The sequence below is a fragment of the Carcharhinus amblyrhynchos genome, unplaced genomic scaffold, assembly GCF_965287045.1.
Source record: "Carcharhinus amblyrhynchos unplaced genomic scaffold, sCarAmb.v2.hapA scaffold_748, whole genome shotgun sequence".
NCBI classification, from domain to species: domain Eukaryota; kingdom Metazoa; phylum Chordata; class Chondrichthyes; order Carcharhiniformes; family Carcharhinidae; genus Carcharhinus; species Carcharhinus amblyrhynchos.
Window position 1 is genome coordinate 5001 of NW_027650488.1, and position 67500 is coordinate 72500.

General features: G+C 52.2%; 1 protein-coding gene across 1 annotated transcript; it reads left to right on the forward strand.

The window, feature by feature from the left end:
- Positions 1 to 10071: 10071 nt before the first annotated feature.
- On the forward strand, positions 10072 to 43217 carry LOC145340052 (guanine nucleotide-binding protein G(I)/G(S)/G(T) subunit beta-3-like; the record flags this gene model as incomplete). The annotated part of the gene is made up of 7 exons (XM_080184470.1): positions 10072 to 10191; positions 11507 to 11545; positions 12744 to 12850; positions 19898 to 19961; positions 35048 to 35210; positions 35496 to 35562; positions 43016 to 43217. Coding segments are annotated over exons 1-7 (699 nt in total), but the record flags the coding sequence as incomplete, so codon positions are not given.
- Positions 43218 to 67500: the final 24283 nt, after the last annotated feature.

Genomic DNA, 67500 nt, shown 5'->3' on the forward strand with positions numbered 1-67500 from the left:
AGGGAGCTTTACTCTGTATCTAACCCCGTGCTGTCCCTGTCCTGGGAGTGTTTGATGGGGGGGGTCAGTGCAGAGGGAGCTTTACTCTGTATCTAACCCCGTGCTGTCCCTGTCCTGGGAGTGTTTGATGGGGGGACAGTGTAGAGGGAGCTTTACTCTGTATCTAACCACGTGCTGTCCCTGTCCTGGGAGTGTTTGATGGGGGGGGTCAGTGCAGAGGGAGCTTTACTCTGTATCTAACCCCGTGCTGTCCCTGTCCTGGGAGTGTTTGATGGCGGGACAGTGTAGAGGGAGCTTTAGTCTGTATCTAACCCCGTGCTGTACCTGTCCTGGGAGTGTTTGATGGGGGGACAGTGTAGAGGGAGCTTTACTCTGTATCTAACCCCGTGCTGTACCTGTCCTGGGAGTGTTTGATGGGGACAGTGTAGAGGGAGCTTTACTCTGTATCTAACCCTGTGCTGTACCTGTCCTGGGAGTGTTTGATGGGGGGACAGTGTAGAGGGAGCTTTACTCTGTATCTAACCCCGTGCTGTACCTGTCCCGGGAGTGTTTGATGGGGGACTGCGTAGAGGGAGCTTTACTCTGTATCTAACCCCGTGCTGTGCCTGTCCTGGGAGTGTTTGATGGGGAGACAGTGTAGAGGGAGCTTTACTCTGTATCTAACCCCGTGCTGTCCCTGTCCTGGGAGTGTTTGATGGGAGGGACAGTGTAGAGGGAGCTTTACTCTGTATCTAACCCTGTGCTGTACCTGTCCTGGGAGTGTTTGATGGGGGGACAGTGCAGAGGGAGCTTTACTCTGTATCTAACCCCGTGCTGTGCCTGTCCTGGGAGTGTTTGATGGGGAGACAGTGTAGAGGAGCTTTACTCTGTTTCTAACACCGTGCTAGACCTGTCCTGGGAGTGTTTGATGGGGGGACAGTGTAGAGGGAGCTTTACTCTGTATCTAACCCTGTGCTGTACCTGTCCTGGAGTGTTTGATGGGGGGACAGTGTAGAGGGAGCTTTACTCTGTATCTAACCCCGTGCTGTACCTGTCCTGGGAGTGTTTGATGGGGGGACAGTGTAGAGGGAGCTTTACTCTGTATCTAACCCCGTGCTGTACCTGTCCTGGGAGTGTTTGATGGGGGGACAGTGTAGAGGGATCTTTACTCTGTATCTAACCCGTGCTGTACCTGTCCTGGGAGTGTTTGATGGGGGGACAGTGCAGAGGGAGGTTTACTCTGTATCTAACCCCGTGCTGTCCCTGTCCTGGGAGTGTTTGATGGGGGGACAGTGTAGAGGGAGATTTACTCTGTATCTAACCCGTGCTGTCCCTGTCCTGGGAGTGTTTGATGGGGGGACAGTGTAGAGGAGCTTTACTCTGTATCTAACCCCGTGCTGTATCTGTCCTGGGAGTGTTTGATGCGGGGACAGTGTAGAGGGAGCTTTACTCTGTATCTAACCCCGTGCTGTACCTGTCCTGGGAGTGTTTGATGCGGGGACAGTGTAGAGGGAGCTTTACTCTGTATCTAACCCCGTGCTGTACCTGTCCTGGGAGTGTTGATGGGGGGAGAGTGTAGAGGGAGCTTTACTCTGTATCTAACCCCGTGCTGTACCTGTTCTGGCAGTGTTTGATGGGGGGACAGTGTAGAGGGAGCCCTTTGAGAAGGTGATGGGTGAGCTGCCTTCTCGAACCCGCTGGTAGGTACACCCATGGCGCTGTTAGGGAGGGAGTTCCAGGATTTTGACTCCTGAAGGAATGGCTGATACGATTCCAAGTTGGGATGATGTGAGGGGCTCGGAGGTGTTCCCCGTGTGTCTGCTGGCCCCCCCTTTGTCCTTCTAGAGGTGGTGGGTTTTGGAAGGAGCTGTAGAAGGAGCCTTGGCGAGTCGCTGCGGGGCATCTTGTAGATGGTACACACAGTACTGTGCTGTTGTGCATCGGTGGTGGAGGGAGTGAATGTTTGTGGGTTAGCGTGTCGATCGAGCTGGGGGGGGGGCTGCTTTGTCCTGGATGGTGTCAAGCTTTTTCGAGTGTTGTCGGGAGTCGCACCCATCCAGGCAAGTGGAGAGTCTCCCATCCTGACTTGTGTCCTTGTAGATGGTGGGACAGGGCTTTGGGGGAGGTGGGAGTCAGGAGGTGAGTTACTCTCTGCAGGATTCCCAGCCTCTGTCCTGCTCTGGAAGCCACAGTATTTATATGGCTGGGTCCAGTTCAGTTTCTGGTCAATTGGAACCCCAAGGATGTTGATAGTGGGGGAGGAGGATACAGCGATGGTAACGCCATTGACTATCAAGGGGGGGGAGAAGGTTAGATTCTCTCTAACTGGTTGGGACCCAGTTCCTGGTCAATGGTAACCCCACCAGGGGGCTGATAGAGGGGGAGGGGGATAGAGCAATGGTAACGCCATTGAGTGTCAAAGGGGGAGATGGTTAGATCCTCTCTAACTGGTTGGGACCCAGTTCCTGGTCAATGGTAACCCCCAGGATGTTGATAGTAGGGGAGGGAATAGAGCGATGGTAACGCCATTGAGTGTCAAAGGGGGAGATGGTTAGATCCTCTCTCGTTGGAGATGTTTATTGTGTGGGGTGAACTCACCAGCTGTCGACAGTGGACAATGTCCAGTTCTTTGTGCATTTGGACATGGTTTGCGATGAGGAGTGGCTCTGAACATTCTGGAATCATCGGTGAACATCTGACCTTTCGATGGAGGGAAGGTTATAGTTGAAGGAGTTGATGATGGGCTGGGAGATGAACCCTGTGGGATTCCTGCAGTGCTGGATATTTGTATCAGCAATTAGCCATTCGACTGAGTAATTTGCCATTCAAATCAGCTTGGAGCTCAATTTCCATCTCTGAACTACCCACAGAGGTTTGGGAGAATTGGCGGAACGGGTTCAGGCAGAGAGTTAAACTCGTTCATTCTTCATCAGAGATGCACTCATCTGCAAAGATTAGAGGACAGCAGGCTGAGGGAGCGCCGCACTGTCAGAGGGTCAGTGCTGAGGGAGCGCCGCACTGTCAGAGGGTCAGTGCTGAGGGAGCGCCGCACTGTCAGAGGGTCAGTGCTGAGGGAGCGCCGCACTGTCAGAGGGTCAGTGCTGAGGGAGCGCCGCACTGTGGGAGGGTCAGTGCTGAGGGATCACCGCACTGTGGGAGGGTCAGTGCTGAGGGAGCACCGCACTGTGGGAGGGTCAGTGCTGAGGGAGCGCCGCACTGTGGGAGGGTCAGTGCTGAGGGAGTGCCGCACTGTGGGAGGGTCAGTGCTGAGGGAGCACCGCACTGTGGGAGGGTCAGTGCTGAGGGAGCGCCGCACTGTGGGAGGGTCAGTGCTGAGGGAGCACCGCACTGTGGGAGGGCAGTGCAGAGGGAGCGCCGCACTGTGGGAGGGTCAGTGCTGAGGGAGTGCCGCACTGTGGGAGGGTCAGTGCTGAGGGAGCAGCGCACTGTGGGAGGGTCAGTGCCGAGGGAGCGCCGCACTGTCAGAGGGTCAGTGCTGAGGGAGCGCCGCACTGTGGGAGGGTCAGTGCTGAGGGAGCGCCGCACTGTGGGAGGGTCAGTGCTGAGGGAGTGCCGCACTGTGGGAGGGTCAGTGCTGAGGGAGCACCGCACTGTGGGAGGGTCAGTGCTGAGTGAGCGCCGCACTGTGGGAGGGCAGTGCAGAGGGAGCGCCGCACTGTGGGAGGGTCAGTGCTGAGGGAGTGCCGCACTGTGGGAGGGTCAGTGCTGAGGGAGCCACCGCACTGTGGGAGGGTCAGTGCTGAGGGAGCGCCGCACTGTGGGAGGGTCAGTGCTGAGGGAGCACCGCACTGTGGGAGGGTCAGTGCTGAGGGAGCACCGCACTGTGGGAGGGCAGTGCAGAGGGAGCGCCCGCACTGTGGGAGGGGCAGTGCTGAGGGAGTGCCGCACTGTGGGAGGTCAGTGCTGCTGAGGGAGCGCCGCACTGTGGGAGGGTCAGTGCTGAGGGAGCGCCGCACTGTGGGAGGGTCAGTGCTGAGGGAGCGCCGCACTGTGGGAGGGTCAGTGCTGAGGGAGTGCCGCACTGTGGGAGGGTCAGTGCTGAGGGAGCAGCGCACTGTGGGAGGGTCAGTGCCGAGGGAGCGCCGCACTGTCAGAGGGTCAGTGCTGAGGGAGCGCCGCACTGTGGGAGGGTCAGTGCTGAGGGAGCGCCGCACTGTGGGAGGGTCAGTGCTGAGGGAGCGCCGCACTGTGGGAGGGTCAGTGCTGAGGGAGCACCGCACTGTGGGAGGGTCAGTGCAGAGGGAGCGCCGCACTGTGGGAGGGCAGTGCAGAGGGAGCGCCGCACTGTGGGAGGGTCAGTGCTGAGGGAGTGCCGCACTGTGGGAGGGTCAGTGCTGAGGGAGCACCGCACTGTGGGAGGGTCAGTGCTGAGGGAGCGCCGCACTGTGGGAGGGTCAGTGCTGAGGGAGCACCGCACTGTGGGAGGGTCAGTGCTGAGGGAGTGCCGCACTGTGGGAGGGTCAGTGCTGAGGGAGCTCCGCACTGTGGAAGGGTCAGTGCTGAGGGAGCGCCGCACTGTGGGAGGGTCAGTGCTGAGGGAGCGCCGCACTGTGGGAGGGTCAGTGCTGAGGGAGCGCCGCACTGTGGGAGGGTCGGTGCTGAGGGAGCGCCGCACTGTGGGAGGGTCGGTGCTGAGGGAGCGCCGCACTGTGGGAGGGTCGGTGCTGAGGGAGCGCCGCACTGTGGGAGGGTCAGTGCTGAGGGAGCGCCGCACTGTGGGAGCGTCAGTGCTGAGGGAGCGCCGCACTGTCAGAGGGTCAGTGCTGAGGGAGCGCCGCACTGTGGGAGGGTCAGTGCTGAGGGAGCGCCGCACTGTGGGAGGGTCAGTGCCGAGGGAGCGCCGCACTGTCAGAGGGTCAGTGCTGAGGGAGCGCCGCACTGTCAGAGGGTCAGTGCTGAGGGAGCGCCGCACTGTCAGAGGGTCAGTGCTGAGGGAGTGCCGCACTGTCAGAGGGTCAGTGCTGAGGGAGCGCCGCACTGTCAGAGGGTCAGTGCTGAGGGAGCGCCGCACTGTGGGAGGGTCAGTGCTGAGGGAGTGCCGCACTGTGGGAGGGTCAGTGCTGAGGGAGCTCCGCACTGTGGGAGGGTCAGTGCTGAGGGAGCGCCGCACTGTGGGAGGGTCAGTGCTGAGGGAGCGCCGCACTGTGGGAGGGTCAGTGCTGAGGGAGCGCCGCACTGTGGGAGGGTCAGTGCTGAGGGAGCGCCGCACTGTCAGAGGGTCAGTGCTGAGGGAGCGCCGCACTGTGGGAGGGTCAGTGCTGAGGGAGCGCCGCACTGTGGGAGGGTCGGTGCTGAGGGAGCGCCGCACTGTGGGAGGGTCGGTGCTGAGGGAGCGCCGCACTGTGGGAGGGTCGGTGCTGAGGGAGCGCCGCACTGTGGGAGGGTCAGTGCTGAGGGAGCGCCGCACTGTGGGAGCGTCAGTGCTGAGGGAGCGCCGCACTGTCAGAGGGTCAGTGCTGAGGGAGCGCCGCACTGTCAGAGGGTCAGTGCTGAGGGAGCGCCGCACTGTCAGAGGGTCAGTGCTGAGGGAGCGCCGCACTGTCAGAGGGTCAGTGCTGAGGGAGCACCGCACTGTCAGAGGGTCAGTGCTGAGGGAGTGCCGCACTGTGGGAGGGTCAGTGCCGAGGGAGCGCCGCACTGTCAGAGGGTCAGTGCTGAGGGAGCACCGCACTGTCAGAGGGTCAGTGCTGAGGGAGCGCCGCACTGTCAGAGGGTCAGTGCTGAGGGAGCGCCGCACTGTCAGAGGGTCAGTGCTGAGGGAGTGCCGCACTGTCAGAGGGTCAGTGCTGAGGGAGCGCCGCACTGTGGGAGGGTCAGTGCTGAGGGAGCGCCGCACTGTCAGAGGGTCAGTGCTGAGGGAGTGCCGCACTGTCAGAGGGTCAGTGCTGAGGGAGCGCCGCACTGTCAGAGGGTCAGTGCTGAGGGAGCGCCGCACTGTGGGAGGGTCAGTGCTGAGGGAGCACCGCACTGTCAGAGGGTCAGTGCTGAGGGAGCGCCGCACTGTCAGAGGGTCAGTGCTGAGGGAGTGCCGCACTGTCAGAGGGTCAGTGCTGAGGGAGTGCCGCACTGTCAGAGGGTCAGTGCTGAGGGAGCGCCGCACTGTCAGAGGGTCAGTGCTGAGGGAGTGCCGCACTGTGGGAGGGTCAGTGCTGAGGGAGCGCCGCATTGTGGGAGGGTCAGTGCTGAGGGAGTGCCGCACTGTGGGAGGGTCAGTGCTGAGGGAGCGCCGCACTGTGGGAGGGTCAGTGCTGAGGGAGCGCCGCACTGTGGGAGGGTCAGTGCTGAGGGAGCGCCGCACTGTGGGAGGGTCAGTGCTGAGTGAGCGCCGCACTGTGGGAGGGTCAGTGCTGAGTGAGCGCCGCACTGTGGGAGGGTCAGTGCTGAGGGAGCGCCGCACTGTGGGAGGGTCAGTGCTGAGGGAGCGCCGCACTGTGGGAGGGTCAGTGCTGAGGGAGCACCGCACTGTGGGAGGGTCAGTGCTGAGGGAGCGCCGCACTGTGGGAGGGTCAGTGCTGAGGGAACGCCGCACTGTGGGAGCATCGGTGCTGAGGGAGCGCCGCACTGTGGGAGGGTCGGTGCTGAGGGAGCGTCGCACTGTGGGAGGGTCAGTGCTGAGGGAGCGCCGCACTGTGGGAGGGTCAGTGCTGAGGGAGCGCCGCACTGTGGGAGGGTCAGTGCTGAGGGAGCGTCGCACTGTGGGAGGGTCAGTGCTGAGGGAGCGTCGCACTGTGGGAGGGTCAGTGCTGAGGGAGCGCCGCACTGTGGGAGGGTCAGTGTTGAGGGAGCGCCGCACTGTGGGAGCATCGGTGCTGAGGGAGCGCCGCACTGTGGGAGGGTCAGTGCTGAGGGAGCGCCGCACTGTGGGAGGGTCAGTGCTGAGGGAGCGCCGCACTGTGGGAGGGTCAGTGCTGAGGGAGCACCGCACTGTGGGAGGGTCAGTGCTGAGGGAGCGCCGCACTGTGGGAGGGTCAGTGCTGAGGGAGCGCCGCACTGTGGGAGGGTCAGTGCTGAGGGAGCGCCGCACTGTGGGAGGGTCAGTGCTGAGGGAGCGCCGCACTGTGGGAGGGTCAGTGCTGAGGGAGCGCCGCACTGTGGGAGGGTCAGTGCTGAGGGAGCGCCGCACTGTGGGAGGGTCAGTGCTGAGGGAGCGCCGCACTGTGGGAGGGTCAGTGCTGAGGGAGCGCCACACTGTGGGAGGGTCAGTGCTGAGGGAGCGCCGCACTGTGGGAGGGTCAGTGCTGAGGGTGCGCCGCACTGTGGGAGGGTCGGTGCTGAGGGAGCGTCGCACTGTGGAGGGTCAGTGCTGAGGGAGCGCCGCACTGTGGGAGGGTCAGTGCTGAGGGAGCGCCGCACTGTGGGAGGGTCAGTGCTGAGGGAGCGCCGCACTGTGGGAGGGTCAGTGCTGAGGGAGCGCCGCACTGTGGGAGGGTCGGTGCTGAGGGAGCGTCGCACTGTGGGAGGGTCGGTGCTGAGGGAGCGCCGCACTGTGGGAGGGTCGGTGCTGAGGGAGCGCCGCACTGTGGGAGGGTCAGTGCTGAGGGAGCGCCGCACTGTGGGAGGGTCAGTGCTGAGGGAGTGCCGCACTGTGGGAGGGTCAGTGCTGAGGGAGCGCCGCACTGTGGGAGGGTCAGTGCTGAGCGAGTGCCGCACTGTGGGAGGGTCAGTGCTGAGGGAGCGCCGCACTGTAGGTGGTCAGTGCTGAGGGAGCGCCGCACTGTGGGAGGGTCGGTGCTGAGGGAGCGTCGCACTGTGGGAGGGTCAGTGCTGAGGGAGCGCCACACTGTAGGTGGGTCAGTGCTGAGGGAGCGCCGCACTGTGGGAGGGTCAGTGCTGAGCGAGTGCCGCACTGTGGGAGGGTCAGTGCTGAGGGAGTGCCGCACTGTGGGAGGGTCAGTGCTGAGGGAGTGCCGCACTGTGGGAGGGTCAGTGCTGAGGGAGCACCGCACTGTGGGAGGGTCAGTGCTGAGGGAGCACTGCAGTAATTCTGTGGCAGTTTGCTCTGTGTACTGTTTCTGCCCTACACTGTGTGTCATTCCCAGTTTACTGACTGGTTGCTGCAGTGTGATCTCAGGATGTGTGTTTCTATCTGTTTTGCCTCTGATTGATTTGACTATGAAGTTATTTGCCTGTGTCCGCTTCCTATCTGTAAACACAGAGGAGTTTAACCTTCACCACTCCCTCACTCTCTCCCTCACAATAACAGCCAGATTTATTCTCAACCCCTGTCTCTGCTCTATAAATCTGTCTTCTTCTCTCTCTCTCTTTGTGTCTCTATTTTCTGTTTGTCTCCCTCTTTCTGCCTGTCTCTCTGTCTCCTCTCTCTCTGTCTCTGTCTCTCTCTCTCCCTCTCTCTGTCCCAGTCTGTCTCTCTCTCTCTCTGTCTCTCTCTCTCTCACTCTCTCTCTCTGAGTCTCTGAGCCTGACTCTCTCTGGCTCTCCTTCTGTCTCTCTGTCTCTGTCTCTCTCTCTCTCTCTGTCTGTCTCTGTCTCTCTCTCTGCCTCTCTCTCTCTCTCCTTCTGCCTGTCTGTGTGTTTCTTCTGTTTCTCTCTTCTCTCTGTCTCTCTCTGTCTCTCTCTCTCCCTCCCTCTATGTATACCTTTCTCTCTGTCTCTCTCTCTCCCTCTGTCTCCTTCTGTCTCTTTCCCTCTCTCTGTCTCTGCCTGTCTGTCTCCTTCTGTCTGTCTCTGTCTCTCTCTCTCTCTCTCTGCCTCTCCGTCTCTGTCCCTTTCTCTCTCTCTCTCCCCCTTTCTCTTTCATTCTGCAGCTCCCTCGCTCTCTCTTTCTCCCTCTATCTACTCCAAAGCCGGGCTGTGAGCTCTCTGTGGGAGAGGGTGGCTGCTCCCCTCCCTGATCCCCTGCCCTCCCCCCTTTCCTCCCTCCCCCTACCACCCCTCAGCCCTTGATCTCTCCTTAACCAGCGCTCAGGTCCATCTCTGCCCACCAGTCCTATTATATTTAATTTGATTTATTATTGTCACATGTATTGGGATACAGTGAAAAGTATTGTTTCTTTTGCGCTATACAGACAAAGCATACTGTTCATAGAGAAGGAAAGGAGAGGGTGCAGAATGTAGTGTTACAGTCACAGCTAGGGTGTAGAGAAAGATCAACTTAATATTTGATTCATTATTGTCACGTGTATTGGGATACAGTGAAAAGTATTGTTTCTTGCGCGCTATACAAAGCATACTGTTCATAGAGAAGGAAAGGAGAGGGTGCAGAGTGTAGTGTTACAGTCACAGCGAGGATGGAGAGAAAGATCAGCTTAATATTTGATTAGATTTATTCTTATCACCTGTATTGGGGTACAGTGAAAAGTATTGTTTCTAGCGCACTATACAGACAAAGCATACTGTTCATAGAGAAGGAAAGGAGAGGGTGCAGAATGCAGTGTTACAGTCACAGCGAGGGTGTAGAGAAAGATCAGCTTAGTGCGAGGTAGGTCCATTCAAAAGTCTGACAGCAGCAGGGAAGAAGCTGTTCTTGAGTCGGTCGGTACGGGACCTCAGACTTTTGTATCTTTTTACCGATGGAAGAAGGTGGAAGAGAGAATGTCCGGGGTGACGGGGGGGATCCTTGATTATCCCGGCTGCTTTTCCCCGAGGCAGCGGGAAGTGTAGACGGAGTCAGTGGATGGGAGGCTGGTTTGCGTGATGGGATTGGGGCTACATTCACCACCCTTTTGTAGTTCCTTGCGGTCTTGGGCAGAGCAGGAGCCCAGACCGAGCTGTGATACAACCAGAAAGGATGCTTTCTGTGGGGCATCTGTAAAAGGTTGGTGAGAGTCGTAGCGGACATGCCAAATTTCCTTAGTCTTCCTAGAGGAGTTGGTGGGGCTTTCTTAACTATAGTGTCAGCGTCGGTGGGGGGACCAGGATGGGTGATCTGGACACCTAAAAACCTGAAGCTCTCCACCAGAAGGGAACCCGAGGGGGAGATCGGAGGGGTTCCGGGGGTGGAGGGGGTGGTGGTGACAGCACCTGTAGAGACCAGATCCACCCCCCCCACCATGTGCCTCCGTGTCTCGTGTCCGGCCTGTTGCTTCCTCTTTAACCATCTCGCTGAATTTCCAGATCCCGCACTCGCTTGCTTGAGGCACCCCCTTCTCCCAGGAGCATCGAGGGATCGGCACCATGGGGGAGCTGGAGGAACTGAAACAGGAGATGGAGTCACTGAAGAAACAGATTGCGGTGGGTGACGCCCTCCCTCCCTGCCCGCCCAACACCCCTCTCGCCCTCTCTGGACAGGGAAAGCTCAAAGTCTCCAAAAGGGACCTAGCATGAAGTGAATCTGATCTCCGGGAAGGGGCGGGTGCAGGTTACCTGTGGGCTGGGTGGGGTGGGGTGGGGATGGGGGTTGTTATAAAGATCTGGAGTTCCTGCATCACAGGCAACAAGGACTCAGAGACAAGAGGCACCCTCTTTGTGAGTTCAGCACCTCCCTCTACACTGGTGCTCTGACAGCGATAACTATCGAGTCCCAATAAGGGTTACCCTCCCTCCCAGCGATAACTATCGAGTCCCAATAAGGGTTACCCTCCCTCCCAGCGATAACTATCGAGTCCCAATAAGGGTTACCCTCCCTCCCAGCGATAACTATCGAGTCCCAATAAGGGTTACCCTCCCTCCCAGCGATAACTATCGAGTCCCAATAAGGGTTACCCTCCCTCCCAGCGATAACTATCGAGTCCCAATAAGGGTTACCCTTCCTTCCAGCAATAACTATCGAGTCCCAATAAGGGTTCCCTCCCTCCCAGCAATAACTGTAAAGCATCAGAAAGGGCCCCATCCCTCCCAGGGATAATTATTGACTCCCAGTAAGAATTTACTCCCTCTCAGGGATAACATATGATCCTGGGAATGTCCTCCTCCCTCCCAGGGATAACCACTGAATCCTGATAAGGCCCCTCTCTCTCAGCGATAACTATTGAGCCCCAATAAGGGTCCCCTCCTTCCCAGGGATAACTATTCAGCCCAAAAATGAGTTCCCCTCACTTTCAACGATAACTATTGTTTCTCAAGAAAGGTTCCCTCTTTCCTAGTGATAACTATCGAGTCCCAATAAGGGTTACCCTCAATCCTAGCGATAACTATCGAGTCCCAATAAGGGTTACCCTCAATCCTAGCGATAACTATCGAGTCCCAATAAGGGTTACCCTCAATCCTAGCGATAACTATCGAGTCCCAATAAGGGTTACCCTCAATCCTAGCGATAACTATCGAGTCCCAATAAGGGTTACCCTCAATCCTAGTGATAACTATCAAGTCCCAATAAGGGTTACTCCCCCCCCCCGCCCCCGCACCAGTGCTAACTATCGAATCCCAGGAAGGGTCCCCTCCCTCACAGAGGTAACTATCGAGTCTTGGGAAGGGTCAACTCCCCCCCAGGGATAACTCTGAGTTCTGGGAATGGGAGAGAGGAGTCCAAGGCATCTCTTTGAGACCCCGATGTTCACTCATTTGTTCACTCACTCACTCACTCCATCTCTCTCTGGTTTAATTGCAGGAGGCGAGGAAAGCAGCTTGTGACAGCAGCCTGGCTGAGGTAATGTGGGTGGCAGCAAGGGCCATTGGAGTGAGGGGACAAGGGTGTGAGGGACCGAGGGAGGAAGTGGCCCAGAGCAAAGAGAGGGGCCAATGGAAAGAAAGTGTCAGGGCCGAGGGAGTGAGAGGCTGAGGGAGCGAGGATCAAGGGAGAGAGGCATTGAGGGAAAAAAGATTCGAGGGGTTGAGGGAGTGAGTGCCGATCAGAGCGAGGGGCTGAGGGTGTGAGAGCCTGAAGGAGTGAGAAGCTGGTGCGGTGAGGGTCTGACGCAGTGAGGGGCTGAGGGAGTGAGGGAAGCAAGGGAGTGATTGAGGGAGAACTGGGGAGTGAGGGGAGAGAATGGGAGGCGGGGGAAGAATGAGGGGATGGGGAGAGTGAGGGGAGAGTGAGGGGAGAGCGAGGGGGTGGGGGAAGAGCGAGGGGGAGGGTGAGGGGGCGGGGGGAGGAAGGGTGAGGGGGAGGATGAGGGGTTCAAGAGCAATAGGGATGGGAGTGAGAGGGCAAAGTGGGCGAGGTGGGGAACTGGGGGTATAGGTGGATTAATAGTTGTGACGCTGGAATTTTGGGTTGGGAACATTAGGCTCAGGGATATTTGGTATATTGGATATTTGGGATTGCGAGACTCTGGGATATCTGGGATGTTGAAATTTTGGGATTCGGGGGATTTGACTGTGGAATACTTGAGATGTTGGAATTTCAGGATTGGGGGATCTGATACTTGGGATATTTGGGATTTGGGAGAATTGGCTCTGGGATATTTGGAATGTTGGAATTTTGGGATTCAGGCCCCTTAGCTCTGGGTTATTTGGGATGTTGGAATTTTGGGATTCGGGCCCCTTGACTCTGGGATATTTGGGATGTTGGAAGTTTGGGATTCAGGGCACTTGACTCTGGGATATCTGGAATGTTGGAATTTTGGGATTTGGGGCACTTGACTCTGGGATATTTGGGATGTTGGAAGTTTGGGATTCAGGGCACTTAACTCTGGGATATTTGGGATGTTGGAATTTGGGGATTGGAGGATTTGACTCTGGGATATTTGGGATGTTGGAATTTCGGGATTGGGAGACATTCGGGATATTTGGGATGTTGGAATTTCAGGATTCAGAGGGATTTGAGGTCAATGTTTTTGGAGCTTCCTGTTTTCCGGACTGGGATGTGGGATCCTGATCCTGCTGTCTCACCCTCTCCTCTACAGTTGACCGCCAGTCTGGAACCGGTGACCCGGATTCAGATGAGGACCCGGCGCACTCTGAGGGGCCATTTGGCCAAGATCTACGCCATGCATTGGGGAACGGACTCCAGGTACAGAACTTTCTGGAAAGATACACCGCATTCCTTGCCTGTGGGGTGAATGGTGACAAGCGGATGATTGGACAATGCATCAGGTGCTCTATGGACATGTGTTAGATGTTCAGAGTACTGGGAAAGAGTCCATTCTGCCTGTCCCATCAATACTAGCCCACTGGAAGAGCAACTTTGTCAATGGGGGGGGGTTACCATTGACCAAAAACTGAACTGGGATCCAGCCAGGTAGAGAGAATCTAACCTTCTCCCCCACCTTGATAGTCAATGGCGTTACCATCGCTGTATCCTCCTCCCCCACTATCAACATCCTTGGGGTTACCATTGACCAGAAACTGAATTGGACCCAGCCATATAAATACTGTGGCTTCCAGAGCAGGACAGAGGCTGGGAATCCTGCAGAGAGTAACTCACCTCCTGACTCCCACCTCCCCCAAAGCCTGTCCCACCTTTTACAAGGGACACACGTCAGGATGGGAGACTCTCCACTTGCCTGGATGGGTGCGACTCCCGACAACACTCGAGAAAGCCTGACAAAGGACAAAGCAGCCTCCCCCCAACTTGATCAACATAGAACATAGAACATAGAACATTACAGCGCGGAACAGGCCCTTCGGCCCACAATGTTGCGCCGACCAGTCTTATTTTTAAAAAAACATTGACCCACTAATCTAAACCAATCCCTTTTCGTCCATAAACCTATCCACGGATCTCTTAAACGCCCCCAAACTAGGCGCATTTACAACTGCAGCAGGCAGGGCATTCCAATCCCTCACCACCCTCTGGGTAAAGAACCTACCCCTGACATCCGTCCTATAACTACCACCCCTTAATTTAAAGCCATGCCCCCTCGTGCTAGCTTTCTCCATCCGAGGAAAAAGGCTATCACTGTCCACCCTATCTAAACCTCTAATCATCTTATATGTTTCAATAAGATCCCCTCTTAGCCGCCTTCTTTCCAGTGAAAACAACCCCAAATCCCTCAGTCTCTCCTCATAGGATCTCCCCTGCATACCAGGCAACATCCTGGTAAACCTCCTCTGCACCCTCTCCAAAGCCTCCACATCCTTCCTGTAATGTGGGGACCAGAACTGCACACAGTACTCCAAGTGCGGCCACACCAGAGTAGTGTACAGTTGCAACATGACGCTGCGACTCCTAAATTCAATCCCCCTACCAATAAACGCCAAGACACCGTACGCCTTCTTAACAACCTTATCTACTTGATTCCCAACTTTCAGGGATCTATGTACACACACACCTAGATCCCTCTGCTCCTCCACACTATTCAGAGTCCTCCCGTTAGCCCTATACTCAACACATCTGTTATTCCTACAAACATGCTAACCACAAACACTCACTCCCTCCACCCCCCGACGCAGCCGTGTGTACCGTCTACAAGAAGAACAGCAGCGAATCGCCAAGGCTCCTTCCACAGCTCCTTCCAAACCCGCCACCTCCAGAAGGGCAAGGGCAGCGGACACCTGGTAGCAGCACTGTGGAGTTGTACGATCGGAGTAGTGGCATGATGGGAAAATTGGTCAACTTTTGGTACAAAGTAAGATAAGCTGACCAAGCTATTCCCAGAATGCCCCCGACCTCTGTAAGACCTGATAAGGCTGACTCCACGTGACCTAGGGCTGTATGAGTGAGACAAGATCAGGTCAGGGATGAAGGAGTCACCGACCTTCCTCTGTCCCATCAAAGGTCAAGATAAAGGTACGAATGATGAGACAAAGAGTTCTCGGAGGCTGTACCATGATTTATGACATTGCTTATGGCGCTACTGCTGATCAAATTCCTGGATAAGCTCTGGTCACACAAACTGATAATGATTCTGTATAAATACTGGACTGATTCTTTGTGCAAGGGTGGGCTTGAGAAGGAATTAGCAAGTCGTAACGACGGCTCTCCAAACTCAAGTTTTTGCCAATATTCAATGCAGTCTTTCGGAAATAAAGACAAGTTATTTTGTCGGAACGGACTTTGTGGAGTCTTTCTACCACGGCCAAGCAAATTTCCACTTCAACAGCACCACCTGGAGTTCCCCCCACCATCCTGGCTTGGGAATATATCAGCTCTTCCTTCACTGTCGCTGGGGACAAAATCCCGGAACTCCCTCCCTATCGGTGCCGTGGGTGCACCTACACCAACGCAGGGACCGCAGCGGGTTCCAGGTGGCGACTCACCCTTCTCAGGAGTTCCCCGTCGGGTGCCTTGATTGAATTTGCCTCCGCCACACTCTTAGGCAACGCATTCCAAGGTCCTTAACCGCTCGCCGCGCAAGAACCTTTCTCCACGATCTCCTCCAATCTCTTCCAGGTTCCTCACCCCCGGAAGTATTCACGTGAGTCTTTCCCGCGCTCCCTCCCTCTCTCCAGTGCCTACACCTTCCATACAAAATCATCATCTTGCCCTTGTAGACCGTGTCCCTCGCAGTAAAGCCCAGGATGTGATCTCGCGAGAAAGAGAGCTTCACCAGATTTTGCCTCAACTTTTTCTATCATTCATTGGACGCAGGGCGTCGCTGGCTGGCTCGTCATTTATTGCCCATCCCTAGTTGCCCCTTGAGAAGGTGGTGGTGAGCTGCCTCCTGGGATCACTGCGGTGCCCCCTGCTGGGGGTTTGCCCCCACAAGGGAAGGAATTCCTGGATTTTGACCCCAGCGACCGCAGAAGGAACGGCCGATATATTTCCCAGTCAGGATGGCGAGTGGCTCGGAGGGGGATCTTGCAGGCGGTGGCGTTCCCCATGTGTCTGCTGCCCTTGTCCTTCGTGGGTTTGGAAGGTGCTGCCTAAGGATCTTTGGTTGCAGTGTATCTTGTAGATGGTACACACTGCTGCTACTGAGTGGTGGAGGGAGGGAATGTCTGTAGATGTGGTGACAATCGAGTGAGGCTGCTTTGTCCTGGATGGTGTCGAGCTTCTTGGCTGCTGTTGGGAGCCGCACCCACCCATGCAAGTGGGGAGTATTCCATCATATTCCTTTGATATTTCCTTTAATCGAGGGATTGAGTTTAGGAGTCGGGAGGTAATGCTGCAACTTTATAAGACCCTTGTCAGACCCCGCTTGGAGTACTGTGCGCAGTTCTGGTCGCCTCACTACAGGAAGGATGTGGAAGCTATTGAGAGGGTGCAGAGGAGATTTACAAGGATGTTGCCTGGATTGGGAGGCATGCCTTATGAGGATAGGTTGAGGGAGCTGGGTCTCTTTTCCCTGGAGAGACGAAGGTTGAGAGGCGACCTGATAGAGGTTTATAAGATGTTGAGAGGAACAGATAGGGTGGATTCTCGGAGGCTATTTCCCAGGGCTGAAATGGTCGCTACGAGAGGACACGGGTTTAAGGTGCTGGGGAGGGAAGTACAGAAGTGATGTTAGGGGTAAGTTTTTCACTCAGAGGGTGGTGAGTGAATGGAATCGGCTGCCGTCAGTGGTGGTGGAGGCGAACTCACTGGGATCTTTTAAAAGACTTCTGGATGAGTATATGGGATTGGGGGTTATAGATAGGTCTATATAAGGTGTTGATGTGATCGGCGCAACTCTTGGGCCGAAGGGCCTGTTTGTGCTGTAGTGTTCTATGTTCTATGATATGATTTATTATTGTCACGTGTATCAACATACAATGAAAAGAATTGTTTCTTGCACTCTACACAAAGCATACCGTTCACGGAGAAGGAAAGGAGAGGGTGCGGAATGTAGTGTTACAGTCACAGCTAGGGTGTAGAGAAAGATCAACTTAATGCAAAGTATGTTGGGAGAGTTACAGAAGAAAGAGATCTCGGGGTACAGGTTCATAGCTCCTTGAAAGTGGAGTCACAGGTGGACAGAGTGGTGAAGAAGGCATTCGGCAAGCTTGGTTTCATCGGTCAGAACATTGAATACAGGAGTTGGGACGTCTTGTTGAAGTTGTACAAGACATTGGTAAGGCCACACTTGGAATACTGTGTACAGTTCTGGTCACCCTATTATAGAAAGGATATTATTAAACTAGAAAGAGTGCAGAAAAGATTTACTAGGATGCTACTGGGACTTGATGGATTGAGTTATAAGGAGAGGCTGGATAGGGTGGGACTTTTTTCTCTGGAGCGTGAGGGGTGATCTTATAGAGGTCTATAAAATAATGAGGGGAACAGATCAGCGAGATAGTCAATATCTTTTCCCCAAAGGTAGGGGAGTCTAAAACTAGAGGGCAGAGGTTTAAGGTGAGAGATACAGAAGGGTCCAGAGGGGCAATTTTTTCACCCAGAGGGTGGTGAGTGTCTGGAATGAGCTGTCAGAGGCAGTAGTAGAGGCAGGGACAATTTTGTCCTTTAAAAAACATTTTGAGAGTTACATGGGTGCGATGGGTATAGAGGGATATGGGCCAAACGTGGGCAATTGGGATTAGTTTAGGGGTTTTAAAAAAAGGGCAACGTGGACAAGTTGGGCTGAAGGGTCTGTTTCCCTGCTGTAAACCTCGATGAGTCTATCTCCATTCAAAAGTCTGACAGCAGCAGGGAAGAAGCTGTTCTTGAGTCGGTCGGTACGGGACCTCAGACTTTTGTATCTCTTTTCCCGATGGAAGAAGGTGGAAGAGGGAATGTCCGGGGTGTGTGTGGGGGGATCCTCGATTATGCCGGCTGCTTTTCCCTGAGGCAGCGGGAAGTGTAAACGGAGTCAGTGGATGGGAGGGGCTGGTTTGCGTGATGGGTTGAGTCCTGACTTGTGTCCTTGCTGGACAGGCTTCGGGGTGGGAGGGGGGAGGAGTCAGGAGGTGAATTATCCACCACAGAATCCCCAGCCTCTGACCCGCTCTGTGTAGCACTGTGCTTGTGGTGTGGTGAGTCCAGTTGAGTTTGTTGGTCAATGGTAACCCCAAGAATGTTGACAGTGGGGGATTCAGTGATGGTTCCACCATTTAATGATCAAGGGGAGGTGGTTAGGGAGTCCCTTATTGGTGATTAGAAGATACAGGAGCAGAATGAGGCCACTCAGCCCCTCCACTCTGCCCCCCCCATTCTATCACAGCTGACATTTTTCTCCTCCCCGTTCTCCTGCCCTTTTCCCCCCTGATCTCCTTATTAATCAGGAACCGATCTATCTCTGTCTTAAAGACACTCAGTGACCTGCCCTCCTCTGCGGCAAAGAGTCCCACAGATTCCCCACTCTCCGGCTGAAGAAATCCCTCCCCATCTCTTGTTTTAAAGGATCGTCCCTTCAGCCTGAGGTTGTGCCTCTCTGGGTCTAGTTTTTCCCTCCTGGTGGAAACATCCTCTCCACGTCCACTCTATCCAGGGCCTCGCAGTATCCTGTAAGTTTCAATAAGATCCCCTCTCCCCCTCTTCCTTCTAAACTCCCAGTGAGTACACACCCAGAGTCCCCCAACCTGTTCCTCACACACGGACAAGCTCTTCATTCCAGGGAATCATTCCGGTGAACCTCCTCTGGACCCTTTCCAAGGCCCCGCACACCCTTCCTTAGATACGGGGCCCAGAACTGCTCACAATACTCCAAATGGGAGCCTGACCTGAGCCTTATCCAGCCTCAGAATGGCATTTGCCTGGCGTTTGTGTTTGTGAATGTTAGTTGACATTTGTCAGCCCAAGGGTGTTTCAGCGATAAAGGGAGGATGGTGAGGAACTTTTGGGGTGGAACTTGTTCGAGGTGTACAAAATGGTGAGGGACATAAATTTTGCCCCTTAGTTGAGACGTCAATAACTGGCAGGGGGGGGCAGTGATTTAAGATCAGGAGGAGATTTAGAGGGGATTTGATGAGAAACTTATTCACCCAGAACTCTGGAACTCACTGCCTGAAAGGATGGTAGAGGTGGCAACTCAAACAACAATTCACACTCGATTGGATGAGCACTTGGAACGCCTTAGCAAACAAGGCTACGGAACAAGTGCTGGAAAATGGGATTGGGATAGTACATGATGGCTGGTGCAGACATGATGGGCCAAAGGGCCTATTTCTCTGTTGTATCTCTCTGTGACCATGGTAGTTTCTGCGCTATTAATTGCTCTCTCAACCTCTCCTGCCGATGACTTACGCACACATACGCCCGGGTCCCTCTGCTCCTGCACCCTCTTCAGAAATGGACCCAATATTCCACGCAATCTTTCCATGAATTCCCCATCAAAGTGAATCACTTCATATTCTTCTGCCAGGTATCCAGCAATTCCGCCACTTTCTGGACTTGCTCAACTTCTGTCCTCCGAGGAACTCGAGAAATTGGCACAGTGGTTGGCTCTGCGGCCTCACTGCACCAGGGACACGGGTTCGATTCTGGCCTTGGGTCACTGTCTGTGTGGAGTCTGCGTGTTCTCCCCATGTCCATGTGTGTTTTCTGGGTGCTCCAGATTCCTCCCACAGAGGTGCAGGTTAGGTGGATTGGCCATGCTAAATTGCCCCTTAGTGTCCAAAGATGTGCAGGTTAGGTGGATTGGCCATGCTAAATTGCCCCTTAGTGTCCAAAGATATACAGGTTGGGTGGATTGGCCATGATAAATTGCCCCTTAGTGTCCAAAGATGTGCAGGTTGGGTGGATTGGCCATGCTAAATTGTCCCTTGGTGTCCAAAGATGTGCAGGTTAGGTGGATTGGCCATGCTAAATTGTCCCTTAGTGTCCAAAGATGTGCAGGTTGGCCATGGGTTTATGGAGATGAGAGAGAGTTGGCGCTGACTCATTGGGCCGAATGGCCTCATTCTGCCCTCTAGGGTATTCAGTCTTTCTGCGCTGAAGTCTTGGCCATTGATTATGGTACAACATGAACTCCGCAAAACTACTGTCCCCAGTAATGTTCCCCATCACTCCATCAACTCGAGTGTTGGAGGGGAAGGTGAAGGAGAGTTCCCCAGCGGGATGGGGTGGGGGACGGTGAGGGACGGGGAGACTCACTGCAAGGGGAAATTGGGATTGGAGAGAGAGGATGGTTCCATCAGAGGGACAGTCACACTCTGGTGCTCCCCCTGCGACCACCCCCCCTGTTTCAGAACCCCCGCTCACCCCTCTTGTCCTCCCTATCTCCATCGCCCACTGTGACACTCTACCTCTCCCTCGCTGCAGATTACTGGTCAGTGCATCTCAGGACGGGAAGCTGATTGTCTGGGATAGCTACTCAACAAATAAGGTAAGATATCAAAGTGTGGGACCCGTACCCCAGTGAGAGTCAGTGTGTGTGGGACCCCAGTGAGAGTCAGTTTGTGTGTGGGACCCCAGTGAGAGTCAGTGTGTGTGTGGGAACCGTACCCCAGTGAGAGTCAGTGTGTGTGGGACCCCAGTGAGAGTCAGTGTGTGTGTGGGACCCCAGTGAGAGTCAGTGTGTGTGTGGGACCCCAGTGAGAGTCAGTGTGTGTGTGGGACCCCAGTGAGAGTCAGTGTGTGTGTGGGACCCCAGTGAGAGTCAGTGTGTGTGTGGGACCCCAGTGAGAGTCAGTGTGTGTGTGGGACCCCAGTGAGAGTCAGTGTGTGTGTGGGACCCCAGTGAGAGTCAGTGTGTGTGTGGGACCCCAGTGAGAGTCAGTGTGTGTGTGGGACCCCAGTGAGAGTCAGTGTGTGTGTGGGACCCCAGTGAGAGTCAGTGTGTGTGTGGGACCCCAGTGAGAGTCAGTGTGTGTGTGGGACCCCAGTGAGAGTCAGTGTGTGTGTGGGACCCCAGTGAGAGTCAGTGTGTGTGTGGGACCCCAGTGAGAGTCAGTGTGTGTGTGGGACCCCAGTGAGAGTCAGTGTGTGTGTGGGACCCCAGTGAGAGTCAGTGTGTGTGTGGGACCCCAGTGAGAGTCAGTGTGTGTGGGACCCCAGTGACAGTCAGTGTGTGTGTGGGACCCGTACCCCAGTGAGAGTCAGTGTGTGTGTGGGACCCCAGTGAGAGTCAGTGTGTGTGTGGGACCCGTACCCCAGTGAGAGTCAGTGTGTGTGTGGGACCCCAGTGAGAGTCAGTGTGTGTGTTGGACCCCACTGAGAGTCAGTGTGTGTGTGGGACCCCAGTGAGAGTCAGTGTGTGTGTGGGACCCCAGTGAGAGTCAGTGTGTGTGTGGGACCCCAGTGAGAGTCAGTGTGTGTGTGGGACCCCAGAGAGAGTCAGTGTGTGTGGGACCCCAGTGAGTCAGTGTGTGTGGGACCCCAGTGAGAGTCAGTGTGTGTGGGACCCGTACCCCAGTGAGAGTCAGTGTGTGTGTGGGACCCCAGTGAGAGTCAGTGTGTGTGGGACCCCAGTGAGAGTCAGTGTGTGAGTGGGACCCCAGTGAGAGTCAGTGTGTGTGGGACCCGTACCCCAGTGAGAGTCAGTGTGTGTGTGGGACCCCAGTGAGAGTCAGTGTGTGTGTGGGACCCCACTGAGAGTCAGTGTGTGTGTGGGACCCCAGTGAGAGTCAGTGTGTGTGTGGGACCCCAGTGAGAGTCAGTGTGTGTGTGTGGGACCCCAGTGAGAGTCAGTGTGTGTGTGGGACCCCAGTGAGAGTCAGTGTGTGTGTGGGACCCCAGTGAGAGTCAGTGTGTGTGTGGGACCCCAGTGAGAGTCAGTGTGTGTGTGGGACCCCAGTGAGAGTCAGTGTGTGTGTGGGACCCCAGTGAGAGTCAGTGTGTGTGTGGGACCCCAGAGAGAGTCAGTGTGTGTGGGACCCCAGTGAGAGTCAGTGTGTGTGGGACCCCAGTGAGAGTCAGTGTGTGTGTGGGACCCCAGTGAGAGTCAGTGTGTGTGTGGGACCCCAGTGAGAGTCAGTGTGTGTGTGGGACCCCAGTGAGAGTCAGTGTGTGTGTGGGACCCCAGTGAGAGTCAGTGTGTGTGTGGGACCCGTACCCCAGTGAGAGTCAGTGTGTGTGTGGGACCCCAGTGAGAGTCAGTGCGTGTGTGGGACCCCAGTGAGAGTCAGTGTGTGTGTGGGACCCCAGTGAGAGTCAGTGTGTGTGTGGGACCCCAGTGAGAGTCAGTGTGTGTGTGGGACCCGTACCCCAGTGAGAGTCAGTGTGTGTGTGGGACCCCAGTGAGAGTCAGTGTGTGTGTGGGACCCCAGTGAGAGTCAGTGTGTGTGGGACCCCAGTGAGAGTCAGTGTGTGTGTGGGACCCCAGTGAGAGTCAGTGCGTGTGTGGGACCCCAGTGAGAGTCAGTGTGTGTGTGGGACCCCAGTGAGAGTCAGTGTGTGTGGGACCCCAGTGAGAGTCAGTGTGTGTGTGGGACCCCAGTGAGAGTCAGTGTGTGTGTGGGACCCCAGTGAGAGTCAGTGTGTGTGGGACCCCAGTGAGAGTCAGTGTGTGTGTGGGACCCCAGTGAGAGTCAGTGTGTGTGTGGGACCCCAGTGAGAGTCAGTGTGTGTGTGGGACCCCAGTGAGAGTCAGTGTGTGTGTGGGACCCCAGTGAGAGTCAGTGTGTGTGTGGGACCCCAGTGAGAGTCAGTGTGTGTGTGGGACCCCAGTGAGAGTCAGTGTGTGTGTGGGACCCGTACCCCAGTGAGAGTCAGTGTGTGTGTGGGACCCCAGTGAGAGTCAGTGTGTGTGTGGGACCCCAGTGAGAGTCAGTGTGTGTGTGGGACCCCAGTGAGAGTCAGTGTGTGTGTGGGACCCCAGTGAGAGTCAGTGTGTGTGTGGGACCCCAGTGAGAGTCAGTGTGTGTGTGGGACCCCAGTGAGAGTCAGTGTGTGTGTGGGACCCGTACCCCAGTGAGAGTCAGTGTGTGTGTGGGACCCCAGTGAGAGTCAGTGTGTGTGTGGGACCCGTACCCCAGTGAGAGTCAGTGTGTGTGTGGGACCCCAGTGAGAGTCAGTGCGTGTGTGGGACCCCAGTGAGAGTCAGTGTGTGTGTGGGACCCCAGTGAGAGTCAGTGTGTGTGTGGGACCCCAGTGAGAGTCAGTGTGTGTGTGGGACCCGTACCCCAGTGAGAGTCAGTGTGTGTGTGGGACCCCAGTGAGAGTAAGTGTGTGTGTGGGACCCCAGTGAGAGTCAGTGTGTGTGGGACCCCAGTGAGAGTCAGTGTGTGTGTGGGACCCCAGTGAGAGTCAGTGTGTGTGTGGGACCCCAGTGAGAGTCAGTGTGTGTGTGGGACCCCAGTGAGAGTCAGTGTGTGTGTGGGACCCCAGTGAGAGTCAGTGTGTGTGTGGGGGACCCCAGTGAGAGTAAGTGTGTGTGTGGGACCCCAGTGAGAGTCAGTGTGTGTGTGGGGGACCCCAGTGAGAGTAAGTGTGTGTGTGGGACCCCAGTGAGAGTCAGTGTGTGTGTGGGACCCCAGTGAGAGTCAGTGTGTGTGGGACCCCAGTGAGAGTCAGTGTGTGTGTGGGACCCCAGTGAGAGTCAGTGTGTGTGTGGGACCCCAGTGAGAGTCAGTGTGTGTGTGGGACCCCAGTGAGAGTCAGTGTGTGTGTGGGACCCCAGTGAGAGTCAGTGTGTGTGTGGGACCCCAGTGAGAGTCAGTGTGTGTGGGACCCCAGTGAGAGTCAGTGTGTGTGTGGGACCCCAGTGAGAGTCAGTGTGTGTGTGGGACCCCAGTGAGAGTCAGTGTGTGTGTGGGACCCCAGTGAGAGTCAGTGTGTGTGTGGGACCCCAGTGAGAGTCAGTGTGTGTGTGGGACCCCAGTGAGAGTCAGTGTGTGTGTGGGACCCCAGTGAGAGTCAGTGTGTGTGTGGGACCCCAGTGAGAGTCAGTGTGTGTGTGGGACCCCAGTGAGAGTCAGTGTGTGTGTGGGACCCCAGTGAGAGTCAGTGTGTGTGGGACCCCAGTGAGAGTCAGTGTGTGTGTGGGACCCCAGTGAGAGTCAGTGTGTGTGTGGGACCCCAGTGAGAGTCAGTGTGTGTGGGACCCCAGTGAGAGTCAGTGTGTATGTGGGACCCCAGTGAGAGTCAGTGTGTGTGTGGGACCCCAGTGAGAGTCAGTGTGTGTGTGGGACCCCAGTGAGAGTCAGTGTGTGTGTGGGACCCCAGTGAGAGTCAGTGTGTGTGTGGGACCCCAGTGAGAGTCAGTGTGTGTGTGGGACCCCAGTGAGAGTCAGTGTGTGTGTGGGACCCGTACCCCAGTGAGAGTCAGTGTGTGTGTGGGACCCCAGTGAGAGTCAGTGCGTGTGTGGGACCCGTACCCCAGTGAGAGTCAGTGTGTGTGTGGGACCCCAGTGAGAGTCAGTGTGTGTGTGGGACCCCAGTGAGAGTCAGTGTGTGTGGGACCCCAGTGAGAGTCAGTGTGTGTGTGGGACCCCAGTGAGAGTCAGTGTGTGTGTGGGACCCCAGTGAGAGTCAGTGTGTGTGGGACCCCAGTGAGAGTCAGTGTGTGTGTGGGAGCCCAGTGAGAGTCAGTGTGTGTGTGGGACCCCAGTGAGAGTCAGTGTGTGTGTGGGACCCCAGTGAGAGTCAGTGTGTGTGGGACCCCAGTGAGAGTCAGTGTGTGTGTGGGACCCCAGTGAGAGTCAGTGTGTGTGTGGGACCCCAGTGAGAGTCAGTGTGTGTGTGGGACCCCAGTGAGAGTCAGTGTGTGTGTGGGACCCCACTGAGAGTCAGTGTGTGTGGGACCCCAGTGAGAGTCAGTGTGTGTGTGGGACCCCAGTGAGAGTCAGTGTGTGTGTGGGACCCCAGTGAGAGTCAGTGTGTGTGTGGGACCCCAGTGAGAGTCAGTGTGTGTGTGGGACCCCAGTGAGAGTCAGTGTGTGTGGGACCCCAGTGAGAGTCAGTGTGTGTGTGGGACCCCAGTGAGAGTCAGTGTGTGTGTGGGACCCCAGTGAGAGTCAGTGTGTGTGTGGGACCCCAGTGAGAGTCAGTGTGTGTGTGGGACCCCAGTGAGAGTCAGTGTGTGTGTGGGACCCCAGTGAGAGTCAGTGTGTGTGGGACCCCAGTGAGAGTCAGTGTGTGTGTGGGACCCCAGTGAGAGTCAGTGTGTGTGTGGGACCCCAGTGAGAGTCAGTGTGTGTGTGGGACCCCAGTGAGAGTCAGTGTGTGTGTGGGACCCCAGAGAGAGTCAGTGTGTGTGGGACCCCAGTGAGAGTCAGTGTGTGTGGGACCCCAGTGAGAGTCAGTGTGTGTGTGGGACCCCAGTGAGAGTCAGTGTGTGTGTGGGACCCCAGTGAGAGTCAGTGTGTGTGTGGGACCCCAGTGAGAGTCAGTGTGTGTGTGGGACCCCAGTGAGAGTCAGTGTGTGTGTGGGACCCCAGTGAGAGTCAGTGTGTGTGTGGGACCCCAGTGAGAGTCAGTGTGTGTGTGGGACCCGTACCCCAGTGAGAGTCAGTGTGTGTGTGGGACCCCAGTGAGAGTCAGTGTGTGTGTGGGACCCCAGTGAGAGTCAGTGTGTGTGTGGGACCCCAGTGAGAGTCAGTGTGTGTGTGGGACCCCAGTGAGAGTCAGTGTGTGTGTGGGACCCCAGTGAGAGTCAGTGTGTGTGTGGGACCCCAGTGAGAGTCAGTGTGTGTGTGGGACCCGTACCCCAGTGAGAGTCAGTGTGTGTGTGGGACCCCAGTGAGAGTCAGTGTGTGTGTGGGACCCGTACCCCAGTGAGAGTCAGTGTGTGTGTGGGACCCCAGTGAGAGTCAGTGCGTGTGTGGGACCCCAGTGAGAGTCAGTGTGTGTGTGGGACCCCAGTGAGAGTCAGTGTGTGTGTGGGACCCCAGTGAGAGTCAGTGTGTGTGTGGGACCCGTACCCCAGTGAGAGTCAGTGTGTGTGTGGGACCCCAGTGAGAGTCAGTGTGTGTGTGGGACCCCAGTGAGAGTCAGTGTGTGTGGGACCCCAGTGAGAGTCAGTGTGTGTGGGACCCCAGTGAGAGTCAGTGTGTGTGTGGGACCCCAGTGAGAGTCAGTGTGTGTGTGGGACCCCAGTGAGAGTAAGTGTGTGTGTGGGACCCCAGTGAGAGTCAGTGTGTGTGTGGGACCCCAGTGAGAGTCAGTGTGTGTGGGACCCCAGTGAGAGTCAGTGTGTGTGTGGGACCCCAGTGACTGTCAGTGTGTGTGGGACCCCAGCGAGAGTCAGTGTGTGTGTGGGACCCCAGTGAGAGTCAGTGTGTGTGTGGGACCCCAGTGAGAGTCAGTGTGTGTGGGACCCCAGTGAGAGTGAATGTTTGTGGGACCCCAGTGAGAGTCAGTGTGTGTGGGACCCCAGTGAGAGTCAGTGTGTGTGTGGGACCCCAGTGACTGTCAGTGTGTGTGGGACCCCAGCGAGAGTCAGTGTGTGTGTGGGACCCCAGTGAGAGTCAGTGTGTGTGTGGGACCCCAGTGAGAGTCAGTGCGTGTGGAACCCCAGTGAGAGTCAGTGTGTGTGGGACCCCAGTGAGAGTCAGTGTGTGTGTGGGACCCCAGTGAGAGTCAGTGTGTGTGTGGGACCCCAGTGAGAGTCAGTGTGTGTGTGTGGGACCCCAGTGAGAGTCAGTGTGTGTGTGGGACCCCAGTGAGAGTCAGTGTGTGTGTGGGACCCCAGTGAGAGTCAGTGTGTGTGGGACCCCAGTGAGAGTCAGTGTGTGTGTGGGACCCCAGTGAGAGTCAGTGTGTGTGTGGGACCCCAGTGAGAGTCAGTGTGTGTGTGGGACCCCAGTGAGAGTCAGTGTGTGTGGGACCCCAGTGAGAGTCAGTGTGTGTGGGACCCCAGTGAGAGTCAGTGTGTGTGTGGGACCCCAGTGAGAGTCATTGTGTGTGTGGGACCCCAGTGAGAGTCAGTGTGTGTGGGACCCCAGTGAGAGTCAGTGTGTGTGGGACCCCAGTGATAGTCAGTGTGTGTGTGGGACCCCAGTGAGAGTCAGTGTGTGTGGGACCCGTACCCCAGTGAGAGTCAGTGTGTGTGGGACCCCAGTGAGAGTCAGTGTGTGTGTGTGGGACCCCAGTGAGAGTTAGTGTGTGTGTGGGGGACCCCAGTGAGAGTCAGTGTGTGTGTGGGACCCCAGTGAGAGTCAGCGTGTGTGTGGGACCCCAGTGAGAGTCAGTGTGTGTGTGGGACCCCAGTGAGAGTGAGTGTGTGTGTGGGACCCGTACCCCAGTGAGAGTCAGTGTGTGTGTGGGACCCCAGTGAGAGTCAGTGTGTGTGTGGGACCCCAGTGAGAGTCAGTGTGTGTGGGACCCCAGTGAGAGTCAGTGTGTGTGTGGGACCCGTACCCCAGTGAGAGTCAGTGTGTGTGTGGGACCCGTACCCCAGTGAGAGTCAGTGTGTGTGGGACCCGTGCCCCAGTGAGAGTCAGTGTGTGTGTGTGGGACCCCAGTGAGAGTCAGTGTGTGTGGGACCCCAGTGAGAGTCAGTGTGTGTGTGGGACCCCAGTGAGAGTCAGTGTGTGTGGGACCCCAGTGAGAGTCAGTGTGTGTGGGACCCCAGTGAGAGTCAGTGTGTGTGGGACCCCAGTGAGAGTCAGTGTGTGTGGGATCCCAGTGAGAGTCAGTGTGTGTGTGGGACCCGTACCCCAGTGAGAGTCAGTGTGTGTGTGGGACCCCAGTGAGAGTCAGTGTGTGTGTGGGACCCCAGTGAGAGTGAGTGTGTGTGTGGGACCCCAGTGAGAGTCAGTGTGTGTGTGGGACCCGTACCCCAGTGAGAGTCAGTGTGTGTGTGGGACCCGTACCCCAGTGAGAGTCAGTGTGTGTGGGACCCGTGCCCCAGTGAGAGTCAGTGTGTGTGTGTGGGACCCCAGTGAGAGTCAGTGTGTGTGGGACCCCAGTGAGAGTCAGTGTGTGTGTGGGACCCCAGTGAGAGTCAGTGTGTGTGGGACCCCAGTGAGAGTCAGTGTGTGTGGGACCCCAGTGAGAGTCAGTGTGTGTGGGACCCCAGTGAGAGTCAGTGTGTGTGGGATCCCAGTGAGAGTCAGTGTGTGTGGGACCCCAGTGAGAGTCAGTGTGTGTGTGGGACCCCAGTGAGAGTCAGTGTCTGTGTGGGACCCCAGTGAGAGTCAGTGTGTGTGTGGGACCCCAGTGAGAGTCAGTGTGTGTGGGACCCCAGTGAGAGTCAGTGTGTGTGGGACCCCAGTGAGAGTCAGTGTGTGTGTGGGACCCCAGTGAGAGTCAGTGTGTGTGTGGGACCCCAGTGAGAGTCAGTGTGTGTGGGACCCCAGTGAGAGTCAGTGTGTGTGGGACCCCAGTGAGAGTCAGTGTGTGTGTGGGACCCCAGTGAGAGTCAGTGTGTGTGGGACCCCAGTGAGAGTCAGTGTGTGTGTGGGACCCCAGTGAGAGTCAGTGTGTGTGGGACCCCAGTGAGAGTCAGTGTGTGTGGGACCCGTACCCCAGTGAGAGTCAGTGTGTGTGGGACCCCAGTGAGAGTCAGTGTGTGTGTGTGGGACCCCAGTGAGAGTCAGTGTGTGTGTGGGGGACCCCAGTGAGAGTCAGTGTGTGTGTGGGAACCCAGTGAGAGTCAGTGTGTGTGTGGGACCCCAGTGAGAGTGAGTGTGTGTGTGGGGGACCCCAGTGAGAGTCAGTGTGTGTGTGGGACCCGTACCCCAGTGAGAGTCAGTGTGTGTGTGGGACCCGTACCCCAGTGAGAGTCAGTGTGTGTGGGACCCGTGCCCCAGTGAGAGTCAGTGTGTGTGTGGGACCCGTACCCCAGTGTGAGTCAGTGTGTGTGGGACCCCAGTGAGAGTCAGTGTGTGTGTGGGACCCCAGTGAGAGTCAGTGTGTGTGTGGGACCCCAGTGAGAGTCAGTGTGTGTGTGGGACCCCACTGAGAGTCAGTGTGTGTGTGGGACCCCAGTGAGAGTCTGTGTGTGTGGGACCCCAGTGAGAGTCAGTGTGTGTGGGACCCCAGTGAGAGTCAGTGTGTGTGTGGGACCCGTACCCCAGTGAGAGTCAGTGTATGTGTGGGACCCCAGTGAGAGTCAGTGTGTGTGTGGGGGACCCCAGTGAGAGTCAGTGTGTGTGTGGGACCCCAGTGAGAGTCAGTGTGCGTGTGGGACCCCAGTGAGAGTCAGTGTGTGTTTGGGACCCCAGTGAGAGTCAGTGTGTGTGCGACCCCAGTGAGAGTCAGTGTGTGTGGGACCCGTACCCCAGTGAGAGTCAGTGTGTGTGGGACCCGTACCCCAGTGAGAGTCAGTGTGTGTGTGGGACCCCAGTGAGAGTCAGTGTGTGTGTGGGACCCCAGTGAGAGTCAGTGTGTGTGTGGGACCCCAGTGAGAGTCAGTGTGTGTGGGACCCCAGTGAGAGTCAGTGTGTGTGTGGGACCCCAGTGAGAGTCAGTGTGTGTGTGGGACCCCAGTGAGAGTCAGTGTGTGTGTGGGACCCCAGTGAGAGTCAGTGTGTGTGTGGGACCCGTACCCCAGTGAGAGTCAGTGTGTGTGTGGGACCCCAGTGAGAGTCAGTGTGTGTGTGGGACCCCAGTGAGAGTCAGTGTGTGTGTGGGACCCCAGTGAGAGTCAGTGTGTGTGTGGGACCCCAGTGAGAGTCAGTGTGTGTGTGGGACCCCAGTGAGAGTCAGTGTGTGTGTGGGACCCCAGTGAGAGTCAGTGTGTTTGTGGGACCCCAGTGAGAGTCAGTGTGTGTGTGTGACCCCAGTGAGAGTCAGTGTGTGTGTGGGACCCCAGTGAGAGTCAGTGTGTGTGTGGGACCCCAGTGAGAGTCAGTGTGTGTGGGACCCCAGTGAGAGTCAGTGTGTGTGGGACCCCAGTGAGAGTCAGTGTGTGTGGGACCCCAGTGAGAGTCAGTGTGTGTGGGACCCCAGTGAGAGTCAGTGTGTGTGTGGGACCCCAGTGAGAGTCAGTGTGTGTGGGACCCCAGTGAGAGTCAGTGTGTGTGTGGGACCCCAGTGAGAGTCAGTGTGTGTGGGACCCCAGTGAGAGTCAGTGTGTGTGGGACCCCAGTGAGAGTCAGTGTGTGTGTGGGACCCCAGTGAGAGTCAGTGTGTGTGGGACCCCAGTGAGAGTCAGTGTGTGTGGGACCCCAGTGAGAGTCAGTGTGTGTGGGACCCCAGTGAGAGTCAGTGTGTGTGTGGGACCCCAGTGAGAGTCAGTGTGTGTGGGACCCCAGTGAGAGTCAGTGTGTGTGTGGGACCCCAGTGAGAGTCAGTGTGTGTGGGACCCCAGTGAGAGTCAGTGTGTGTGTGGGACCCCAGTGAGAGTCAGTGTGTGTGGGACCCCAGTGAGAGTCAGTGTGTGTGGGACCCCAGTGAGAGTCAGTGTGTGTGGGACCCGTACCCCAGTGAGAGTCAGTGTGTGTGGGACCCCAGTGAGAGTCAGTGTGTGTGTGGGACCCCAGTGAGAGTCAGTGTGTGTGGGACCCCAGTGAGAGTCAGTGTGTGTGGGACCCCAGTGAGAGTCAGTGTGTGTGGGACCCCAGTGAGATTCAGTGTGTGTGGGACCCGTACCCCAGCGAGAGTCAGTGTGTGTGTGGGACCCCAGTGAGAGTGTCAGTGTGTGTGTGGGACCCCAGTGAGAGTCAGTGTGTGTGTGGGACCCCAGTGAGAGTCAGTGTGTGTGTGGGACCCCAGTGAGAGTCAGTGTGTGTGTGGGACCCCAGTGAGAGTCAGTGTGTGTGTGGGGCCCCAGTGAGAGTCAGTGTGTGTGGGACCCCAGTGAGAGTCAGTGTGTGTGTGGGACCCCAGTGAGAGTCAGTGTGTGTGGGACCCCAGTGAGAGTCAGTGTGTGTGTGGGACCCGTACCCCAGTGAGAGTCAGTGTGTGTGTGGGACCCCAGTGAGAGTCAGTGTGTGTGTGGGACCCCAGTGAGAGTCAGTGTGTGTGTGGGACCCCAGTGAGAGTCAGTGTGTGTGTGGGACCCCAGTGAGAGTCAGTGTGTGTGTGTGACCCCAGTGAGAGTCAGTGTGTGTGTGGGACCCCAGTGAGATTCAGTGTGTGTGTGGGACCCCAGTGAGAGTCAGTGTGTGTGTGGGACCCCAGTGAGAGTCAGTGTGTGTGTGGGACCCCAGTGAGAGTCAGTGTGTGTGGGACCCCAGTGAGAGTCAGTGTGTGTGGGACCCCAGTGAGAGTCAGTGTGTGTGGGACCCCAGTGAGAGTCAGTGTGTGTGTGGGACCCCAGTGAGAGTCAGTGTGTGTGGGACCCCAGTGAGAGTCAGTGTGTGTGTGTGGGACCCCAGTGAGAGTCAGTGTGTGTGTGGGACCCCAGTGAGAGTCAGTGTGTGTGTGGGACCCCAGTGAGAGTCAGTGTGTGTGGGACCCCAGTGAGAGTCAGTGTGTGTGTGGGACCCCAGTGAGAGTCAGTGTGTGTGGGACCCCAGTGAAAGTCAGTGTGTGTGTGGGACCCCAGTGAGAGTCAGTGTGTGTGGGACCCGTACCCCAGTGAGAGTCAGTGTGTGTGGGACCCCAGTGAGAGTCAGTGTGTGTGTGGGACCCCAGTGAGAGTCAGTGTGTGTGTGGGACCCCAGTGAGAGTCAGTGTGTGTGTGGGACCCCAGTGAGAGTCAGTGTGTGTGTGGGACCCCAGTGAGAGTCAGTGTGTGTGGGACCCCAGTGAGAGTCAGTGTGTGTGTGGGACCCCAGTGAGAGTCAGTGTGTGTGTGGGACCCCAGTGAGAGTCAGCGTGTGTGTGGGACCCCAGTGAGAGTCAGTGTGTGTGTGGGACCCCAGTGAGAGTCAGTGTGTGTGTGGGACCCGTACCCCAGTGAGAGTCAGTGTGTGTGGGACCCCAGTGAGAGTCAGTGTGTGTGTGGGACCCCAGTGAGAGTCAGTGTGTGTGTGGGACCCCAGTGAGAGTCAGTGTGTGTGTGGGACCCCAGTGAGAGTCAGTGTGTGTGTGGGACCCCAGTGAGAGTCAGTGTGTGTGTGGGACCCCAGTGAGAGTCAGTGTGTGTGTGGGACCCGTACCCCAGTGAGAGTCAGTGTGTGTGTGGGACCCCAGTGAGAGTCAGTGTGTGTGTGGGACCCCAGTGAGAGTCAGTGTGTGTGTGGGACCCCAGTGAGAGTCAGTGTGTGTGTGGGACCCCAGTGAGAGTCAGTGTGTGTGTGGGACCCCAGTGAGAGTCAGTGTGTGTGTGGGACCCCAGTGAGAGTCAGTGTGTTTGTGGGACCCCAGTGAGAGTCAGTGTGTGTGTGTGACCCCAGTGAGAGTCAGTGTGTGTGTGGGACCCCAGTGAGAGTCAGTGTGTGTGTGGGACCCCAGTGAGATTCAGTGTGTGTGGGACCCCAGTGAGAGTCAGTGTGTGTGGGACCCCAGTGAGAGTCAGTGTGTGTGGGACCCCAGTGAGAGTCAGTGTGTGTGGGACCCCAGTGAGAGTCAGTGTGTGTGTGGGACCCCAGTGAGAGTCAGTGTGTGTGGGACCCCAGTGAGAGTCAGTGTGTGTGTGGGACCCCAGTGAGAGTCAGTGTGTGTGGGACCCCAGTGAGAGTCAGTGTGTGTGTGGGACCCCAGTGAGAGTCAGTGTGTGTGGGACCCCAGTGAGAGTCAGTGTGTGTGGGACCCCAGTGAGAGTCAGTGTGTGTGGGACCCCAGTGAGAGTCAGTGTGTGTGTGGGACCCCAGTGAGAGTCAGTGTGTGTGGGACCCCAGTGAGAGTCAGTGTGTGTGTGGGACCCCAGTGAGAGTCAGTGTGTGTGGGACCCCAGTGAGAGTCAGTGTGTGTGTGGGACCCCAGTGAGAGTCAGTGTGTGTGGGACCCCAGTGAGAGTCAGTGTGTGTGGGACCCCAGTGAGAGTCAGTGTGTGTGGGACCCGTACCCCAGTGAGAGTCAGTGTGTGTGGGACCCCAGTGAGAGTCAGTGTGTGTGTGGGACCCCAGTGAGAGTCAGTGTGTGTGGGACCCCAGTGAGAGTCAGTGTGTGTGGGACCCCAGTGAGAGTCAGTGTGTGTGGGACCCCAGTGAGATTCAGTGTGTGTGGGACCCGTACCCCAGCGAGAGTCAGTGTGTGTGTGGGACCCCAGTGAGAGTCAGTGTGTGTGTGGGACCCCAGTGAGACTCAGTGTGTGTGTGGGACCCCAGTGAGAGTCAGTGTGTGTGTGGGACCCCAGTGAGAGTCAGTGTGTGTGTGGGACCCCAGTGAGAGTCAGTGTGTGTGTGGGACCCCAGTGAGAGTCAGTGTGTGTGTGGGGCCCCAGTGAGAGTCAGTGTGTGTGGGACCCCAGTGAGAGTCAGTGTGTGTGTGGGACCCCAGTGAGAGTCAGTGTGTGTGGGACCCCAGTGAGAGTCAGTGTGTGTGTGGGACCCGTACCCCAGTGAGAGTCAGTGTGTGTGTGGGACCCCAGTGAGAGTCAGTGTGTGTGTGGGACCCCAGTGAGAGTCAGTGTGTGTGTGGGACCCCAGTGAGAGTCAGTGTGTGTGTGGGACCCCAGTGAGAGTCAGTGTGTGTGTGTGACCCCAGTGAGAGTCAGTGTGTGTGTGGGACCCCAGTGAGATTCAGTGTGTGTGTGGGACCCCAGTGAGAGTCAGTGTGTGTGTGGGACCCCAGTGAGAGTCAGTGTGTGTGTGGGACCCCAGTGAGAGTCAGTGTGTGTGGGACCCCAGTGAGAGTCAGTGTGTGTGTGTGGGACCCCAGTGAGAGTCAGTGTGTGTGGGACCCCAGTGAGAGTCAGTGTGTGTGTGGGACCCCAGTGAGAGTCAGTGTGTGTGGGACCCCAGTGAGAGTCAGTGTGTGTGTGTGGGACCCCAGTGAGAGTCAGTGTGTGTGTGGGACCCCAGTGAGAGTCAGTGTGTGTGTGGGACCCCAGTGAGAGTCAGTGTGTGTGGGACCCCAGTGAGAGTCAGTGTGTGTGTGGGACCCCAGTGAGAGTCAGTGTGTGTGGGACCCCAGTGAAAGTCAGTGTGTGTGTGGGACCCCAGTGAGAGTCAGTGTGTGTGGGACCCGTACCCCAGTGAGAGTCAGTGTGTGTGGGACCCCAGTGAGAGTCAGTGTGTGTGTGGGACCCCAGTGAGAGTCAGTGTGTGTGTGGGACCCCAGTGAGAGTCAGTGTGTGTGTGGGACCCCAGTGAGAGTCAGTGTGTGTGTGGGACCCCAGTGAGAGTCAGTGTGTGTGGGACCCCAGTGAGAGTCAGTGTGTGTGTGGGACCCCAGTGAGAGTCAGTGTGTGTGTGGGACCCCAGTGAGAGTCAGCGTGTGTGTGGGACCCCAGTGAGAGTCAGTGTGTGTGTGGGACCCCAGTGAGAGTCAGTGTGTGTGTGGGACCCGTACCCCAGTGAGAGTCAGTGTGTGTGGGACCCCAGTGAGAGTCAGTGTGTGTGTGGGACCCCAGTGAGAGTCAGTGTGTGTGTGGGACCCCAGTGAGAGTCAGTGTGTGTGTGGGACCCCAGTGAGAGTCAGTGTGTGTGTGGGACCCCAGTGAGAGTCAGTGTGTGTGTGGGACCCGTACCCCAGTGAGAGTCAGTGTGTGTGGGACCCCAGTGAGAGTCAGTGTGTGTGTGGGACCCCAGTGAGAGTCAGTGTGTGTGTGGGACCCCAGTGAGAGTCAGTGTGTGTGTGGGACCCCAGTGAGAGTCAGTGTGTGTGTGGGACCCCAGTGAGAGTCAGTGTGTGTGTGGGACCCGTACCCCAGTGAGAGTCAGTGTGTGTGGGACCCCAGTGAGAGTCAGTGTGTGTGTGGGACCCCAGTGAGAGTCAGTGTGTGTGGGACCCCAGTGAGAGTCAGTGTGTGTGTGGGACCCGTACCCCAGTGAGAGTCAGTGTGTGTGTGGGACCCCAGTGAGAGTCAGTGTGTGTGTGGGACCCCAGTGAGAGTCAGTGTGTGTGTGAGACCCCAGCGAGAGTCAGTGTGTGTGTGGGACCCCAGTGAGAGTCAGTGTGTGTGGGACCCCAGTGAGAGTCAGTGTGTGTGGGACCCCAGAGAGAGTCAGTGTGTGTGTGGGACCCCAGTGAGCGTCAGTGTGTGTGTGGGACCCCAGTGAGAGTCAGTGTGTGTGTGGGGCCCCAGTGAGAGTCAGTGTGTGTGGGACCCCAGTGAGAGTCAGTGTGTGTGTGGGACCCGTACCCCAGTGAGAGTCAGTCTGTGTGTGGGACCCCAGTGAGAGTCAGTGTGTGTGTGGGACCCCAGTGAGAGTCAGTGTGTGTGTGGGACCCCAGTGAGAGTCAGTGTGTGTGGGACCCGTACCCCAGTGACAGTCAGTGTGTGTGTGGGACCCCAGTGAGAGTCAGTGTGTGTGTGGGACCCCAGTGAGAGTCAGTGTGTGTGTGGGACCCCAGTGAGAGTCAGTGTGTGTGTGGGACCCGTACCCCAGTGAGAGTCAGTGTGTGTGTGGGAGCCCAGTGAGAGTCAGTGTGTGTGTGGGACCCCAGTGAGAGTCAGTGTGTGTGTGGGACCCCAGTGAGAGTCAGTGTGTGTGTGGGACCCCAGTGAGAGTCAGTGTGTGTGGGACCCGTACCCCAGTGAGAGTCAGTGTGTGTGGAACCCGTACCCCAGTGACATTTTGGTTCTGTGTGCAGGTCCACGCTATCCCCTTGAGGTCCTCGTGGGTGATGACCTGTTGCTACGCGCCCTCTGGCAACTGTGTGGCCTGCGGCGGGCTGGATAACATGTGCTCCATCTACAACCTGAAGACCCGCGAGGGAAACGTCAAAGTCAACCGCGAGTTGGCTGGCCACAACGGTAAGGCACCGGGGCAGCGAGGTGGGTAACGTTCAGGAAAGCCCCAGGCTTCCTTTTTGGGGGGCCTACCTCCCTCTGGTCGCCAACTCTGGGCAGGATTGTGGGGACAAACGGAGTGGGAATGGCCCCTCAGCTGGGATCGGTGCGATGGGGCGCGGAGTGAGGGCCATGCCTGGATGGGGGACGTTCAGGAGGGGGAGGAGGGGGGCCGGCCGGTCAACTTTCACCCTTGAACTTTGCCCTCTCTTCGCCGTCGCTAAGGAACGCTCTCTTCTCGTCTCCTAGGTTACCTCTCTTGCTGCCGCTTCCTGAACGATAACGAGATCATCACCAGCTCAGGCGACACCACCTGGTGAGTAGCCACGTCCGGGAGTCGCCGGGGGGGGCGGGGGGGTGGTGGGAGGCCGGGGGCAGGCTGCTAGGCCCAAACTAGGCCCGAAACTCCCAAATGGGATGCGTCAAGGCGGGAAGCGAGCTTCCAGACCTCGGGCCTTGTCCTTAGTGGATAGTTCTCGGGGTTCTCCCTCTTCCTCTCCCCCCTCACCTCTCCAGTTTCTCCCGAGGGGGTTTTTTTTTTGGGGCATCTTCAGAGCACTGCCAGCCTGGATCTGCAGTTATACAAAACCTTGGTTAGGCCGCGTTTGGGGTATCGCATGCAGTTCTGGTCACCAGAAGGGCGGAGAAGCTTTGGAGAGGGTGCAAAGAAGATGGGTGGCGCTGCTGCCCCACAGCACCAGTGACCCGGGTTCCATTCCAGCTTTGGATCACTGTCTGTGTGGAGTGTCTGCTTTCCTCCGGGTGCTCCGGTTTCTTCCCGCATGGGTGGGTTAGGTTGATTAGCCATGCTAGATTGCCCTTTAGTGCTCCGGGTTGCGTAGGTTTGTGTGATTAGTGTTGGGCCTGGGGTGGGATTGTGGTCGGTGCAGACTCAATGGGCCAAATGGCCTCCTTCCGCACTATCGGGTTTCTACGTTTCTTTCCAAGGTTCGCCGGGGTGTTACCCCTGGTACGGAGGGGCATTAGCTACGAGGAGCAGTTTGGAGAAACTTGGTTTGTTCTCACTGGAGGTTGAGGGGAGACCTGATAGAAGTCTACAAGATTATGAGAGGCAGAGTGGACAGTCAGAAGCTTTTTCCCCAGGGTGGAAGAGTCAGGAGGCACAGGTTTAAGGTGCGAGGGGCAAGGTTTAAAGGAGATGTACGAGGCAGATTTTTTACACAGAGGGTGGTGGGTGCCTGGAACGGGTTGCTGGGGGAGGTAGTGGAAGTGGATACGGTAGTGACTTTTGAGGAGCATCTTGACAAATACATGAATAGTAAGGATAGAGGGATATGGTCCCTGGTTGGGTAGGGGGTTTTAGTTAAGTTGGGCAGCAGGGTCAGTGCAGGCTTGGAGGGCCGAAGGGCCTGTTCCTGTGCTGTAATTTTCTTTGTTCTTTGTATACACAGAGTGGGTAGTCAGAGGCTCTTTCCCCAGGCGGAAGTATCAATGACAGGAGGGGCACAGGTTAGGTGGGTTGGCCAGGCTAAATTGCACCCTTAGTGTCATATAGAACATAGAACATAGAACATTACAGCGCAGAACAGGCCCTTCGGCCCACGATGTTGTGCCGACCAGTTAAAAAACACTGACCCTCTAACCTAAACCAAACCCTTTCCATCCATAAACCTATCCACAGATCTCTTAAACGCCCCCAAACTAGGCGCATTTCCAACCGCAGCAGGCAGGGCATTCCAATCCCTCACCACCCTCTGGGTAAAGAACCCACCCCTGACATCCGTCCTATAACTACCCCCCCTTAATTTAAAGCCATGCCCCCTCGTGCTAGCTTTCTCCATCCGAGGAAAAAGGCTATCACTACCCACCCTATCTAAACCTCTAATCATCTTATATGTTTCAATAAGATCCCCTCTTAGCCTCCTTCTTTCCAGCGAAAACAACCCCAAATCCCTCAGTCTCTCCTCATAGGACCTCCCCTCCATACCAGGCAACATCCTGGTAAACCTCCTCTGCACCCTCTCCAAAGCCTCCACATCCTTCCTGTAATGTGGGGACCAGAACTGCACACAGTACTCCAAGCGCGGCCGCACCAGAGTTGTGTACAGTTGCAACATGACGCTGCGACTCCTAAATTCAATCCCCCTACCAATAAACGCCAAGACACCGTATGCCTTCTTAACAACCTTATCTACTTGATTCCCAACTTTCAGGGGCATTAAGAGGGTAAATATGTGGGGTTACAAGAACAGCGCCTGGTAGGTGCAGACCTGATGGGCCCAGTGGCCTCCCTCCACACTGCAGGGACTCAAAGTTTCAAGGCGAGAGGGGGAGAGTTGAAGGGAGATGTGTGGAGGGGAGGAGGTTTCTCATGCAGGGAGTACTGGGTGCCTGGAACGCACTGCCAGAGGAGGTGGTGGAAACAGACACACTAGCAATATTTAGGAGACATGTGGTTGGGTGCACGAAATAATGTATCGAAGCCAAGGTTGAGTGCCCCCTCTGAGAACTAACACCTAACCACTCAAAGGGTGCCCTGTAATCTGTGAAACGTGAGTGTGATGTGGTACAATCTGAGCTGCAGGAAGTTCGAGCGGTCCAATCAAAATAACCCCCCGACACTCTCGAAAATCAACAAATAACACCTTATTTCCCAAATTAACAGCAAAAAAGTTAACTAAACCATTAACAAAACGAATAGAACATGATTCTAATGGTATGCTGTTCCAATAAATACATCATTAACCAAAAAAAAAGAAATTTAGTCACTCTCTAAATTACAACCAGGTTTTGTGTCTTCTGGAATATTTGGGCTTTTTCTGTTATTTCTTATCTTCCCTTTGCTATCTAGTGAGGCTTCGAGCTATGAGTTGTGCCAGGCAGTAGTTGTTCTCTGTCTTTTGTCCCACTACCTCCTTCTTTTATACCTGTGGTGACACATCAATGTCCTCCACAACAGGATTGGCCGTTGGTTGCCAAAACCGTCAGATTTAAATTTAATAGGTTCTTGGTATCCAATTGCCCGATTTGAATTGATTGGCTGAATTCAAAAAAATTCAAAAGCCTGTTGCCTTGGGAGCCCTGGTCCTTGGCCATTCAATGCATATAGACTCATAGGGGTTTACAGCATGGGAACAGGCCCTTCAGCCCAACTTGTCCATGCTGCCCCTTTTTTTAAACCCCTAAGATAATCCTAATTGCCTGCATTTGGCCCATATCCCCCTATACCCATCTTACCCATGTAACTGTCTAAATGCTTTTTAAACGACAAAATTGTCCCTGCCTCTACTACTACGTCTGGCAGCTCGTTCCAGACACTCACCACCCTCTGGGTGAAAAAATTGCCCCTCTGGACCCTTTTGTGTCTCTCCCCTCTCACCTTAAACCTCTGCCCTCTAGTTTTAGACTCCCCTACCTTTGGGGAAAAGATATTGACTATCTCACTGATCTGTGCCCCTTATTATTTTATAGACCTCTATAAGATCACCCCTCTACGCTCCAGAGAAAAAAGTCCCAGTCTATCCCAGCCTCTCCTTATAACTCAATCCATCGAGTCCCCGGTAGCATCCTAGTAAATCTTTTCTGCACTCTTTCTAGTTTAATAATATCCTTTCTATAATAGGGTGACCAGAACTGTACACAGTATTCCAAGTGTGGGCCTTACCAATGTCTTGTACAACTTCAACAAGACGTCCCAACTCCTATATTCAATGTTCTGACCGATGAAACCAAGCTTGCCGAATGCCTTCTTCACCACTCTGTCCACCTGTGACTCCACTTTCAAGGAGCTATGAACATGTCCCCCGAGATCTCTTTGTTCCATGTTTCATTTTTTGCGCGCTCTATGTATTGTACTTTTACCTCTAAGCACAACTGCGCAGAAATAGCAAGGGAATTGAGGGATATGACCCGAGTATAGGCAGGGGTCTTTTCTAGCTTTGTTTAGGAGAGGCTGGATAGGGTGGGACTTTTTTCTCTGGAGCGTAGAGGGGTGATCTTATAGAGGTCTATAAAATAATGAGGGGCACAGATCAGTGAGATAGTCAATATCTTTTCCCCAAAGGTAGGGGAGTCTAAAACTGGAGGGCAGAGGTTTAAGGTGAGAGGGGAGAGATACAGAAGGGTCCAGAGGGGCAATTTTTTCACCCAGTGAGTGTCCGGAACGAGCTGCCAGAGGTAGTAGTAGAGGCTGGTACAATTTTATATTTTAAAAAGCGTTTAGACGGTTACGATGGGAGACTGAGTAGACTGGGGCTATATTCATTGGAATTAAGAAGAATGAGGGGAGATCTTATAGAAACCTATAAGATGACGAAGGGAATCGATAAGATAGAAGCAGGGAAGTTGTTTCCACTGGCGGGTAAAACTAGAACTGGGGGGCACAGCCTCAAAATAAGGGGGAAACAGATTTAGGACTGAGTTGAGGAGGGACTTCTTCACCCAAAGGGTGGTGAATCTGTGGAATTCCCTGCCCAGTTGAGGCTCCCTCACTGAATGTTTTTGAGGCAAGGATAGATAGATTTTTGAACAGTAAAGGAATTAAGGGTTATGGTGAGCGGGCGGGTAAGTGGAGCTGAGTCCACAGAGAGATCAGCCATGATCTTATTGAATGGCGGAGCAGGCCCGAGGGGCCAGATGGCCCACTCCTGCTCCTAGTTCAGATGGTGAAATTTGAGTTAAATATTTGGCAATGAAATCACACTTCTAAAAACCTATCGAGCTCCTTTAGGGTACAATTGATATTGAGGGATATGGGCCAAATGCGGGCAGTTGGGACTAGTTTAGAACATAGAACAGTACAACACAGTACAGGCCCTTCGGCCCTCAATGTTGTGCCGAGCTATGATCAAGGTAGCCCACTCCCTATAATTCTGGTTTGCTTGAGTGGTTGAAGAAAGGGGCAGTGTGGACAAGTTGGGCTGAAGGGCCTGTTTCCATGCTGTCAACCTCTATGACTCTATGCCTTAGTGACAGCATATGGGTTTGGAGGGCTGAAGGGCCTGTTCCTGTGCTGTATTTCTCTTTGTTCTTTGTCAAATGTAGGCCAGACCAGGTAAGGACGGCCTAATTCCTTCCCGGAAGGACCCCGATGGGTTTTTAGAAGTGTGATTTCATTGCCAAATATTTAACTCAAATTTCACCATCTGAACTAGGAGCAGGAGTGGGCCATCCGGCCCCTCGAACCTGCTCCGCCGTTCAATAAGATCATGGCTGATCTCTGTGTGGACTCAGTTCCACTCACCCACCCGCTCACCATAACCCTTAATTCCTTTACTGTTCAAAAATCTATCTGTCCTTGCCTTAAAAACATTCAGTGAGGGAGCCTCAACTGGGCAGGGAATTCCACAGATTCACCACCCTTTGTGTGAAGAAGTTCCTCCTCAACTCAGTCCTAAATCTGTTTCCCCCTTATTTTGAGGCCGTGCCCCCAGTTCTAGTTTCACCCACCAGTGGAAACAACTTCCCTGCTTCTATCTTATTGATTCCCTTCGTCATCTTATAACCTTTCTATAAGGTCTACCCTCATTCTTCTGAATTCCAATGAGTATAGCCCCAGTCCACTCAGTCTCTCCTCAAAAGCCAACCCCCTCATCTCCGGAATCAACCTAGTGAATCTCCCCTGCACCCCCTCCAGTGCCAGTATATCCTTTCTCAAGGGGACCAAAACTGGACACAGTGCTCCAGGTGTGGCCTCACCAGCACCTTATACATCTGCAACATAACCTCGCTGGTTTTAAACTCCATCCCTCTAGCAATGAAGGACAAAATGTCCATTTGCCGCCTTAATTACCTGCTGCAAACCAACTTTTTTGTGATTCATGCACAAGGACACCCAGATCCCTCTGCACAGCAGCGCGCTGCGATTTTTTTTTTACCATTTAAACCATATCCCTTTTGTTGTTATTCCTACCAAATTTGGTGACTGCACGTTTACCAACATTGTACTCCATCTGCCAGACCCTCACCCACCCATTCAGATTCGAGCCCTGGTCTTGCCCCGGGGCTCTTGGGTTGCTAGTCTGGTGACAGCGCCCCTTTGCCCACCCCTCCCCTGGGACTGCCTCTGCGCATTGGTTAAGCGCCTGTTTCTCCCAGAGACTGTCAGCTTTTGCTGACTCGCCATGGATTTCACCTCCCTCCTATCCCCTTCACGGCCTCCCTCCCCTCTCTTTCTTTACCCCCCGGGACTCGGAGGAGAGGGATGTCTCCGTGAGTCAGTTACCCCAGTCACTGGAGAAATTAGATTTTCAATATCGGAACGGCAGAGGGACAGGATTGACAGGCCAGCTCTCAAGGGGGAGTGGGGAGGGGAAGCTTAATTCATAATGTTTAACATTCTGAAAGATAGATTGTTTTGAGAGAGGAAATTTCCTTTTTAAAATTCATAGAATGTCTACAGTGCAGAAAGAGGCCATTCAGCCCACCGAGCCTGCACTGACAACAATCCCACCCTATCCCTGTAACCACACATTTTACCCTCCTAATCCCCCTGTCACTAAGGGACAATTTAGCATGGACAGTCCACCCAACCTGCACATCTTTGGACGCTAAGGGACAATTTAGCATGGCCAATCCACCCAACCTGCACATCTTTGGACACTAAGGGGCAATTTAGCATGGCCAATCTACCCAACCTGCACATCTTTGGACACTAAGGGGCAATTTAGCATGGCCAATCCACCTAACCTGCACATCTTTGGACACTAAGGGACAATTTAGCATGGCCAATCCACCCAACCTGCACATCTTAGGACACTAAGGGGCAATTTAGCATGGCCAATCCACCTAACCTGCACATCTTTGGACACTAAGGGGCAATTTAGCATGGCCAATCCACCCAACCTGCACATCTTAGGACACTAAGGGACAATTTAGCATGGCCAATCCACCTAACCTACACATCTTTGGACACTACCTCCCCTGGGTTCCAGGCACCCGCTACTCTCCATGTCTCATACATCTCCTTTAAACCTTACCCCTCTCACCTTAAACCTGTGCCCCCCTAGTAATTGACTCTTCCACCCTGGGAAAAAGCTTCTGATACCCATTGTGTCCATGCCTCTCGTAATCTTGTAGTCTCCTATCAGTTCTCCCCTCAACCTCCGTCGCTCCAGTGAGAACAAATCCAAGTTTCTCCAACCTCTCCTCAAAGCTAATGCCCTCCGTACCAGGGGTACCATCCTGGTAAATCTTTTCTGTGCCCTCTCCAAAGCCTCCACATCCTTCTAAATAGTGTGGCGACCCCGAATTGAACACTGTATTCCAATTGCGATCTAACTAAGGTTCTATAAAGCTGCAACATGATTGCCAATTTTCAAACACAATGCCCCTTCTTGGGCGTTGTTGCGCCCATCCGGGTGAGTGGGGAATATTCCATCACACTCCTGACGTGTGTCCTTATAGGTGGTGGGACAGGCTTTGTGGGAATCAGAAGGTGAGTTACTCACTGGAGAATTTGGAGCCTCTGATCTGGTAGTCTGTGGTGAGTCCAGTTGAGCTGAGGGGAAATGGTATTGATATGTTGAGGGGGGAAGTGGCAGAAGGGGATGAGGGTTTAAGGGTGATAGGTTTTGAGGGTGGAGATTTGATGTGCTGTTGCATATCATTGTCCTTAGCCAATACCCCACAGAGGTGGTAATTTTCCAGATCCATCCCATGGCCCCTGTTGGACACAACGGGATATCCCTCAGGCCGCGATACAGCGGGGAGGTCACCGTGTCACGCTAACGCCTGGTCCACCATCTCCTACTCCCGCCACACCCTCACCCCCACCCCCCACGCCCCGGGGCCCCCTCTCTCCCTGACAGCATCCTCTGGGACATCGAGACGGGGCGCGAGAAGACCACCTTCGTGGGACACAGCGGTGACGTGATGAGTCTGGCCGTCTCTCCCGACTTCTCCCTCTTTATCTCGGGAGCCTGCGACGCCACTGCGAAGCTCTGGGATATCCGGCAAGCGGAATGTCGTCAGACCTTCCTGGGACACGAGTCAGATATCAACGCAATCTGTGTGAGTACCAGCGAGGACCATCTGGGATTAGATTCCAGTCTGTAACTCACTCCCGGGTATCTGTTATTCGATATATAAACCACCCCGAACCCCTCGATTAGATTCCAGTCTGTAACTCACTCCCGGGTATCTGTTATTCTATATATAAACCACCCCGAACCCCTCGATTAGATTCCAGTCTGTAACTCACTCCCGGGTATCTGTTATTCTATATATAAACCACCCCGAACCCCTCGATTAGATTCCAGTCTGTAACTCACTCCCGGGTATCTGTTATTCTATATATAAACCACCCCGAACCCCTCGATTAGATTCCAGTCTATAACTCACTCCCGGGTATCTGTTATTCTGTATATAAACCACCCTGAACCCCTCGATCAGATTCCAGTCTGTAACTCACTCCCGGGTATCTGTTATTCTATATATAAACCACCCCGAACCCCTCGATCAGATTCCAGTCTGTAACTCACTCCCGGGTATCTGTTATTCTATATATAAACCACCCCGAACCCCTCGATTAGATTCCAGTCTGTAACTCACTCCCGGGTATCTGTTATTCTGTATATAAACCACCCCGAACCCCTCGATTAGATTCCAGTCTGTAACTCACTCCCGGGTATCTGTTATTCTGTATATAAACCACCCTGAACCCCTCGATCAGATTCCAGTCTGTAACTCACTCCCGGGTATCTGTTATTCTATATATAAACCACCCCGAACCCCTCGATTAGATTCCAGTCTGTAACTCACTCCCGGGTATCTGTTATTCTGTATATAAACCACCCTGAACCCCTCGATCAGATTCCAGTCTGTAACTCACTCCCGGGTATCTGTTATTCTATATATAAACCACCCCGAACCCCTCGATTAGATTCCAGTCTGTAACTCACTCCCGGGTATCTGTTATTCTGTATATAAACCACCCCGAACCCCTCGATTAGATTCCAGTCTGTAACTCACTCCCGGGTATCTGTTATTCTGTATATAAACCACCCCGAACCCCTCGATTAGATTCCAGTCTGTAACTCACTCCCGGGTATCTGTTATTCTGTATATAAACCACCCCGAACCCCTCGATTAGATTCCAGTCTGTAACTCACTCCCGGGTATCTGTTATTCTATATATAAACCACCCCGAACCCCTCGATTAGATTCCAGTCTGTAACTCACTCCCGGGTATCTGTTATTCTGTATATAAACCACCCCGAACCCCTCGATTAGATTCCAGTCTGTAACTCACTCCCGGGTATCTGTTATTCTGGATATAAACCACCCCGAACCCCTCGATTAGATTCCAGTCTGTAACTCACTCCCGGGTATCTGTTATTCTATATATAAACCACCCCGAACCCCTCGATTAGATTCCAGTCTGTAACTCACTCCCGGGTATCTGTTATTCTGTATATAAACCATCCCGAACCCATCGATTAGATTCCAGTCTGTAACTCACTCCCGGGTATCTGTTATTCTGTACATAAACCACCCCGAACCCCTCGATTAGATTCCAGTCTGTAACTCACTCCCGGGTATCTGTTATTCTGTATATAAACCACCCCGAACCCCTCGATTAGATTCCAGTCTGTAACTCACTCCCGGGTATCTGTTATTCTGTATATAAACCACCCCGAACCCCTCGATTAGATTCCAGTCTGTAACTCACTCCCAGGTATCTGTTATTCTGTATATAAACCACCCCGAACCCCTCGATTAGATTCCAGTCTGTAACTCACTCCCAGGTATCTGTTATTCTATATACAAACCACCCCGAACCCCTCGATTAGATTCCAGTCTGTAACTCACTCCCGGGTATCTGTTATTCTGTATATAAACCACCCGAACCCCTCGATTAGATTCCAGTCTGTAACTCACTCCCGGGTATCTGTTATTCTCTATATAAACCACCCCGAACCCCTCGATTAGATTCCAGTCTGTAACTCACTCCCGGGTATCTGTTATTCTATATATAAACCACCCCGAACCCCTCGATTAGATTCCAGTCTGTAACTCACTCCCGTGTATCTGTTATTCTGTATATAAACCACCCCGAACCCCTCGATTAGATTCCAGTCTGTAACTCACTCCCGGGTATCTGTTATTCTGTATATAAACCACCCCGAACCCCTCGATTAGATTCCAGTCTGTAACTCACTCCGGGGTATCTGTTATTCTATATATAAACCACCCCGAACCCCTCGATTAGATTCCAGTCTGTAACTCACTCCCGGGTATCTGTTATTCTATATATAAACCACCCCGAACCCCTCGATTAGATTCCAGTCTGTAACTCAGTCCCGGGTATCTGTTATTCTGTATATAAACCACCCCGAACCCCTCGATTAGATTCCAGTCTGTAACTCACTCCCGGGTATCTGTTATTCTGTATATAAACCACCCCGAACCCCTCGATTAGATTCCAGTCTGTAACTCACTCCCGGGTATCTGTTATTCTGTATACAAACCACCCCGAACCCCTCGATTAGATTCCAGCCTGTAACTCACTCCCAGGTATCTGTTATTCTATATATAAACCACCCCGAACCCCTCGATTAGATTCCAGTCTGTAACTCACTCCCGTGTATCTGTTATTCTGTATATAAACCACCCCGAACCCCTCGATTAGATTCCAGTCTGTAACTCACTCCCGGGTATCTGTTATTCTGTATATAAACCACCCCGAACCCCTCGATTAGATTCCAGTCTGTAACTCACTCCCGGGTATCTGTTATTCTATATATAAACCACCCCGAACCCCTCGATTAGATTCCAGTCTGTAACTCACTCCCGGGTATCTGTTATTCTGTATACAAACCACCCCGAACCCCTCGATTAGATTCCAGTCTGTAACTCACTCCCGGGTATCTGTTATTCTGTATATAAACCACCCCGAACCCCTCGATTAGATTCCAGTCTGTAACTCACTCCCGGGTATCTGTTATTCTGTATACAAACCACCCCGAACCCCTCGATTAGATTCCAGTCTGTAACTCACTCCCGGGTATCTGTTACTCTGTATATAAACCACCCCGAACCCCTCGATTAGATTCCAGTCTGTAACTCACTCCCAGGTATCTGTTATTCTGTATATAAACCACCCCGAACCCCTCGATTAGATTCCAGTCTGTAACTCACTCCCGGGTATCTGTTATTCTGTATATAAACCACCCCGAGCCCCTCGATTAGATTCCAGTCTGTAACTCACTCCCGGGTATCTGTTATTCTGTATATAAACCACCCCGAACCCCTCGATTAGATTCCAGTCTGTAACTCACTCCCGGGTATCTGTTATTCTGTATATAAACCACCCCGAACCCCTCGATTAGATTCCAGTCTGTAACTCACTCCCAGGTATCTGTTATTCTGTATATAAACCACCCCGAACCCCTCGATTAGATTCCAGTCTGTAACTCACTCCCGGGTATCTGTTATTCTGTATATAAACCACCCCGAACCCCTCGATTAGATTCCAGTCTGTAACTCACTCCCGGGTATCTGTTATTCTGTATATAAACCACCCCGAACCCCTCGATTAGATTCCAGTCTGTAACTCACTCCCGGGTATCTGTTATTCTGTATATAAACCACCCCGAACCCCTCGATTAGATTCCAGTCTGTAACTCACTCCCGGGTATCTGTTATTCTGTATATAAACCACCCCGAACCCCTCGATTAGATTCCAGTCTGTAACTCACTCCCGGGTATCTGTTATTCTGTATATAAAACACCCCGAACCCCTCGATTAGATTCCAGTCTGTAACTCACTCCCGGGTATCTGTTATTCTATATATAAACCACCCCGAACCCCTCGATTAGATTCCAGTCTGTAACTCACTCCCGGGTATCTGTTATTCTGTATATAAACCACCCCGAACCCTCGATTAGATTCCAGTCTGTAACTCACTCCCAGGTATCTGTTATTCTATATACAAACCACCCCGAACCCCTCGATTAGATTCCAGTCTGTAACTCACTCCCGGGTATCTGTTATTCTGTATATAAACCACCCCGAACCCCTCGATTAGATTCCAGTCTGTAACTCACTCCCGGGTATCTGTTATTCTATATATAAAGCATCCCGAACCCCTCGATTAGATCCAGTCTGTAACTCACTCCCGGGTATCTGTTATTCTATATATAAACCACCCCGAACCCCTCGATTAGATTCCAGTCTGTAACTCACTCCCGGGTATCTGTTATTCTGTATATAAACCACCCCGAACCCCTCGATTAGATTCCAGTCTGTAACTCACTCCCAGGTATCTGTTATTCTGTATATAAACCACCCCGAACCCCTCGATTAGATTCCAGTCTGTAACTCACTCCCGGGTATCTGTTATTCTGTATATAAACCACCCCGAACCCCTCGATTAGATTCCAGTCTGTAACTCATTCCCGGGTATCTGTTATTCTATATATAAATCACCCCGAACCCCTCGATTAGATTCCAGTCTGTAACTCACTCCCGGGTATCTGTTATTCTGTATATAAACCACCCCGAACCCCTCGATTAGATTCCAGTCTGTAACTCACTCCCGGGTATCTGTTATTCTATATATAAACCACCCCGAACCCCTCGATTAGATTCCAGTCTGTAACTCACTCCCGGGTATCTGTTATTCTATATGCAAACCAGCCCGAACCCCTCGATTAGATTCCAGTCTGTAACTCACTCCCGGGTATCTGTTATTCTATATATAAACCACCCCGAACCCCTCGATTAGATTCCAGTCTGTAACTCACTCCCGGGTATCTGTTATTCTGTATATAAACCACCCCGAACCCCTCGATTAGATTCCAGTCTGTAACTCACTCCCGGGTATCTGTTATTCTGTATATAAACCACCCCGAACCCCTCGATTAGATTCCAGTCTGTAACTCACTCCCGGGTATCTGTTATTCTATATATAAACCACCCCGAACCCCTCGATTAGATTCCAGTCTGTAACTCACTCCCGGGTATCTGTTATTCTGTATATAAACCACCCCGAACCCCTCGATTAGATTCCAGTCTGTAACTCACTCCCGGGTATCTGTTATTCTATATATAAACCACCCCGAACCCCTCGATTAGATTCCAGTCTGTAACTCACTCCCGGGTATCTGTTATTCTATATATAAACCACCCCGAACCCCTCGATCAGATTCCAGTCTGTAACTCACTCCCGGGTATCTGTTATTCTGTATATAAACCACCCCGAACCCCTCGATCAGATTCCAGTCTGTAACTCACTCCCGGGTATCTGTTATTCTATATATAAACCACCCCGAACCCCTCGATTAGATTCCAGTCTGTAACTCACTCCCGGGTATCTGTTATTCTATATATAAACCACCCCGAACCCCTCGATCAGATTCCAGTCTGTAACTCACTCCCGGGTATCTGTTATTCTGTATATAAACCACCCCGGACCCCTCGATTAGATTCCAGTCTGTAACTCACTCCCGGGTATCTGTTATTCTATATATAAACCACCCCGAACCCCTCGATTAGATTCCAGTCTGTAACTCACTCCCGGGTATCTGTTATTCTGTATATGAACCACCCCGGACCCCTCAATCAGATTCCAGTCTGTAACTCACTCCCGGGTATCTGTTATTCTATATATAAACCACCCCGAACCCCTCGATTAGATTCCAGTCTGTAACTCACTCCCGGGTATCTGTTATTCTTTATATAAACCACCCCGAACCCCTCGATTAGATTCCAGTCTGTAACTCACTCCCGGGTATCTGTTATTCTATATATAAATCACCCCGAACCCCTCGATTAGATTCCAGTCTGTAACTCACTCCCGGGTATCTGTTATTCTGTATATAAACCACCCCGAACCCCTCGATTAGATTCCAGTCTGTAACTCACTCCCGGATATCTGTTATTCTATATATAAACCACCCCGAACCCCTCGATTAGATTCCAGTCTGTAACTCACTCCCGGGTATCTGTTATTCTATATGCAAACCACCCCGAACCCCTCGATTAGATTCCAGTCTGTAACTCACTCCCGGGTATCTGTTATTCTATATATAAACCACCCCGAACCCCTCGATTAGATTCCAGTCTGTAACTCACTCCCGGGTATCTGTTATTCTGTATATAAACCACCCCGAACCCCTCGATTAGATTCCAGTCTGTAACTCACTCCCGGGTATCTGTTATTCTGTATATAAACCACCCCGAACCCCTCGATTAGATTCCAGTCTGTAACTCACTCCCGGGTATCTGTTATTCTGTATATAAACCACCCCGAACCCCTCGATTAGATTCCAGTCTGTAACTCACTCCCGGGTATCTGTTATTCTATATATAAATCACCCCGAACCCCTCGATTAGATTCCAGTCTGTAACTCACTCCCGGGTATCTGTTATTCTGTATATAAACCACCCCGAACCCCTCGATTAGATTCCAGTCTGTAACTCACTCCCGGGTATCTGTTATTCTATATATAAACCACCCCGAACCCCTCGATTAGATTCCAGTCTGTAACTCACTCCCGGGTATCTGTTATTCTATATATGAACCACCCCGAACCCCTCGATCAGATTCCAGTCTGTAACTCACTCCCGGGTATCTGTTATTCTGTATATAAACCACCCCGAACCCCTCGATTAGATTCCAGTCTGTAACTCACTCCCGGGTATCTGTTATTCTGTATATAAAACACCCCGAACCCCTCGATTAGATTCCAGTCTGTAACTCACTCCCGGGTATCTGTTATTCTATATATAAACCACCCCGAACCCCTCGATTAGATTCCAGTCTGTAACTCACTCCCGGGTATCTGTTATTCTGTATATAAACCACCCCGAACCCTCGATTAGATTCCAGTCTGTAACTCACTCCCAGGTATCTGTTATTCTATATACAAACCACCCCGAACCCCTCGATTAGATTCCAGTCTGTAACTCACTCCCGGGTATCTGTTATTCTGTATATAAACCACCCCGAACCCCTCGATTAGATTCCAGTCTGTAACTCACTCCCGGGTATCTGTTATTCTATATATAAAGCATCCCGAACCCCTCGATTAGATCCAGTCTGTAACTCACTCCCGGGTATCTGTTATTCTATATATAAACCACCCCGAACCCCTCGATTAGATTCCAGTCTGTAACTCACTCCCGGGTATCTGTTATTCTGTATATAAACCACCCCGAACCCCTCGATTAGATTCCAGTCTGTAACTCACTCCCAGGTATCTGTTATTCTGTATATAAACCACCCCGAACCCCTCGATTAGATTCCAGTCTGTAACTCACTCCCGGGTATCTGTTATTCTGTATATAAACCACCCCGAACCCCTCGATTAGATTCCAGTCTGTAACTCATTCCCGGGTATCTGTTATTCTATATATAAATCACCCCGAACCCCTCGATTAGATTCCAGTCTGTAACTCACTCCCGGGTATCTGTTATTCTGTATATAAACCACCCCGAACCCCTCGATTAGATTCCAGTCTGTAACTCACTCCCGGGTATCTGTTATTCTATATATAAACCACCCCGAACCCCTCGATTAGATTCCAGTCTGTAACTCACTCCCGGGTATCTGTTATTCTATATGCAAACCAGCCCGAACCCCTCGATTAGATTCCAGTCTGTAACTCACTCCCGGGTATCTGTTATTCTATATATAAACCACCCCGAACCCCTCGATTAGATTCCAGTCTGTAACTCACTCCCGGGTATCTGTTATTCTGTATATAAACCACCCCGAACCCCTCGATTAGATTCCAGTCTGTAACTCACTCCCGGGTATCTGTTATTCTGTATATAAACCACCCCGAACCCCTCGATTAGATTCCAGTCTGTAACTCACTCCCGGGTATCTGTTATTCTATATATAAACCACCCCGAACCCCTCGATTAGATTCCAGTCTGTAACTCACTCCCGGGTATCTGTTATTCTGTATATAAACCACCCCGAACCCCTCGATTAGATTCCAGTCTGTAACTCACTCCCGGGTATCTGTTATTCTATATATAAACCACCCCGAACCCCTCGATTAGATTCCAGTCTGTAACTCACTCCCGGGTATCTGTTATTCTATATATAAACCACCCCGAACCCCTCGATCAGATTCCAGTCTGTAACTCACTCCCGGGTATCTGTTATTCTGTATATAAACCACCCCGAACCCCTCGATCAGATTCCAGTCTGTAACTCACTCCCGGGTATCTGTTATTCTATATATAAACCACCCCGAACCCCTCGATTAGATTCCAGTCTGTAACTCACTCCCGGGTATCTGTTATTCTATATATAAACCACCCCGAACCCCTCGATCAGATTCCAGTCTGTAACTCACTCCCGGGTATCTGTTATTCTGTATATAAACCACCCCGGACCCCTCGATTAGATTCCAGTCTGTAACTCACTCCCGGGTATCTGTTATTCTATATATAAACCACCCCGAACCCCTCGATTAGATTCCAGTCTGTAACTCACTCCCGGGTATCTGTTATTCTGTATATGAACCACCCCGGACCCCTCAATCAGATTCCAGTCTGTAACTCACTCCCGGGTATCTGTTATTCTATATATAAACCACCCCGAACCCCTCGATTAGATTCCAGTCTGTAACTCACTCCCGGGTATCTGTTATTCTTTATATAAACCACCCCGAACCCCTCGATTAGATTCCAGTCTGTAACTCACTCCCGGGTATCTGTTATTCTATATATAAATCACCCCGAACCCCTCGATTAGATTCCAGTCTGTAACTCACTCCCGGGTATCTGTTATTCTGTATATAAACCACCCCGAACCCCTCGATTAGATTCCAGTCTGTAACTCACTCCCGGATATCTGTTATTCTATATATAAACCACCCCGAACCCCTCGATTAGATTCCAGTCTGTAACTCACTCCCGGGTATCTGTTATTCTATATGCAAACCACCCCGAACCCCTCGATTAGATTCCAGTCTGTAACTCACTCCCGGGTATCTGTTATTCTATATATAAACCACCCCGAACCCCTCGATTAGATTCCAGTCTGTAACTCACTCCCGGGTATCTGTTATTCTGTATATAAACCACCCCGAACCCCTCGATTAGATTCCAGTCTGTAACTCACTCCCGGGTATCTGTTATTCTGTATATAAACCACCCCGAACCCCTCGATTAGATTCCAGTCTGTAACTCACTCCCGGGTATCTGTTATTCTGTATATAAACCACCCCGAACCCCTCGATTAGATTCCAGTCTGTAACTCACTCCCGGGTATCTGTTATTCTATATATAAATCACCCCGAACCCCTCGATTAGATTCCAGTCTGTAACTCACTCCCGGGTATCTATTATTCTGTATATAAACCACCCCGAACCCCTCGATTAGATTCCAGTCTGTAACTCACTCCCGGGTATCTGTTATTCTATATATAAACCACCCCGAACCCCTCGATTAGATTCCAGTCTGTAACTCACTCCCGGGTATCTGTTATTCTATATATGAACCACCCCGAACCCCTCGATCAGATTCCAGTCTGTAACTCACTCCCGGGTATCTGTTATTCTGTATATAAACCACCCCGAACCCCTCGATCAGATTCCAGTCTGTAACTCACTCCCGGGTATCTGTTATTCTATATATAAACCACCCCGAACCCCTCGATTAGATGCCAGTCTGTAACTCACTCCCGGGTATCTGTTATTCTATATATAAACCACCCCGAGCCCCTCGATCAGATTCCAGTCTGTAACTCACTCCCGGGTATCTGTTATTCTGTATATAAACCACCCCGGACCCCTCGATTAGATTCCAGTCTGTAACTCACTCCCGGGTATCTGTTATTCTGTATATAAACCACCCCGAACCCCTCGATTAGATTCCAGTCTGTAACTCACTCCCGGGTATCTGTTATTCTGTATATGAACCACCCCGGACCCCTCAATCAGATTCCATTCTGTAACTCACTCCCGGGTATCTGTTATTCTATATATAAACCACCCCGGACCCCTCAATCAGATTCCAGTCTGTAACTCACTCCCAGGTATCTGTTATTCTGTATATAAACCACCCCGAACCACTCGATTAGATTCCAGTCTGTAACTCACTCCCGGGTATCTGTTATTCTGTATATAAACCACCCCGAACCCCTCGATTAGATTCCAGTCTGTAACTCACTCCCGGGTATCTGTTATTCTATATATAAACCACCCCGAACCCCTCGATTAGATCCAGTCTGTAACTCACTCCCGGGTATCTGTTATTCTATATATAAACCACCCCGAACCCCTCGATTAGATTCCAGTCTGTAACTCACTCCCGGGTATCTGTTATTCTGTATATAAACCACCCCGAACCCCTCGATTAGATTCCAGTCTGTAACTCACTCCCAGGTATCTGTTATTCTGTATATAAACCACCCCGAACCCCTCGATTAGATTCCAGTCTGTAACTCACTCCCGGGTATCTGTTATTCTGTATATAAACCACCCCGAACCCCTCGATTAGATTCCAGTCTGTAACTCACTCCCGGGTATCTGTTATTCTATATATAAATCACCCCGAACCCCTCGATTAGATTCCAGTCTGTAACTCACTCCCGGGTATCTGTTATTCTGTATATAAACCACCCCGAACCCCTCGATTAGATTCCAGTCTGTAACTCACTCCCGGGTATCTGTTATTGTATATATAAACCACCCCGAACCCCTCGATTAGATTCCAGCCTGTAACTCACTCCCGGGTATCTGTTATTCTATATGCAAACCACCCCGAACCCCTCGATTAGATTCCAGTCTGTAACTCACTCCCGGGTATCTGTTATTCTATATATAAACCACCCCGAACCCCTCGATTAGATTCCAGTCTGTAACTCACTCCCGGGTATCTGTTATTCTGTATATAAACCACCCCGAACCCCTCGATTAGATTCCAGTCTGTAACTCACTCCCGGGTATCTGTTATTCTATATATAAATCACCCCGAACCCCTCGATTAGATTCCAGTCTGTAACTCACTCCCGGGTATCTGTTATTCTGTATATAAACCACCCCGAACCCCTCGATTAGATTCCAGTCTGTAACTCACTCCCGGGTATCTGTTATTCTATATATAAACCACCCCGAACCCCTCGATTAGATTCCAGTCTGTAACTCACTCCCGGGTATCTGTTATTCTATATATAAACCACCCCGAACCCCTCGATCAGATTCCAGTCTGTAACTCACTCCCGGGTATCTGTTATTCTGTATATAAACCACCCCGAACCCCTCGATCAGATTCCAGTCTGTAACTCACTCCCGGGTATCTGTTATTCTATATATAAACCACCCCGAACCCCTCGATTAGATTCCAGTCTGTAACTCACTCCCGGGTATCTGTTATTCTATATATAAACCACCCCGAACCCCTCGATCAGATTCCAGTCTGTAACTCACTCCCGGGTATCTGTTATTCTGTATATAAACCACCCCGGACCCCTCGATTAGATTCCAGTCTGTAACTCACTCCCGGGTATCTGTTATTCTGTATATAAACCACCCCGAACCCCTCGATTAGATTCCAGTCTGTAACTCACTCCCGGGTATCTGTTATTCTGTATATGAACCACCCCGGACCCCTCAATCAGATTCCAGTCTGTAACTCACTCCCGGGTATCTGTTATTCTATATATAAACCACCCCGAACCCCTCGATTAGATTCCAGTCTGTAACTCACTCCCGGGTATCTGTTATTCTGTATATAAACCACCCCGAACCCCTCGATCAGATTCCAGTCTGTAACTCACTCCCGGGTATCTGTTATTCTATATATAAACCACCCCGAACCCCTCGATTAGATTCCAGTCTGTAACTCACTCCCGGGTATCTGTTATTCTATATATAAACCACCCCGAACCCCTCGATCAGATTCCAGTCTGTAACTCACTCCCGGGTATCTGTTATTCTGTATATAAACCACCCCGGACCCCTCGATTAGATTCCAGTCTGTAACTCACTCCCGGGTATCTGTTATTCTATATATAAACCACCCCGAACCCCTCGATTAGATTCCAGTCTGTAACTCACTCCCGGGTATCTGTTATTCTGTATATGAACCACCCCGGACCCCTCAATCAGATTCCAGTCTGTAACTCACTCCCGGGTATCTGTTATTCTATATATAAACCACCCCGAACCCCTCGATTAGATTCCAGTCTGTAACTCACTCCCGGGTATCTGTTATTCTTTATATAAACCACCCCGAACCCCTCGATTAGATTCCAGTCTGTAACTCACTCCCGGGTATCTGTTATTCTATATATAAATCACCCCGAACCCCTCGATTAGATTCCAGTCTGTAACTCACTCCCGGGTATCTGTTATTCTATATATAAACCACCCCGAACCCCTCGATTAGATTCCAGTCTGTAACTCACTCCCGGGTATCTGTTATTCTATATGCAAACCACCCCGAACCCCTCGATTAGATTCCAGTCTGTAACTCACTCCCGGGTATCTGTTATTCTATATATAAACCAGCCCGAACCCCTCGATTAGATTCCAGTCTGTAACTCACTCCCGGGTATCTGTTATTCTGTATATAAACCACCCCGAACCCCTCGATTAGATTCCAGTCTGTAATTCACTCCCGGGTATCTGTTATTCTGTATATAAACCACCCCGAACCCCTCGATTAGATTCCAGTCTGTAACTCACTCCCGGGTATCTGTTATTCTATATATAAACCACCCCGAACCCCTCGATTAGATTCCAGTCTGTAACTCACTCCCGGGTATCTGTTATTCTATATATAAACCACCCCGAACCCCTCGATCAGATTCCAGTCTGTAACTCACTCCCGGGTATCTGTTATTCTGTATATAAACCACCCCGAACCCCTCGATCAGATTCCAGTCTGTAACTCACTCCCGGGTATCTGTTATTCTATATATAAACCACCCCGAACCCCTCGATTAGATTCCAGTCTGTAACTCACTCCCGGGTATCTGTTATTCTATATATAAACCACCCCGAACCCCTCGATCAGATTCCAGTCTGTAACTCACTCCCGGGTATCTGTTATTCTGTATATAAACCACCCCGGACCCCTCGATTAGATTCCAGTCTGTAACTCACTCCCGGGTATCTGTTATTCTGTATATAAACCACCCCGAACCCCTCGATTAGATTCCAGTCTGTAACTCACTCCCGGGTATCTGTTATTCTGTATATGAACCACCCCGGACCCCTCAATCAGATTCCAGTCTGTAACTCACTCCCGGGTATCTGTTATTCTATATATAAACCACCCCGGACCCCTCAATCAGATTCCAGTCTGTAACTCACTCCCGGGTATCTGTTATTCTGTATATAAACCACCCCGAACCCCTTGATTAGATTCCAGTCTGTAACTCACTCCCGGGTATCTGTTATTCTGTATATAAACCACCCCGAACCCCTCGATTAGATTCCAGTCTGTAACACACTCCCGGGTATCTGTTATTCTATATATAAACCACCCCGAACCCCTCGATTAGATCCAGTCTGTAACTCACTCCCGGGTATCTGTTATTCTATATATAAACCACCCCGAACCCCTCGATTAGATTCCAGTCTGTAACTCACTCCCGGGTATCTGTTATTCTGTATATAAACCACCCCGAACCCCTCGATTAGATTCCAGTCTGTAACTCACTCCCAGGTATCTGTTATTCTGTATATAAACCACCCCGAACCCCTCGATTAGATTCCAGTCTGTAACTCACTCCCGGGTATCTGTTATTCTGTATATAAACCACCCCGAACCCCTCGATTAGATTCCAGTCTGTAACTCACTCCCGGGTATCTGTTATTCTATATATAAATCACCCCGAACCCCTCGATTAGATTCCAGTCTGTAACTCACTCCCGGGTATCTGTTATTCTGTATATAAACCACCCCGAACCCCTCGATTAGATTCCAGTCTGTAACTCACTCCCGGGTATCTGTTATTGTATATATAAACCACCCCGAACCCCTCGATTAGATTCCAGCCTGTAACTCACTCCCGGGTATCTGTTATTCTATATGCAAACCACCCCGAACCCCTCGATTAGATTCCAGTCTGTAACTCACTCCCGGGTATCTGTTATTCTATATATAAACCACCCCGAACCCCTCGATTAGATTCCAGTCTGTAACTCACTCCCGGGTATCTGTTATTCTGTATATAAACCACCCCGAACCCCTCGATTAGATTCCAGTCTGTAACTCACTCCCGGGTATCTGTTATTCTGTATATAAACCACCCCGAACCCCTCGATTAGATTCCAGTCTGTAACTCACTCCCGGGTATCTGTTATTCTATATATAAATCACCCCGAACCCCTCGATTAGATTCCAGTCTGTAACTCACTCCCGGGTATCTGTTATTCTGTATATAAACCACCCCGAACCCCTCGATTAGATTCCAGTCTGTAACTCACTCCCGGGTATCTGTTATTCTATATATAAACCACCCCGAACCCCTCGATTAGATTCCAGTCTGTAACTCACTCCCGGGTATCTGTTATTCTATATATAAACCACCCCGAACCCCTCGATCAGATTCCAGTCTGTAACTCACTCCCGGGTATCTGTTATTCTGTATATAAACCACCCCGATCCCCTCGATCAGATTCCAGTCTGTAACTCACTCCCGGGTATCTGTTATTCTATATATAAACCACCCCGAACCCCTCGATTAGATTCCAGTCTGTAACTCACTCCCGGGTATCTGTTATTCTATATATAAACCACCCCGAACCCCTCGATCAGATTCCAGTCTGTAACTCACTCCCGGGTATCTGTTATTCTGTATATAAACCACCCCGGACCCCTCGATTAGATTCCAGTCTGTAACTCACTCCCGGGTATCTGTTATTCTGTATATAAACCACCCCGAACCCCTCGATTAGATTCCAGTCTGTAACTCACTCCCGGGTATCTGTTATTCTGTATATGAACCACCCCGGACCCCTCAATCAGATTCCAGTCTGTAACTCACTCCCGGGTATCTGTTATTCTATATATAAACCACCCCGAACCCCTCGATTAGATTCCAGTCTGTAACTCACTCCCGGGTATCTGTTATTCTTTATATAAACCACCCCGAACCCCTCGATTAGATTCCAGTCTGTAACTCACTCCCGGGTATCTGTTATTCTATATATAAATCACCCCGAACCCCTCGATTAGATTCCAGTCTGTAACTCACTCCCGGGTATCTGTTATTCTGTATATAAACCACCCCGAACCCCTCGATTAGATTCCAGTCTGTAACTCACTCCCGGGTATCTGTTATTCTATATATAAACCACCCCGAACCCCTCGATTAGATTCCAGTCTGTAACTCACTCCCGGGTATCTCTTATTCTATATGCAAACCACCCCGAACCCCTCGATTAGATTCCAGTCTGTAACTCACTCCCGGGTATCTGTTATTCTATATATAAACCACCCCGAACCCCTCGATTAGATTCCAGTCTGTAACTCACTCCCGGGTATCTGTTATTCTGTATATAAACCACCCCGAACCCCTCGATTAGATTCCATTCTGTAACTCACTCCCGGGTATCTGTTATTCTGTATATAAACCACCCCGAACCCCTCGATTAGATTCCAGTCTGTAACTCACTCCCGGGTATCTGTTATTCTATATATAAATCACCCCGAACCCCTCGATTAGATTCCAGTCTGTAACTCACTCCCGGGTATCTGTTATTCTGTATATAAACCACCCCGAACCCCTCGATTAGATTCCAGTCTGTAACTCACTCCCGGGTATCTGTTATTCTATATATAAACCACCCCGAACCCCTCGATTAGATTCCAGTCTGTAACTCACTCCCGGGTATCTGTTATTCTATATATAAACCACCCCGAACCCCTCGATCAGATTCCAGTCTGTAACTCACTCCCGGGTATCTGTTATTCTGTATATAAACCACCCCGAACCCCTCGATCAGATTCCAGTCTGTAACTCACTCCCGGGTATCTGTTATTCTATATATAAACCACCCCGAACCCCTCGATTAGATTCCAGTCTGTAACTCACTCCCGGGTATCTGTTATTCTATATATAAACCACCCCGAACCCCTCGATCAGATTCCAGTCTGTAACTCACTCCCGGGTATCTGTTATTCTGTATATAAACCACCCCGGACCCCTCGATTAGATTCCAGTCTGTTACTCACTCCCGGGTATCTGTTATTCTGTATATAAACCACCCCGAACCCCTCGATTAGATTCCAGTCTGTAACTCACTCCCGGGTATCTGTTATTCTGTATATGAACCACCCCGGACCCCTCAATCAGATTCCAGTCTGTAACTCACTCCCGGGTATCTGTTATTCTATATATAAACCACCCCGGACCCCTCAATCAGATTCCAGTCTGTAACTCACTCCCGGGTATCTGTTATTCTGTATATAAACCACCCCGAACCCCTCGATTAGATTCCAGTCTGTAACTCACTCCCGGGTATCTGTTATTCTATATATAAACCACCCCGAACCCCTCGATTAGATTCCAGTCTGTAACTCACTCCCGGGTATCTGTTATTCTGTATATAAACCACCCCGAACCCCTCGATTAGATTCCAGTCTGTAACTCACTCCCGGGTATCTGTTATTCTATATATAAACCACCCCGAACCCCTCGATTAGATTCCAGTCTGTAACTCACTCCCGGGTATCTGTTATTCTATATATAAACCAGCCCGAACCCCTCGATTAGATTCCAGTCTGTAACTCACTCCCGGGTATCTGTTATTCTGTATATAAACCACCCCGAACCCCTCGATTAGATTCCAGTCTGTAACTCACTCCCGGGTATCTGTTATTCTATATATAAACCACCCCGAACCCCTCGATTAGATTCCAGTCTGTAACTCACTCCCGGGTATCTGTTATTCTATATATAAACCAGCCCGAACCCCTCGATTAGATTCCAGTCTGTAACTCACTCCCGGGTATCTGTTATTCTGTATATGAACCACCCCGGACCCCTCAATCAGATTCCAGTCTGTAACTCACTCCCGGGTATCTGTTATTCTATATATAAACCACCCCGGACCCCTCAATCAGATTCCAGTGTGTAACTCACTCCCGGGTATCTGTTATTCTATATATAAACCACCCCGAACCCCTCGATTAGATTCCAGTCTGTAACTCACTCCCGGGTATCTGTTATTCTGTATATAAACCACCCCGAACCCCTCGATTAGATTCCAGTCTGTAACTCACTCCCGGGTATCTGTTATTCTATATATAAACCACCCCGAACCCCTCGATTAGATTCCAGTCTGTAACTCACTCCCGGGTATCTGTTATTCTATATATAAACCACCCCGAACCCCTCGATTAGATTCCAGTCTGTAACTCACTCCCGGGTATCTGTTATTCTATATATAAACCACCCCGAACCCCTCGATTAGATTCCAGTCTGTAACTCACTCCCGGGTATCTGTTATTCTATATATAAACCACCCCGAACCCCTCGATTAGATTCCAGTCTGTAACTCACTCCCGGGTATCTGTTATTCTATATATAAACCACCCCGAACCCCTCGATTAGATTCCAGTCTGTAACTCACTCCCGGGTATCTGTTATTCTGTATATAAACCACCCCGAACCCCTCGATTAGATTCCAGTCTGTAACTCACTCCCGGGTATCTGTTATTCTGTATATAAACCACCCCGAACCCCTCGATTAGATTCCAGTCTGTAACTCACTCCCGGGTATCTGTTATTCTGTATATAAACCACCCCGAACCCCTCGATTAGATTCCAGTCTGTAACTCACTCCCGGGTATCTGTTATTCTATATATAAACCACCCCGAACCCCTCGATTAGATTCCAGTCTGTAACTCACTCCCGGGTATCTGTTATTCTATATATAAACCACCCCGAACCCCTCGATCAGATTCCAGTCTGTAACTCACTCCCGGGTATCTGTTATTCTGTATATAAACCACCCCGAACCCCTCGATCAGATTCCAGTCTGTAACTCACTCCCGGGTATCTGTTATTCTATATATAAACCACCCCGAACCCCTCGATTAGATTCCAGTCTGTAACTCACTCCCGGGTATCTGTTATTCTATATATAAACCACCCCGAACCCCTCGATCAGATTCCAGTCTGTAACTCACTCCCGGGTATCTGTTATTCTGTATATAAACCACCCCGGACCCCTCGATTAGATTCCAGTCTGTAACTCACTCCCGGGTATCTGTTATTCTGTATATAAACCACCCCGAACCCCTCGATTAGATTCCAGTCTGTAACTCACTCCCGGGTATCTGTTATTCTGTATATGAACCACCCCGAACCCCTCGATTAGATTCCAGTCTGTAACTCACTCCCAGGTATCTGTTATTCTGTATATAAACCACCCCGAACCCCTCGATTAGATTCCAGTCTGTAACTCACTCCCGGGTATCTGTTATTCTGTATATAAACCACCCCGAACCCCTCGATTAGATTCCAGTCTGTAACTCACTCCCGGGTATCTGTTATTCTATATATAAATCACCCCGAACCCCTCGATTAGATTCCAGTCTGTAACTCACTCCCGGGTATCTGTTATTCTGTATATAAACCACCCCGAACCCCTCGATTAGATTCCAGTCTGTAACTCACTCCCGGGTATCTGTTATTGTATATATAAACCACCCCGAACCCCTCGATTAGATTCCAGCCTGTAACTCACTCCCGGGTATCTGTTATTCTATATGCAAACCACCCCGAACCCCTCGATTAGATTCCAGTCTGTAACTCACTCCCGGGTATCTGTTATTCTATATATAAACCACCCCGAACCCCTCGATTAGATTCCAGTCTGTAACTCACTCCCGGGTATCTGTTATTCTGTATATAAACCACCCCGAACCCCTCGATTAGATTCCAGTCTGTAACTCACTCCCGGGTATCTGTTATTCTGTATATAAACCACCCCGAACCCCTCGATTAGATTCCAGTCTGTAACTCACTCCCGGGTATCTGTTATTCTATATATAAATCACCCCGAACCCCTCGATTAGATTCCAGTCTGTAACTCACTCCCGGGTATCTGTTATTCTGTATATAAACCACCCCGAACCCCTCGATTAGATTCCAGTCTGTAACTCACTCCCGGGTATCTGTTATTCTATATATAAACCACCCCGAACCCCTCGATTAGATTCCAGTCTGTAACTCACTCCCGGGTATCTGTTATTCTATATATAAACCACCCCGAACCCCTCGATCAGATTCCAGTCTGTAACTCACTCCCGGGTATCTGTTATTCTGTATATAAACCACCCCGAACCCCTCGATCAGATTCCAGTCTGTAACTCACTCCCGGGTATCTGTTATTCTATATATAAACCACCCCGAACCCCTCGATTAGATTCCAGTCTGTAACTCACTCCCGGGTATCTGTTATTCTATATATAAACCACCCCGAACCCCTCGATCAGATTCCAGTCTGTAACTCACTCCCGGGTATCTGTTATTCTGTATATAAACCACCCCGGACCCCTCGATTAGATTCCAGTCTGTAACTCACTCCCGGGTATCTGTTATTCTGTATATAAACCACCCCGAACCCCTCGATTAGATTCCAGTCTGTAACTCACTCCCGGGTATCTGTTATTCTGTATATGAACCACCCCGGACCCCTCAATCAGATTCCAGTCTGTAACTCACTCCCGGGTATCTGTTATTTTATATATAAACCACCCCGAACCCCTCGATTAGATTCCAGTCTGTAACTCACTCCCGGGTATCTGTTATTCTTTATATAAACCACCCCGAACCCCTCGATTAGATTCCAGTCTGTAACTCACTCCCGGGTATCTGTTATTCTATATATAAATCACCCCAAACCCCTCGATTAGATTCCAGTCTGTAACTCACTCCCGGGTATCTGTTATTCTGTATATAAACCACCCCGAACCCCTCGATTAGATTCCAGTCTGTAACTCACTCCCGGGTATCTGTTATTCTATATATAAACCACCCCGAACCCCTCGATTAGATTCCAGTCTGTAACTCACTCCCGGGTATCTGTTATTCTATATGCAAACCACCCCGAACCCCTCGATTAGATTCCAGTCTGTAACTCACTCCCGGGTATCTGTTATTCTATATACAAACCACCCCGAACCCCTCGATTAGATTCCAGTCTGTAACTCACTCCCGGGTATCTGTTATTCTGTATATAAACCACCCCGAACCCCTCGATTAGATTCCAGTCTGTAACTCACTCCCGGGTATCTGTTATTCTGTATATAAACCACCCCGAACCCCTCGATTAGATTCCAGTCTGTAACTCACTCCCGGGTATCTGTTATTCTCTATATAAATCACCCCGAACCCCTCGATTAGATTCCAGTCTGTAACTCACTCCCGGGTATCTGTTATTCTGTATATAAACCACCCCGAACCCCTCGATTAGATTCCAGTCTGTAACTCACTCCCGGGTATCTGTTATTCTATATATAAACCACCCCGAACCCCTCGATTAGATTCCAGTCTGTAACTCACTCCCGGGTATCTGTTATTCTATATATAAACCACCCCGAACCCCTCGATCAGATTCCAGTCTGTAACTCACTCCCGGGTATCTGTTATTCTGTATATAAACCACCCCGAACCCCTCGATCAGATTCCAGTCTGTAACTCACTCCCGGGTATCTGTTATTCTATATATAAACCACCCCGAACCCCTCGATTAGATTCCAGTCTGTAACTCACTCCCGGGTATCTGTTATTCTATATATAAACCACCCCGAACCCCTCGATCAGATTCCAGTCTGTAACTCACTCCCGGGTATCTGTTATTCTGTATATAAACCACCCCGGACCCCTCGATCAGATTCCAGTCTGTAACTCACTCCCGGGTATCTGTTATTCTGTATATAAACCACCCCGAACCCCTCGATTAGATTCCAGTCTGTAACTCACTCCCGGGTATCTGTTATTCTGTATATGAACCACCCCGGACCCCTCAATCAGATTCCAGTCTGTAACTCACTCCCGGGTATCTGTTATTCTATATATAAACCACCCCGGACCCCTCAATCAGATTCCAGTCTGTAACTCACTCCCGGGTATCTGTTATTCTGTATATAAACCACCCCGAACCCCTCGATTAGATTCCAGTCTGTAACTCACTCCCGGGTATCTGTTATTCTATATATAAACCACCCCGAACCCCTCGATTAGATTCCAGTCTGTAACTCACTCCCGGGTATCTGTTATTCTGTATATAAACCACCCCGAACCCCTCGATTAGATTCCAGTCTGTAACTCACTCCCGGGTATCTGTTATTCTATATATAAACCACCCCGAACCCCTCGATTAGATTCCAGTCTGTAACTCACTCCCGGGTATCTGTTATTCTATATATAAACCAGCCCGAACCCCTCGATTAGATTCCAGTCTGTAACTCACTCCCGGGTATCTGTTATTCTGTATATAAACCACCCCGAACCCCTCGATTAGATTCCAGTCTGTAACTCACTCCCGGGTATCTGTTATTCTATATATAAACCACCCCGAACCCCTCGATTAGATTCCAGTCTGTAACTCACTCCCGGGTATCTGTTATTCTATATATAAACCACCCCGAACCCCTCGATTAGATTCCAGTCTGTAACTCACTCCCGGGTATCTGTTATTCTGTATATGAACCACCCCGGACCCCTCAATCAGATTCCAGTCTGTAACTCACTCCCGGGTATCTGTTATTCTATATATAAACCACCCCGGACCCCTCAATCAGATTCCAGTCTGTAACTCACTCCCGGGTATCTGTTATTCTATATATAAACCACCCCGAACCCCTCGATTAGATTCCAGTCTGTAACTCACTCCCGGGTATCTGTTATTCTGTATATAAACCACCCCGAACCCCTCGATTAGATTCCAGTCTGTAACTCACTCCCGGGTATCTGTTATTCTATATATAAACCACCCCGAACCCCTCGATTAGATTCCAGTCTGTAACTCACTCCCGGGTATCTGTTATTCTATATATAAACCACCCCGAACCCCTCGATTAGATTCCAGTCTGTAACTCACTCCCGGGTATCTGTTATTCTATATATAAACCACCCCGAACCCCTCGATTAGATTCCAGTCTGTAACTCACTCCCGGGTATCTGTTATTCTATATATAAACCACCCCGAACCCCTCGATTAGATTCCAGTCTGTAACTCACTCCCGGGTATCTGTTATTCTATATATAAACCACCCCGAACCCCTCGATTAGATTCCAGTCTGTAACTCACTCCCGGGTATCTGTTATTCTATATATAAACCAGCCCGAACCCCTCGATTAGATTCCAGTCTGTAACTCACTCCCGGGTATCTGTTATTCTGTATATGAACCACCCCGGACCCCTCAATCAGATTCCAGTCTGTAACTCACTCCCGGGTATCTGTTATTCTATATATAAACCACCCCGGACCCCTCAATCAGATTCCAGTCTGTAACTCACTCCCGGGTATCTGTTATTCTATATATAAACCACCCCGAACCCCTCGATTAGATTCCAGTCTGTAACTCACTCCCGGGTATCTGTTATTCTGTATATAAACCACCCCGAACCCCTCGATTAGATTCCAGTCTGTAACTCACTCCCGGGTATCTGTTATTCTATATATAAACCACCCCGAACCCCTCGATTAGATTCCAGTCTGTAACTCACTCCCGGGTATCTGTTATTCTGTATATAAACCACCCCGAACCCCTCGATTAGATTCCAGTCTGTAACTCACTCCCGGGTATCTGTTATTCTATATATAAACCACCCCGAACCCCTCGATTAGATTCCAGTCTGTAACTCACTCCTGTGTATCTGTTATTCTGTATATAAACCACCCCGAACCCCTCGATTAGATTCCAGTCTGTAACTCACTCCCGGGTATCTGTTATTCTATATATAAACCACCCCGAACCCCTCGATTAGATTCCAGTCTGTAACTCACTCCCGGGTATCTGTTATTCTGTATATAAACCACCCCGAACCCCTCGATTAGATTCCAGTCTGTAACTCACTCCCGGGTATCTGTTATTCTATATATAAACCACCCCGAACCCCTCGATTAGATTCCAGTCTGTAACTCACTCCCGGGTATCTGTTATTCTGTATATAAACCACCCCGAACCCCTCGATTAGATTCCAGTCTGTAACTCATGGTTGTGCGCTGGGCGGGGGTAATGAGGGAGAGAGGGGAAAACCATTGAGGGGGCAAGGAGGGAATGGTGATAATATGGGAGGAGTGGGCAATAGAGGGGCGGGGAATCGAGGGAATGGGGAACGAGGGGGATCAGCAACATAATGGTGAATGAGGGAGGTGGGCTGGGGGAATGGGGGAACGAGGGAAGGCTGGGAGGAATGAGGGGGGTCAGGGGACGAGGGAGGGAGTAGGTCAGGGAGGCAGATGAAGGGGCAAAGTTTGGGGTCACAAGGGGGCAGGGGAATGTGGGAAAAGGGAAGGAGGAATGATGGAAGGTGTAATGAGGGGAGGGTGGTCTGGGAGAAATGAGGTAGGGGGAATGAGGGAGAAGGAATGGGGAATGAGGGAGGGGAATGGGAAATGGAGGAAGGGTGTGTGGAGGTATGAGGGAAGAGGGGTGGGGAGGCAGAGATATATGGATGAAGAAGGGGGCGGATAGGGGTGAGGGAAGAGAGGTGGGGGAATGGGGGTGCAGGGAGTGGCAGGGGGTTTGAGGGAGGGGGCGATGCACAGTGACGTGCGGGTTTAGGGAGAATGAGGGATAATTGGGTGACTTTGCGGGAATGAGTGACATCTCCCTTGCTCTGCACCCTCCCCCCTCGCACCCCAACCTCTCTCTCTCTCTCTCTCGCCCCCCTCTCTCTGTTTCTGTCTCTGCCTCCTCTCTCACTCTCTCTGCCCCTCTCTCTCTCTCTCTCTCCATCCTCCCTCTCTCTTTCCATCCTCCCACTCACTCTCTCTGCGCCCCCCCCTCTCTGCGCCCCCCTCTCTCTCTCTCTGCGCCCCCCTCTCTCTCTCTCTGCCCCCCTCTCTCTCTGCACCCTCTCTCTCTCTGCCCCCTCTCTCTCTCTGCCCCTCCCTCTCTCTCTCTGCCCCCTCTCTCTCTGCCCCTCCCCCTCTCTCTCTGCCCCCCCTCTCTCTCTGCCCCCCCTCTCTCTCTGCCCCCTCTCTCTCCTGCCCCCCTCTCTCTCTGCACCCTCTCTCTCTCTGCCCCCCTCTCTCTGTGCCCCCCCCCTCTCTCTGCCCCTCCCTCTCTCTCTCTGCACCCCCTCTCTCTCTGCCCCCTCTCTCTCTCTCTGCCCCCCTCTCTCTCTGCCC